The sequence below is a fragment of the Vicia villosa genome, unplaced genomic scaffold (genome assembly GCF_029867415.1).
Source record: "Vicia villosa cultivar HV-30 ecotype Madison, WI unplaced genomic scaffold, Vvil1.0 ctg.000434F_1_1, whole genome shotgun sequence".
NCBI lineage: Eukaryota > Viridiplantae > Streptophyta > Magnoliopsida > Fabales > Fabaceae > Vicia > Vicia villosa.
In genome coordinates this window covers 517,203-577,500 of record NW_026705206.1, presented here as the reverse complement: position 1 = coordinate 577,500, position 60,298 = coordinate 517,203, and the positions used below count along the sequence as shown (strand labels likewise).

The following is a 60,298-nucleotide window of genomic DNA, read 5'->3' as shown; positions in this document are numbered from 1 at the left end:
GCTTTTAAAAACCGACAACATTTATCTACAATATACAATACACCTGGTCATTTCAAATAACACCTAAACATTTAATTACAATTCACACAGAATATGCATTCACATCGGAAAATACTAAAATACTCATGTATTTCATAAAATGATTCATGTCCCATACCATGATCATATCTCAATAATCATCTCAACAAAATAAACCATAATCAGAATATTTGGCTTAAAAGCCTCTCAACAACAAGTAACCAAATAAACAGGTTCTCGAGTCATAACATAATACATAACCAAATAGAAACATGAGTTCAACACGACTAGTCTACCCAGTGTTACATGACCAGAGCATCGACTCACTACCTAATATCCAACAAACAGGGAAGAATCTCCGGCTAGATTACACACGAGCTACTAAACTCTAGAACCTGCATGTCGCCAAACGAGGGCAACATTAAAACAGAAGGGTGAGAATACAAACCATTATGAAGAAAGTATAATGAGATACAATGGTTAAATCAACAATTATAGGAATGCATTACACTTGCCTAATCATAAAATTAATGCTAATCATAATTCACATATATTAAGCATACACCAAGTATAAGAGTATAATATCTCAATAATATATTCTCAATTATACACATAGCCATAATTATCACATATTCCCGCATTTAACCAATTACGTATTCAAACATCACCCATTCTCAATTATCAACTAATACAAATATCGCTACAGCACCAAGTGTACATAATCAATTACCAAACTCATACACATAGCATTACGACATCAATGCACATAATCAATTGTTCACTCGTACACTTATTACAACAACATAATGCACATAATCAATTATCACAATCATGCACATATCATGACAACATAATGCACATAGTCAACTATCACATAACTCTAATGTGACTCAATGAAACATGTGACACTATGCATGTGGTACCAATGTGAAATTCTAAGTTTCACCGGCCTCCGATTCATATCTCTAGAATCTAAGCCACACTTCCGATCCGTACAAGACCAAAGTCCACCAATTGTAAACATATAGTTTACGGCTTCCGATTCACTCTAGAATCCAAGCCCGCTTGTGTTTCAAAGCAAATCCACCTGTGTTTCAAGGCACACTATGATATGAATGTATGTACAATATCACAAATATATGCAATTAAGATCATCTCTACCATCTTAACTTTCCGCATATCACAATAATTCAACTCTATGAATTATCCACCAATTGTACACAACATTCACAACACACACACACATCATTCACATATGAGAGGCCAATTAATCAATTACGATTCACACAATCCAATTAACACTAGTAACCATACTATCTCATGTTAATTCTCATTTTTGTCAATTATACATGAACACACACTTTCCACATCAAACAATTAATTATTAGAATTAATGATATCCAACTACTCATAGAGAATCAATGTTAGCACAACATCATGGCATATACATATATTTATTCTCAACATAAACATATTCAAGCCAAAACACAATTACGGACAAATTCCCAAAATACCCTAATTTACCGATAACCGAATAATTTATCCAAGTCCAAGTATATTCCAAATAAATAGTCTTATTAAAATTAATTCAACTATTAATTTAATTAATTAATTAATAATCACACTATATTAATTTAATTCACTTCTATTTCTACTCCATTTCCAATTTCTAGCATTCTATTGCTCAAGACCATTTTTATTGAAAAGAATATCGCGCTAGCTTTCTAACGCCTCGAACGGAGACTCGAACAGAGTTACGGTTCAAAAGATATGAATTGTTAAAGTTTCAACGAAAAACAAACACCGACATCATACACTAACAACTCTAAACATGTCAAAATTAAGCAAAACAAATAAAAGTATGACTCTTAATAACTCAAAACAACTCTGACAATTTATTGTCAACTCTAACAACTCTATTGACAACTCTAACAACTCTATTGGCAATTCTATTAAATTGTTATAATTTATTTATAAAGAATATTTAAATAAAACACAATTTCGGTCGATTCGTAAAATATCACAATTTCAACAAATTAACACCACTACGCTAATCTACTAATTAAACTTAGCTATCACGTAAAATTTTATCAAATTTCGAACAACTAATCATCTCCTACTTCTCCCGCATCCACGGCTTTCACATCGATCCTGCGTACGTGGACGCCATGCCCAGGGCCGCCAGATACGCTCTCCAGAGGGGGAACGATGCGGTGGGACCATACCGTTTGTACTTGGACCGCACGATGCACGACGACGTCACCTGGAGGCCGTTCGTCGACTACGCTCAGATTGTCCCCTTTGACGGCATTGCTCTATATTCAGGCTGGTTGGCATGCGGGACCGGTATCATGGTCCGGTATCTCGCTGAGCGGTGCATGCGTCAGTTCGGATTCGTGCAGCGGATACCCAGGTCACCATTTGAGGCAGCTCCCGACACAGTGACCCGAGTGCAGCTCACTGCCATATGGGAGGACTGGCAGCATCATGTGGTACCGCAGGAGTACCGTCTCACTCGGGTCACACAGGACTGGCACAGTGAGGAGGGGTACGTCACATGGTTCTACCGGGTGTCCCATCCTCTACTGAGACCCGACGTTCCCGGCGCTCCTAGGCCAGCACATGAGGAGATCCTGGAGAACCAGCAGGCCGAGGATGACCACGCCATTGATCTCCTGCCGATCTGCCAGCGGATAGAGATGCTTGGGCGGGACGCCTTGGATCGGGGTGTCGTTCTTCAGGGCGGTCCAGATGCAGTCGCCGTGATGGAGGCGATCGCTGTAACACCCGGAAATTCATTTAATTATTTAAATGAATTATTAACAATTTATTTGTCGAAATTTAGTAGAAGTTGGGAATTATTGGATTAATAAGCTGATTTTAATTATTAAGAGGCATTATCGGATTTAACGGTTGGTTATAGTAATATGATATTAAAGAGATTATATTATTATTATGATGAATTATTTTTAGTTGGAGGACTATTGTTAGAAAATAATATTTTGGATGTTAGAATATTATTTACTTTGGTTGGTGTTAGTAGAATAAGGAGGTGTTTTAGTTGGTCCATTTGACTATTGGATTATTTGATTTAATAGTTTAATAGAATAATTGGTTTATTTTATTAATAGAATAATAAGTGAGGTTATATATAAATAGTAGTGGTAGTGGAAAAATTAGGTTAATACGTAGAAGAGAAAAAGTACACCGCCGGAACCAGAGTTAGGAGTTCAACCGGAAACTGTTAGAGACCATAAATTCAGGTAAGGGTGGGGTTCTTGCTCTATAAATAGGGACATGATAAATTGTATGTGGGTTTGAGGAATTTTTATTGTCTCGGTTGCGTCGATTGAAATTTCTAATATATTTACCTGTATGTGTGCCTCGGCGTTGGAATTTGTTGTGAAAGTATACTATCTATGATATTATTTGAATTGTACCTCTGTGATAGTTTGGTTAAATTAAATATGTGATCGATCATGTAGCAGCAAGTGGGGGGCGCCGGCTACATGAGTGAGGGACGGGTGCCACCCTTTTCATTATGTAGAAACATTGTATAGGCTTTTATTATGTATTATGACATCATCGGGGATATTGTTTCCCTTATACAGTAACGTTCCTTTATAATAACAAATTAGACATGATAGATTTTTATTGAATTTAGCAGACAGCAAAAGTGATGCATATAGATAAAATTTAATATATACCTTGATAACATCAATAAATTAATAATTTAGTAATCTATTAACTATGAATCTTAACTTGGAGATATATAGAATTGGATTAATTAGGTTAGTTAAGATTGGTAGGTGAACATGGTTACAGAGTAGTATTTGAAGTCACAGAGTACATATACCGCAGTGTCAATTTTACAGTGTTGATAAAATAGCAAGAATACTAGTAATTGATATATTCATATACACCAGGGATGAATTTTAGTTGCAGAGCCAGAAACAAATAATAGCAGTTCAGATTTTAGTAGCAGTGTAGTATTGATTCAGCAGAGTAATAACTATGTGACAGTAGCAGAGTCAAATTTCAGTGTACTTTTGACCGAGAAAAACAAATTAATTACAGAATCGGAAATTAATTAACCGAGTAGTATAATTTAGGCGAGTCCGTAATTGACTCGGTAACCGTAAAGTGGATATATTTTGGCGATGTTTTTGGCGATGTTTTGACTTGTTGCATATTTTTGAGATATTGTGAATTTTGTGATGTTGCAAGAAATTAAGTTGACGAGTAATTGTCAATATTGATTGATATATTTTAGTGATGTAGGCGAATGCCTTGTGCGACGTTGTTTTGTGATTGATTGTGGTTTGTTGCATGTCATAGTGTCTCATGAATTGCATGTTGTAGCGACGGCCTGGATTGGCAAAACAGCGACGAAGGCTTATGCCTGTTTTTGATGCCTCGATTATCTGGCAATTGGCGATGGGGGCTGAAGCCCTGGGTACCACATGCATGATGCATTAGTCGTGTCTCATTCATTTGCTTCTTGTGACGTTGTGCGTGATTACGTGATTTTGATTTTTGAGTTATTTGTGATTGAAATTGAGACGTGAGATATATATATATATCATGACTTGAACCGTAATATACTTTTTATCATGACTTTATTTATATTGTTTGATATCTCACCCTTTGCTTGTTTTCGACGTTGCCTTTATACTGGTAACGTGCAGGTGATGCTAGTGAGTGAAGGATTAGCTGTCGCGAGTTGAGTCGGTTGTCGCTCTGATACGTAGCACTCGGGGGGATAAAACGATTGTTTTTATTATTGTTTTAATTGCTGAATTTTATTTAGTTTTGATTTAAATATTTATTAAGTTTGATGATTCCGCTGCGAAGTAATTTATTTGATGAGGTGTTTTTGAGGATTAAATTAATGTTATGATTTGTCCGTTTTCGTTTAAGTGCTATGTATCTATGTGGAGGCGTAATTGCCGTAAGTGAATTAAATGACGAATGTGACATCCTATTTCATCGTATGAAAATTTAAAATACTCTGATTTTCTTTATAATTATCGGGTAGATTTGGGGTGTTACATTAGTGGTATCAGAGCAGGTCGGTCCGTCCGGCCAGTTGTCGAGTCGTAGTTAGTTAACAATAGAGTATTGTTAATTACTTTCTCTGACTGTTGTTTATGTTGTAGTGCTTAGTTGAGATGGCTGGTAGAAACGATGCCGCAATTGCTGCTGCTTTGGAGGCTATGGCGCAGGCTTTGGCAAATCAGCCAAATGCTGATGAGAATGCGGGATCTCGTAGTTTAGCAACCTTCCAGAGAGAGAATCCTCCGGTCTTTAAAGGCAAGCATGACCCTGATGGCGCATTGGAGTGGTTGAAGGAGATTGAGAGGATATTCCGTGTGATGGACTGCACTCAGGCGCAGAAGGTTCGGTATGGAACTCATATGCTGGCAGTCGAAGCTGATGACTGGTGGTTAGAGACTCGTCAGAGATTGGAAGTTGCTGGTGAAGAGATCACTTGGATTGTTTTCCGCAGAGAGTTTCTGAGGAAGTATTATCCTGAAGATGTTCGGGGTAAGAAGGAGATTGAGTTTCTTGAGCTGAAACAGGGGAATATGTCAGTGACTGAGTATGCTGCAAAGTTCACTGAGTTGGCTAAGTTCTACCCGTATTATGAGGGAGCAGGTGCTGAGTTTTCGAAGTGCATCAAGTTTGAGAACGGATTGCGCTCTGAGATTAAGAAAGCTGTTGGGTATCAGAAGATTCGTATCTTTCCTAATCTGGTTGATAGCTGCAGGATTTATGAAGAAGATCATAATGCACATTACAAACTTGTCAAGGATAGGAGAGGCAAGCAGAACCGTAGCACACCTTATGATGCTCCAGTTGGGAAGGGAAAAGCAGAAGTGGCTAATGGCAAGAAAACTAGTGGGGGAGGAGCTCCTGCTAACGTGGTTTGTTTCAAATGTGGAGAACCTGGTCACAAGAGTGATGTGTGTACTGCTGGGGAGAAAAGATGTTTCCGTTGTGGTAAGATAGGACACGTAACTACTGATTGTAGGCATAAAGAAGTTATATGTTTCAACTGTGGTGAAGAAGGGCATATTAGTAGCAAGTGTCAGAAACCGAAGAGGGAACCAGGCAGTGGAAAAGTGTTTGCTTTAGCTGGAACTCAGACAACTAATGAGGACAGGAATGTCGGAGGTGCGTATTTCATTAGTAATACTTTTAATTTCTATCGTTGGCTTATCGGTGCTGCTAGTTGTATCATAATTCCTGTTGCGTTGAATGATTAGTATGTTAGATTTAAACCTTGTTGAGTTCGATCGTTTCGAAGGAATAATAGTTAGATTGTTGTCAAACACAACATGGGGATCGGAGAGTTGGAAACTAGAACGAAGTTAAGGATGGTAGTATCGGATGAATTTTCGAGGACGAAAATCTTTTAAGTGGGGGAGAGTTGTAACACCCGGAAATTCATTTAATTATTTAAATGAATTATTAACAATTTATTTGTCGAAATTTAGTAGAAGTTGGGAATTATTGGATTAATAAGCTGATTTTAATTATTAAGAGGCATTATCGGATTTAACGGTTGGTTATAGTAATATGATATTAAAGAGATTATATTATTATTATGATGAATTATTTTTAGTTGGAGGACTATTGTTAGAAAATAATATTTTGGATGTTAGAATATTATTTACTTTGGTTGGTGTTAGTAGAATAAGGAGGTGTTTTAGTTGGTCCATTTGACTATTGGATTATTTGATTTAATAGTTTAATAGAATAATTGGTTTATTTTATTAATAGAATAATAAGTGAGGTTATATATAAATAGTAGTGGTAGTGGAAAAATTAGGTTAATACGTAGAAGAGAAAAAGTACACCGCCGGAACCAGAGTTAGGAGTTCAACCGGAAACTGTTAGAGACCATAAATTCAGGTAAGGGTGGGGTTCTTGCTCTATAAATAGGGACATGATAAATTGTATGTGGGTTTGAGGAATTTTTATTGTCTCGGTTGCGTCGATTGAAATTTCTAATATATTTACCTGTATGTGTGCCTCGGCGTTGGAATTTGTTGTGAAAGTATACTATCTATGATATTATTTGAATTGTACCTCTGTGATAGTTTGGTTAAATTAAATATGTGATCGATCATGTAGCAGCAAGTGGGGGGCGCCGGCTACATGAGTGAGGGACGGGTGCCACCCTTTTCATTATGTAGAAACATTGTATAGGCTTTTATTATGTATTATGACATCATCGGGGATATTGTTTCCCTTATACAGTAACGTTCCTTTATAATAACAAATTAGACATGATAGATTTTTATTGAATTTAGCAGACAGCAAAAGTGATGCATATAGATAAAATTTAATATATACCTTGATAACATCAATAAATTAATAATTTAGTAATCTATTAACTATGAATCTTAACTTGGAGATATATAGAATTGGATTAATTAGGTTAGTTAAGATTGGTAGGTGAACATGGTTACAGAGTAGTATTTGAAGTCACAGAGTACATATACCGCAGTGTCAATTTTACAGTGTTGATAAAATAGCAAGAATACTAGTAATTGATATATTCATATACACCAGGGATGAATTTTAGTTGCAGAGCCAGAAACAAATAATAGCAGTTCAGATTTTAGTAGCAGTGTAGTATTGATTCAGCAGAGTAATAACTATGTGACAGTAGCAGAGTCAAATTTCAGTGTACTTTTGACCGAGAAAAACAAATTAATTACAGAATCGGAAATTAATTAACCGAGTAGTATAATTTAGGCGAGTCCGTAATTGACTCGGTAACCGTAAAGTGGATATATTTTGGCGATGTTTTTGGCGATGTTTTGACTTGTTGCATATTTTTGAGATATTGTGAATTTTGTGATGTTGCAAGAAATTAAGTTGACGAGTAATTGTCAATATTGATTGATATATTTTAGTGATGTAGGCGAATGCCTTGTGCGACGTTGTTTTGTGATTGATTGTGGTTTGTTGCATGTCATAGTGTCTCATGAATTGCATGTTGTAGCGACGGCCTGGATTGGCAAAACAGCGACGAAGGCTTATGCCTGTTTTTGATGCCTCGATTATCTGGCAATTGGCGATGGGGGCTGAAGCCCTGGGTACCACATGCATGATGCATTAGTCGTGTCTCATTCATTTGCTTCTTGTGACGTTGTGCGTGATTACGTGATTTTGATTTTTGAGTTATTTGTGATTGAAATTGAGACGTGAGATATATATATATATCATGACTTGAACCGTAATATACTTTTTATCATGACTTTATTTATATTGTTTGATATCTCACCCTTTGCTTGTTTTCGACGTTGCCTTTATACTGGTAACGTGCAGGTGATGCTAGTGAGTGAAGGATTAGCTGTCGCGAGTTGAGTCGGTTGTCGCTCTGATACGTAGCACTCGGGGGGATAAAACGATTGTTTTTATTATTGTTTTAATTGCTGAATTTTATTTAGTTTTGATTTAAATATTTATTAAGTTTGATGATTCCGCTGCGAAGTAATTTATTTGATGAGGTGTTTTTGAGGATTAAATTAATGTTATGATTTGTCCGTTTTCGTTTAAGTGCTATGTATCTATGTGGAGGCGTAATTGCCGTAAGTGAATTAAATGACGAATGTGACATCCTATTTCATCGTATGAAAATTTAAAATACTCTGATTTTCTTTATAATTATCGGGTAGATTTGGGGTGTTACAATCGCCACTGATGCGGGCCGTGCGGCGGGATACAGGCGGCAGAGGAGGGCTCAGGGTGAGAGGGTTAGGCACACCCAGTAGTGGTCGGGTTTATTTATTTTTTGTTTTCGGATTGTATATTGCGCACACTATTACTATTTGGTCCGGCTTGTATATATTATTTGGATTTTATTTATCGTATTAGTATTTTCTGTTTATCTGTTGCTTATTTTATTTGGCGTTTGCGTTTAATTAAAATGCGAGACTGTTTAAGAAATAACATAAAAAAAAACACAGTTTCTGCATAATTCGGAAATAAACTTCCGAATTCACCCATGAGGTGTTTTCGGAAGTTCATCTCCGAAGACACCCCCCATGAGGTGTTTTCGGAGATGAACTTCCGAATTATGGAAATTTTTTTTAAAAAAAAAGCGCTTCGGAAGTTCATTTCCGAAGCAGGGGTATTTTGGGATTTTCGCTGGGGTGACCCCCATAGGGAGGTGGCTAAAGAAATTTTCTAATTTATTTATAAAGAATATTTAAATAAAACACAAATTCGGTCGATTCGTAAAATATCACAATTTCAACAAATTAACACCACTACGCTAATCTACTAATTAAACTTAGCTATCATGTAAAATTTTATCAAATTTCGAACAACTAATTATACCGTTTAATTCGGCTATTTCGACCAAAACGAGACTGTTTTTAGTGTATTTTGCTCTACTTCTTAATTAGTTTTAATTTCCATTTCTGTAATATATACCATTATATATTTCTTAAGGAACAGTATCAAACATGAAACAATTACCATAACACTAGCATGAAAACAGAGCACATTTATGAACAATAGAGAACAAATAAACAGCACATGATGAAAAAGCTTGAACCCAAAAAAAATAAGTCTTAAGTGGGTGTTCCATTTCTCATATATATCATTATATATATTATGTATATTTTTATTGATTGATATTATGCACACATAGAAAATAGAATGTTAGCACACAATTATGTAACAGCCAAGCCAAGAACAAAGTCACCGCACGCAATGACTAGCCTACGAACGAAACAATGCTATTCGTCAATGCCCAGTTGCCGTCCAGCAGCATCTCATTTCCCTACTTTTCTTCATTTTCCATATTTCCATTCGCACAGCATATCACATTAATTCAAGTTATATTTCTATTTTCTACACAAAAGTCTAATCATGTTAATCTACCATTGATCTAATCATACTAACCCATAATAATAAGGATTCTCCCCCTTACCTCTTCAATGTGCTTCAAACCCTATCTTTTGCCCCTTGTTGTTCTTCCCCTTTCTTCTTCTCTTAGTCTCCTTTCTCCTCTTCTTTTGCAAATGAACAAAGTTATGATACCTCTACTCTTCCAACCCTTACTATATTATTCATATTGGGCTTAACCCATATAATTCCACTTCCTAACTAATTAGGCCCAATTGATAAAATAGAGTAGTCAAATAAATAATTATGCTCCAACAAATAATATTATTACCCTTAATATTATTTTCCGATTAATCCAATTAAATCCAACTTTATCTCAAATAAATAAAATCCAATAATAATATTATTTCTAATATTATTTCTCTACATATTCCACTTTATTAATTCTTCGATTAACCGAATAAATTCCAACTTCACCTAATAATCCGAACACGTTTCTCAATAACACCGATGATCCAATTAATTATCAAACTTCGTCCAAATTAAGTAAATAAATCCTTATTTAATTTAATTAGTCAAATAATAAAATTCGGGCTGTTACAACTCTCCCCAACTTAAAATATTTCCGTCCTCGAAAATTCAGTCGACACAACCATCTCAACACCAAAACCACGTCCACTCTCTCTCTCTCTCTCGATTCATACTGATACAAAACGTTCTACACTTACGACCACACAAAGCTTCAAAAGATGTCATTCCAATATCCGAAGAAAATACCATGCAAACACAGAATCCCTTCGATGTTCAACTTAGCAAGTCTCTTCATCGAATAATCCATCTTCATCTGAATAAAATGAGCACATTTCGTCAACTATCCACACTAACCTAACTCACTTCACAATTACTCGATGCCTCGTCAATCTCGAAACAAAATCCATAGAGATACTATCTCACTTCCACTCGAAAATAGATAACTGTTGCACCAAACGAAACGGTTCCTGACAAATCCAACTCAAATACACAATTCCGGTATATTCCTCTTCATACTTTACCACTACACATTTCCTCAAATCTCGATACATCATTAACACCATGATTAATACTCAAATCATTACGATGTTCCTCACCCAAAATTCTCCTTGTCCGAATTCGAACCATCAGGAATACAAACTTGATCACAACATCTCATGACACCATTCTCGACAATCCAAAAGTTACCACTTTTTCCTTGATTAATCAATATCATCTTATCAACCAATTGCCAAAATCCAATTTCTAACCTTCTCTAATCTTGTCAAAATATCACAAGTAGGCTTCAACATACCAACTTAACACACGAAGACGTCGCTTCACAACCAAACTCAACTCTCTAAATCGTTCCAACGATTTCCAATTCTTGAATTCTCAACATAAATTATAAAATTATTTCCTACTCAATGCATCGGCCACAACCTTCGCTTTTCCAGGGTGGTAATTCAAACCAAAGATTAAAATCCTTCGAAATTCTACTCGTCTTGTTTACCTCATATTCAACTCTTGTGATCACTCAACACATCAAACCTTGATCCAAACAAACAATGCCTCTTACACTCCAAAACAAACACAACGACAAACAACTCCAATACATACATCGAATAATTCCTCTTATGTACTTTAAGTTACCTTGAAGCATAAGCTACCACTTATCGATATCTGCATCAACACACCTCAACTCGAAATCCCATATCCAAGAAAATTCACTTCTTCCAACCAAAACTCATATTCAGAAATCTTTACATGACCTTCTTCTCTTTCAGCACCGATAACACAATCCTTAAATGTTCAACATGATCATCGCCGCTCTTAGAATCAAATATCTTCAAGAAAAATTACCTCATAGAACCTTCTTTCTTCTTACTCGACAAACAGGCGTAACTCTACGACCATACACTCATACAATGAACCTCTTCTCAAACAATTCCTCAAATATACTCTCCAACTTCTCCTTAGTCGCTTTACACGCTACCAAATTAGTAAGACAAGTCTATCTCGTTCAATATGATATCGTCTCCTATCAACAATAGATTAAGGGTGATCAAATCCTCAATTTGTCAATAGACAGTCGACAATCATAATAAAACATAAACCATCGTTACTAAACCATAATAGTGTTCCTTCAGAACTCGCACTCGAAATCACTTAAAACACCAATACCCAACATCTCTCTTAAAATTACAATTACTTGCTTAGACTCCAAACAGTTCATACCAAAATTCTCATCAAATTGGTCTAGCAGAAAACAAACTAAATCAATCCCAAAATCTCTACCAAGATGCTCCACGGATAATTCAGACACGCAAAAGAAGTAGAAACAAAACCACAACAGTTGTATCAATAACCATACTTCTATGCATAACAGATAAAACAAGATCCAATCTCACACCACAATCCAAAGAAACGAAAGAATACGTTGCACCATCATCAATAATAAAATACGTACCTCAGATTAACCTCTATTTAGCAGTGGTCTCAGCACCAGGCAACGCAAATGCTTTTCCTTTCGCTTACTCTTTCTTTGGCTTATCACATTTGGTACTAATGTGACCTCGCTTACCACAATTGTAACAAATGACACTCAAACCAATTCTACACTTGTGTGCTTTATGACCATCACAGGAGTCCTATCACAATTAACGGCACAATGACCTTCAATACAACATCCGAAGCACTTAAGTGGAGTAGAAGTTCCTCCCCCACTTAGCTTCTTTCCAAAATCAGATTGTTCTCTCTTGTCATCATATGGTTTCCTGCTGGATTGTCCTCTTCCTCGCTTCAACTTTAGAAACCTCATTTCTTTCTTTCCACGCACATCTTCTAGAAAATAGTTTTCCAAAAATGCATCACGGAAAAGAGTCCAAGTAACTTCAATACCTTCTCTTTCAAATCTCCGCACAGTATTACTCCACCAATCGTCAGCTCCTTTTGTCAGCATGTGAGTACCAAACCGTACTTTATGTACATCAGTGCAACTCACGACTTGAAGGATCTTCTCAATTTCTCTCATCCATGCTTGTGCTTTGTTCGGTCCATACTCTCCTTCAAAGATCGGTGGATTGCACCTTTAGAAATCTCCAAAAGCACGAAACTCTTCCTTTCCTCCATAACCGACACTCTCTTGTGGCGCTTGTCCAATCGCAACAGTCCACCTCATCACTGCCTCAACATTAATGTTACCATTCGTTCCTGCAGCCATTGTCCTAAGACATCCAACAACCAAACAGACAAAACAGTATCGATTGTGTCAGATACACAAATCAAATACAACAGGATTAGACAACATTAACGACTATTGACCAACTGGTCGACCATGCTCTGATACCACTAATGTAACACCCCTTTTATACCCCAAAATAAATAAGCATATAATCAAAGAATAAGCATGCATATAATTCAAAAGGGCGTCACATCGACGTTTTCAAAAACTAAAAGCTTTTAAAAACCGACAGCATTTATCTACAATACACAATACACCTGGTCATTTCAAATAACACCTATACATTTAATTACAATTCACACAGAATATGCATTCACAGCGGAAAATACTAAAATACTCATGTATTTCATAAAATGATTCATGTCCCATACCATGATCATATCTCAATAATCATCTCAACAAAATAAACCATAATCAGAATATTTGGCTTAAAAGCCTCTCAACAACAAGTAGCCAAATAAACAGGTTCTCGAGTCATAACATAATACATAACCAAATAGAAACATGAGTTCAACACGACTAGTCTACCCAGTGTTACATGACCAGAGCTTCGACTCACTACCTAATATCCAACAAACACGGAAGAATCTCCGGCTAGATTACGCATGAGCTACTAAACTCTAGAACCTGCATGTCACCAAACGAGGGCAACATTAAAACAGAAGGGTGAGAATACAAACCATTATGAAGAAAGTATAATGAGATACAATGGTTAAGTCAACAATTATAGGAATGCATTACACTTGCCTAATCATAAAATTAATGCTAATCATAATTCACATATATTAAGCATACACCAAGTATAAGAGTATAATATCTCAATAATATATTCTCAATTATACACATAGCCATAATTATCACATATTCCCGCATTTAACCAATTACGTATTCAAACATCACCCATTCTCAATTATCAACTAATACAAATATCGCTACAGCACCAAGTGTACATAATCAATTACCAAACTCATACACATAGCATTACGACATCAATGCACATAATCAATTGTTCACTCGTACACTTATTACAACAACATAATGCACATAATCAATTATCACAATCATGCACTAACAACTCTAAACATGTCAAAATTAAGCAAAACAAATAAAAGTATGACTCTTAATAACTCAAAACAACTCTGACAATTTATTGTCAACTCTAACAACTCTATTGACAACTCTAACAACTCTATTGGCAATTCTATTAAATTGTTATAATTTATTTATAAAGAATATTTAAATAAAACACAATTTCGGTCGATTCGTAAAATATCACAATTTCAACAAATTAACACCACTACGCTAATCTACTAATTAAACTTAGCTATCACGTAAAATTTTATCAAATTTCGAACAACTAATTATACCGTTTAATTCGGCTATTTCGACCAAAACGAGACTGTTTTTAGTGTATTTTGTTCTACTTCTTAATTAGTTTTAATTTCCATTTCTGTAATATATACCATTATATATTTCTTAAGGAACAGTATCAAACATGAAACAATTACCATAACACTAACATGAAAACAGAGCACATTTATGAACAATAGAGAACAAATAAACAGCACATGATGAAAAAGCTTGAACCCAAAAAAAATAAGTCTTAAGTGGGTGTTCCATTTCTCATATATATCATTATATATATTATGTATATTTTTATTGATTGATATTATGCACACATAGAAAATAGAATGTTAGCACACAATTATGTAACAGCCAAGCCAAGAACAAAGTCACTGCACGCAATGACTAGCCTACGAACGAAACAATGCTATTCGTCAATGCCCAGTTGCCGTCCAGCAGCATCTCATTTCCCTAGTTTTCTTCATTTTCCATATTTCCATTCGCACAACATATCACATTAATTCAAGTTATATTTCTATTTTCTACACAAAAGTCTAATCATGTTAATATACCATTGATCTAATCATACTAACCCATAATAATAAGGATTCTCCCCCTTACCTCTTCAATGTGCTTCAAACCCTATCTTTTGCCCCTTGTTGTTCTTCCCCTTTCTTCTTCTCTTAGTCTCCTTTCTCCTCTTCTTTTGCAAATGAACAAAGTTATGATACCTCTACTCTTCCAACCCTTACTATATTATTCATATTGGGCTTAACCCATATAATTCCACTTCCTAACTAATTAGGCCCAATTGATAAAATAGAGTAGTCAAATAAATAATTATGCTCCAACAAATAATATTATTACCCTTAATATTATTTTCCGATTAATCCAATTAAATCCAACTTTATCTCAAATAAATAAAATCCAATAATAATATTATTTCTAATATTATTTCTCTACATATTCCACTTTATTAATTCTTCGATTAACCGAATAAATTCCAACTTCACCTAATAATCCGAACACGTTTCTCAATAACACCGACGATCCAATTAATTATCAAACTTCGTCCAAATTAAATAAATAAATCCTTATTTAATTTAATTAGTCAAATAATAAAATTCGGGTTGTTACAGCCAGAGCCTAGCTACAATCCCTACCTTCAGGTTCCATCACTACATGGGACCAACTGAAAAAACTTTATTAGCATGATATTTCCCTCCAAGAAAAACCGGTATGGTAAGAAGCCAGATAAACAGTTGTAGACAGAAATACGGCGAGTCACTTTTTGAGGCTTGGGAGAGATATAAGGACATAATGAGACTCTGTTCACGTCTCGGGTTAGAATAATGGTTGTTTATACCTACCTTTTATAATGGTCTTTTGTATAAAACAAGAATGACCATAGACACTACAACTGGTGGCACATTAATGGACAAACCCTTTCAGGAAGCTTACGAGCTCATAGAAAATATGGCCCAAAACTACTATCAATAGGGAAGCGATCGTACTCCTGTAGAGAAGTCCCAACCTATGGGTGGTATGTACGAATTCAATGGCATATACCACATCAATGCCAAAATGGATGCCCTTACCCAAAAGATAGATAATCTAATCATAACTCTCGTGGCCACCGTAGATGTTGTCACTCCAAAATGTGAAGTCCGGGGTATTCTTGGACACACCATTGTTGAATGTCACCTTCTGATTGGAACTCTCTGTTGCTCTTAATGCACCTAAAAAGTCTAACCTAAAGCTAATGATGCAAAATTTCATTGCATCCCAATCTCAACAAAACAAGGAGTTTTTGAACCAAAATGTCCACACGAGTGAATAGATCAAACAACTTGCAAAGAGAAGGTGACTAAAAATGCTCATGCAAGAGAACCAGAAAATATTGATGGGTAAGCACCCAAAGATAAAAAAGGCAGTTGAGAAAGAAACACCATATATATCTCCACCTCCATATAAGCCACCCATTCCTTACCCTCAAAGGTTAGCCAAATCTAAAACCGATGTCCAATTTAAGAAGTTTGTAGAATATTTAAAGCAACTTCACATTACTATCCCTTTCTCAGAGGTCATCATCCAAATGCCCTCCTATGTTAATTTTCTTAAGGAAATCCTATCTAACAAAAGAAAGCTAGAGGATGATAGCACAGTGGCATTCACCGAAAAATGTAGCGCCATCCTCCCAAACAAAATTCCTCTGAAACTAAAAGACTCAGGGAGTTTCTCCATTCCCTATTTTATCGGCAAGTTTGTGATTGATAAAGCACTATGCGATTTAAAATCTAGTCTTAGATTAATGTCACTCTCCATTAGAGAGAGATTAAACCTAGGTAGCCTAAAACCCACTAGGATGTCCCTATTGTTAACAGATCACTTGGTTAAATATCCAATAGGAATCCTAGAAAACATCCCAGTAAGGATTGGTAAACTATACATCCCTACAGACTTCGTAGTGATGGATATAAAAGAAGACTAAAGTATCCCAATTCTTTTAGGCAGGCCCTTTTTAGCTACAACAGGTGCAATAATCAATGTCAAAGGAGGAAAGCTTACTTTCGAAGTAGGTGAAGAGAAAATTGAATTTATTCTTTCCATGTTTATGAAAGCGCCTGCTATAGATGACACTTGTTGTTTTATAGACATCATTGACGAGTGCGTTAAGGAATTTGAAATGAAAAACCCTCCGGATACAGAGGTTATAAAATTTTTGCACCACCTATACTCATGATTGATGTAGTCAGGAAAGAAGTGCTGAAACTACTTGATGCTGGAATTATCTATCTTATTTCAGATAGCCAATGGGTCAACCTAATACATGTGGTACCTAAGAAAGGAGTTGTAATTGTGGTTAAGAATGAAAAGGGTGAATCCATGGCAAAACGAGTTGAAACTGGTTGACGAATGTGCATTGATTATAGAAAACTAAATAAAGCCAAGTTTTACTTTGAGTTTTATGAAATTTTTGTTCTTAGTTTCAAGCAAAAAAATACTCTTAAAAAGTGGTGATTTCTCACATTAGGGAACTACTACTCCATAGTTCTTAGGAGTTTATATTGTAAGCTTGGATCAGATTAATCGTGCTGCCATTAGAAGCTATTTGAAGTTCCATTCATTTTACCAAAAGTTTTCTTAAGATTTTAATTTCATAGCATTTTTTAAATTCATTTATTTATTGTTTTGAGTTATTTGCATGATATTGTTTCCATTGTGATTGTGATAAGTTTGTATGCTATCTCTTAATTTGTTTACAAAATCCTTCCTATAAACCATTTCAAATTAATTGCCATGTGTCATACCCAAATATTTGACCCCCCTAAGATGTCACATCATATGTCACCTCACATACTCCATCAACTCAAAACAGATACCCAGCGCAGTCACTCGTTTACAAAGTACTCTAATTAGGGTTTCAAACCAGGATTTTTAGGCAAAGGATTAATCAAAGATGGAAATGATCCTCAAAACAATCATAGGGCTCAAGATGCTTCATTCAACTACATATGATCTCCAATCTCAGGGCTTCAAGCCTCAAGTCCCTCAAAGGCACCAGATTAGGGTTTTGAGTTCATCAAGGACTAAAATCAAGGCTTTCACTTGGGAATACCCTTGAAGCTGTAAAACATGATTCAAAGAGCTCAATCATCCTCAAACTATTCCCACATCAATGTCCAAGCCAAGATGTACTTCAATTCAAGTTCAACAACTCCCAATTTCATCTGGTCCACAATTAGGGTTTTTGACCTAATTCACCTAGGAAGTTGACTTTTGATCAAGACATAATCCCATGGGTCAAATCGTGGCTCAACAATCTATAAAAATCCATTATGAGTCACTCATATCACTCATTTGGTTAGGTGAAAATACCTCAGTTGAAATCCAGAAGATTTTAGTTCATCTGGAAAAGCCAACTATTCAAGATCACCTTTGACTTTTAAGAAATTTAGTCAACTATGGACTTATAAGGATCAAATTCACATATGATTATTGAAGCCATTTGATCAAGAGAAATCAAGAAAATTGATCAAGAATCAAAAGTCAACATTTTAGGGTTTGACTTTTTTATGAAGAATTACATATTCTTCATTCAAACTTTGAAAAGTCATAACTTTCTCATCCCTTGACCAATTTTTCTCAACCAAAGCTCATTTTGAAGAGAAAACCAAGATCTACTACTTTGTCACATATAATTGTTTCTCAAAAAGTCAACCATTTGAAAGATATGGATTGGTGAAGTTTTTTCCAACACTTGGAAAAATTTTCTAAGTCCTTTTTATCAACTTTTTCACCAACTTCTAAGTCACTTTTTCACATTGATCCAAGAAGAATTCTTTCAAGCCATTACCAAGAAAGTTGAATTACATCATCTAAGCATTCCAAAAAGTCTTAGAATATGATTGGATCTTACTTGAGCAAGAAGCTGTGATTTTCCAAAGAAGGCACCATAAAACTAGTTTTATGCATAACTAGTTTTGCCCTTAACCAAATTTTCACAAACTCTTCACCAATTATGCACATGTTAATGCATTGTCATCAACCAAGGGCAATTGGTATAGTTTTAGATCATTACAAAAGAATATCAAAGTACCATAATTTTCACTTGCCATGTGAAAAAGTAATGATTACTTTTTTGAAATCATTAGCAAATGATGATTAATCAAGTTAATCACCAAAATACCAATTTAATTACGTCATATAATCTGAATCAAACTCATAGTTAGGGAATTGAGAAGCTAGAAGATTAGAATCAAACCATAGCCAAAAAACTCATCGTTACATGATTGGAATATTCCACCAAGTTGTTCAAACTCAATCTCATTGCTCTCAATGCTATCTCATTTCATTTGCCTATAAATAGAGAGCTCATTCTCATTCAAAATCACACCAAAGAAACTTTAATCCTTGCTTTCTTAATTTCTCCCTAATTTTCTCATTTTTCAAGTTTCTTATGGCATGAAGAAGTGAGTTCTCCAAATCAAAGGAAACCCCTTGAAAGTGAGCATTCCTACACATTATACACATCATGTGGAAGTCATCCAAGCTCGTGTTGGGGTTCTGTAACATCCGAATCAGCATCTCCATTTTCAACTTGAAGCTTATGCATTTAAGGTTGAGCAGAGCTATCTAGGAGGTCTCATCCTAATTGGAGCATCCAAACACCTTCCATGATCATCATAGAAGCTTCCCAGATCAAAATCTTGCAACAAGAACATCCATATCAAGATACCCGATTCTCACTTTAAGGTTATTAGGCTCAACTTCAAACTCTATTATCCATGCATGATAAATGTTAAAACAAGTTCCTATCATGTTTATGCATTTATAAGGATCATTAACCCTCAATTAATTGAACCAAATCATGCATATACACGATTTCATATTGAAATTTTAGAATTAGGGTTCTTCGTGTTCATACAAAAATTCTTAAGCTACACTAAAAATAAATGAATTCTAAGATCACCATCGTATTCCTTGTTAAAAAATGAGCAAAATCCATGTTTAAATCTTTGCGTTTGGTTGAGAATTGAGGGAGTTAGAAATTCAAATTTTTTAGGGAAGCTTGAGGTTGAAGACGACCATGGCGCCTTTTTTTGAATCTATGAAACATTTTAAAATATAATAAAATGAAGTCATGTGTTAAACAGAGTGAGCGCGTGGCTCAGTTGGCTAGGTTTTGTGTTGTGAACCCCAAGGGCGTGGGTTCAAGCCCTTACAAGACCAAACCTAATTTTTACTACTATTTTCTTTCATTTTTTTCACAAACTTCATATAATTATTAACCTATCAAAATTAATTATTTTCAAATAATTTTTCACACACTCTTCATTTATCACATATATATTTTATGATTATGCAAAAAAATCACAAAAATATTATTCATTTGATATATTTTTATTAGGTTTAAAAGTGATACTTTTTTTAGTATTTTTTAATATTTTTAAAATAAGTTTTCCTTTGATTTTTCAAAACCTAATCAATTTCAAATAACCTGGTGAATAAAACCTAATCTCTTTGGTCTTAAATAGGTGTAGATAACATTTCTTACCTTAATTAGTCTGTCTTGGTCATTCAAAATTGTTTTTACAAAAATCTCGATAAACAGCCGCTTAGGGTTTTCAATCAACAAAACCCCCTTAAAAAAAGAAAGAGAAATTTCAAAACACTTCCTTTCATTCAAATAATGAGCCTCTCCATGAGTTGTAAGTTCCAAACCTTTTTTTGTAAATATTTTCATTTGTTTTCAAAACATCTTTTACAAATCTAGTACTAAGAGGAGCATTATTCCCAGTGAAACTACTCTTAGACCATAGGGTGTATCCTTGAGTATAAGTCCCATCCCTTCTTTCTCATCTCAAATTCTTGGGCCTCTATTACAGTATAAGACCCAACACCTTTTTGTTCATACAGTAAATAAATCTTCTGGGCCTCTAATAGAGTGTAAGTCCCATCCCTTTTCATTTCTTTCATTCAACTACTTTCAATTAAAACATTCAACTGTTTTCAAATAAACTCCTCATCTGTTTTTATCCAATTTCAATGGGATTTTATTAAAGTATAAAACCCACATCTTTGACAACTCTGGTACTAAGAGGAGCATTATTTCCGGTGAAACTGCTCTTAGACCATTCGGCCTCTCCTTGAGTTATAAGTTCCAAACCGTTTTCTGTAAATACCTTTCAATGGGCCTCTATTAGAGTGTAAGACTCAACACCTTTCTTTTCTTTTCTAAAACATTTCATAAAACATCTAAAAAACATCAAAAAAAACATTCCTATGCATTCATTCATAATCAAATAACTGTTCATCATTCATTCACTGTATACTTGTTATAACTGTTATATTTCATCATATCTGTTATACTTGTTGTATATTTGTCAAATATAAACTGTGTATATATATATATATATATATATATATATATATATATATATATATATATATATATATATATATATATATTATAGGACTATGACTGGGATTGAGGATTACTTACTGGTGTAGCCTCTCATAATTAGACAACATAGTTTCTTGATAACACGAAAATACACCGTATTATTTGATTTAATTAACATAGATTATGTCCTTATTTTAATTAATTATATTATTTTATTTTAGTATTATGCTGGTATTCTTATCTTATGGTAGGTATTTAATTTATTTCGAGTTCGAGTGAAAAGCATAGCATTTTGCGAGAAATTACCGGAAAGAAGAAGAAAAATATTGAAGAAGAAAAATATAGAAGAAGAGAAATAGAAGAAGAAAGAAAAAAAATAGAAAGTGGTGGGGACACCCGTCCCTCACCAAGGGAACACCCGTCCCACGTGCTACGTAGAAGAGGAAGAAATTGGTGGGGACACCCGTCCCTCGCCAAAGGGACACCCGTCCCACGTGCATGGAAGAGAAAGAAATTGGTGGGGACACCCGTCCCTCACCAAAGGGACACCCGTCCCACTTGCGTTTTCAGTCTTCAGTCCAGAATGTGTCAAACTGCTCCGTTTCTTCAGCAACTCTTCAGCAACTACGCTATTCTTCAGCACCGCGACTCAGCCCACTCTCCCCTAAATTCTCTCTTCAGCAACTGCATCCTACAACTATATAGGGAGAAGAAACCAACTTGATTAGGTTCTCCCGTCGTTTGCCGTTTTTCACCCAGAAATTTGATTTGAGTTCAAGCATTTTATTTTCCAGTTTTCTTTTCAATTTCCATTTCTGTTTCAGCTTTTGATTTCTACACCAGAAATCAAAAGCCCTTAGTTTGTTTTTAAACTTCCAGAATTAGATCTAGGTTTGCTATTCAGTCCATTTATTTCTTCTGCAATTGGTTTGTTTTCCGAGAGATAAAGAAGCAAAAGCCTACCGGTCTGTGGAGGATTTGCGTCTGATACTCAAAGCTTATTTCAACCGTCAATTTAATTTCCAGGTTTTTAAATTTACATGCTTCTGATATTAATTTTTATTTGAGTTATTATGCCTGAGTTTATGCCTGCTTATTATTATTATTATTATTATTATTATTATTATTCTGGAACTGCTATTTATACCATGTCTAGCTAAACATATTAATACCGGTATGTAATCTTAAACGAATGAATTCAGTAACGAATTGGCATAAATATATTTTTACAATCAAATCTGTTTTCTTGTTCGATTCTTAATTTAAATATTATAACTGTTTATTACGAGAGTAAAAGCAATATAGAGGTTAAAATTAATAAGAACGGGAGTTTGCAATTTTAACTAGACAGTGAGAATGAAACGTTAGTTTTGAATACAGCGAGAGAGCTTTAAGATTAACTGGATTTTATTTTTTTTCAAAAAGCATTTTTGAAGTGTTAAGTGATACAGCGAGAGCGCTCATTTAGGTTCAATTCTGTAGTCGGAGTCAATAAACACGAGAGTGTGAGATAAAGATTTTTAAACAAATAAATTTCACTGAAAAAAGATTTGTAACATTAGGAACGAAATGCCAATAAGTTACCGAATACCTGAAGTTTGATAATTACATACCGGTGTTTCCCATTAATGAATTTTAGACTTTATTAAATCACTTCGTTTCCCTTTAGTCGTTAACCAAACATCATTAGCCTTAGATTTACACCGCAACATTAGATAACGGTAGGTTGATTATTAGTCCTTTGGGTTCGATAATCTTTAAAGCTACGCGATATGACTGTGCACTTGTAGTCACGAATCTATAGACACACTAAGTCACGATCAAGTTTTTGGCGCCGTTGCCGGGGACTAATTTAGTCAATATCGTAACTCCGCTGTTGAACCGTATAGACTAAGGCAACACTTTTCCTTTCTTCAAACGATTGTATGCCAAATACTAGTTTACAAGGAGGGGAATTAATACAACGAATCAACGAAATCGAACGTTTTGTTAACATAAGACGTCGACTCCACAAACTTCCTGAGGTAGACCCGATTCCAATTCCCGAAGAGTTGATTCCCATTCCTGAAGAAACAACTCCAAAACTAGACATGGGTGAACTAGTTAACCGACCGCTTAAGGAGTACGCTGCTCATTCTCGAGCTGAACCGCACTCAAGTATTGCTGCTTCTGCCATCGAGGCAAACAAATTCGAGCTTAAACCGTCATTGTTGCAAGCCGTGCAACAAAATCAATTTTCTGGAAGCTCAATTGACGATCCAAATCTCCATTTATCCGTGTTCGTGCAATATGCCGACACAGTGAAAGCCAATGGCATTAGTCCCGAAGCTATTAGATTACGTCTTTTCCCATTCTCTCTGAGAGATAGAGCCAGAGCTTGACTCCAATCCTTACCTTCAAATTCCATAACTACATGGGACGAACTGAAAAAGGTCTTCTTGGTAAGATATTTTCCACCTAGTAAGACCGCGATGCTGAGAGGCCAAATCAACGGATTTACTCAAAAAGACAACGAATCACTTTTTGAAGCTTGGGAGAGATACAAGGATATGCTTAGACTCTGCCCACATCATGGTCAACCACAACCTAACCCGAAAGGTCATGCTAATGCCATTACATTACGAAGTGGAACTGAATATCATGGACCAATAGATCCTAGAATCCAAACTAAACCAATGTCTCAACAAAAGGATAAGGAAACTGATAAGGCACAAAGCAATGATGAAGTAGATAAACCTACTGAGCCAGAAACCGTAGCTAGAGATGAAGCTGAAAAGGCAAAACCATATGTACCTCCATCACCGTATAAGCCACCTATTCCTTTTCCTTAAAGATTAGCTAAATCTAAAACTGAAGGACAATTTAAGAAATTCGTGGAACTTCCGAAGCAATTAAATATAACAATACCCTTTATAGAAGCCATAACACAAATGCCCTCTTATGCCAAATTTCTTAAAGAGATGTTGTCCAACAAGAAGAAACTTGAGGATAATGAGACAGTGATGCTTACTGCGGAATGTAGCGCTATTATCCAAAATAATATGCCACCTAAGTTGAAAGACCCTAGTAGTTTTTCTATACCCTGTGTCATAGGAAAATTTGTCATAGACAAAGCACTCTGCGATTTAGGAGCTAGCGTGAGCTTAATGCCGCTTTCGATTTGTGAAAAGCTTAAATTAGGAGAATCAAGACCAACTAGAATAACCTTGCAATTAGCTGATCGCTCTGTTAAGTATCCTGTAGGTATGCTAGAAAACATTCCCGTTAGGATAGGTCAATTCTATATTCCCACAGATTTCATCATTATGGATATTCAAGAAGACTCAAACATTCCTATCATATTGGGAAGACCTTTCTTAGCCACTGCTGGTGCCATCACCGATGTGAAACGAGGGAAGATTACCGTCGAAGTTGGAGAAGAGAAGATTGAACTCATTTTTTCTCAATTCCTCAAAGCACTTTCTGTAGTTGATACATGCTATTTTGTTGACATCATTGATGAGTGTGTAAAGGAAATAAAGTCCGAACCACCAGAGGAAACCGAAATCCTAAGAATTCCTATACCGCCTATTCTTGAAGACAATAACTGGCATGGGGAATATCAATATAACCACCTAAGTGAATGTCTAGCATTAACTCCTGATCCTATACCTGGACCTAAGAAACCTACTATAGAACTTAAAACATTACCTACTAATCTAAGGTACGAATTCCTGGACGAAGAACTTAAACGACCTGTCATAGTTAATGCCAATTTAGGAAGAACCGAAACCGAAAAGTTACTCACTGTCCTAAGAAGATACCCAACCGTTCTAGGGTATAACATCTCAGATCTGAAAGGAATAAGTCCTTCTCTCTGTATGCACCGCATTATGCTCGAAGAAGATTGTAAAACCTCTAGAGAGCATCAGAGACGAATAAATCCCATCATGAGCGATGTTGTTAAAAAGGAAATTCAAAAACTATTAGAAGCCGGAATCATATATCCTATATCCGATAGTAAATGAGTTAGCCCTGTTCATGTCGTACCTAAGAAATGAGGAGTTACTGTTGTAACCAACGCAAAAGGCGAGTTTGTAGCACAACGCACTCAAATTGGATGGAGAATGTGCATCGATTATAGGAAGTTAAACAAAGCCACTCGCAAAGATCATTTCCCTTTACCGTTCATAGATCAAATGCTTAAGCGCTTGGCCAAACACTCGCATTTCTGTTATCTAGATGGATACTCTGGAATTTTCCAAATTCCTATCCACCCCGATGACCAAGAGAATACCACATTTACATGTCCTTATGGTACGTTCGCTTATAGACGAATGCCCTTTGGACTCTGCAATGCACCCGCAACCTTCCAAAGATGCATGATGGCAATCTTCGCTGATTTCCTTGATGGAATGATGGAAGTATTCATGGATGACTTCTCTGTCTGTGGAGAAAGTTTTGAAGGCTGTTTATAAAATCTTGAATTAGTACTCAAACGATGCGTAAGCGTAAATCTGGTACTCAATTGGGAAAAATGCCACTTCATGGTTCGACAAGGAATCGTACTTGGACACATCGTGTCCGATAGAGGAATCGAAGTGGATAAGGCAAAAATTGAAATTATTGAAAACCTTCAACCTCCCAAAACCGTTAGAGAAATAAGAAGCTTTCTAGGACACGCCGGTTTTTACCGACGTTTTATTAAAGATTTCTCTAAAATAACCAAGCCCTTAACTGAGTTACTGATGAAAGATGATGAATTCATCTTTAACGACAAATGCGCTGAAGCGTTTCAAACACTTAAACAAGCACTAATCTCTGCGCCGATTATGCAACCTCCTGACTGGAGTGAACCCTTCGAAATAATGTGCAACGCAAGCGATTATGTTGTAGGTGCTGTTCTAGGCCAACGAAAAGATAAGAAACTCCATGTCATATACTATGCGAGTAAAACCCTAGATGAAGCCCAAATGAATTACGCCATAACAGAAAAGGAACTATTAGCAGTTGTGTTCGCGTTAGACAAATTCCGCTCCTACCTGGTGGGAGCCAAAATCATCATATACACTGACCATGCCGCTATTAGGTACCTTCTAACTAAGAAAGACGCCAACCCGAGATTATTAAGATGGATCCTTTTATTACAAGAATTCTATTTAGAAATTAAAGACAAAAAGGGAACCGAAAATGTCGTAGCCGATCATCTTTCTCGACTCGAAAATCTGAAACCCGAACAAGTACCAATCAATGATGATTTCCCTTACGAAAGACTCATTGCTCAGTTGGAAGCTAATGAAATAGAACCATACCATCCAACCATTGAGTCCAACAACTTAGTAGAAGTGGCTTTAGCTCACTCTGCTGCACCTTGGTATGCAGATTTCGTAAACTACCTAGCCGCTGGTGTTCTTCCACCTGATCTAACCTATCAACAAAAGAAAAAGTTTTTCCACGACCTTAAGCAATACTACTGGGATGAACCTCTCCTTTTTAAAAGAGGATCTGACGGAATCTTCTGTCGTTGCGTGCCCGAAGAAGAAATCGAAAGCATAATAGATCACTGACATGCCGCACCTTATGGAGGTCACTCAAGCACATCTAAAACATGTGCGAAAATCCTACAATCTGGTTTTTATTGGCCTAATTTATGGAAAGATGTGCACATCATTGTTTTAAACTGTGACCACTGCCAACGCACCGGAAACATTTCCCGACGCGATGAAATGCCTCAAAAAAGCATCCTAGAAGTAGAAGTTTTCGATGTTTGGGGAATCGACTTCATGGGACCCTTTCCATCTTCTTTTGGTAATAAGTACATACTCGTAGCTGTGGATTACATGTCCAAATGGATCGAGGCTATAACCTCTCCAACAAATGACACACGAGTTATGATTAAGCTTTTCAAGAACATAATCTTTCCAAGATTTGGTGTGCCAAGACTCGTCATCAGTGACGGAGGCTCCCACTTCATTTCCAAAATCTTCAAGAAACTCTTAGTAAAATATGGAGTTAAGCACCGTGTAGCAACACCATACCACCCACAAACGAGTGGCCAAGTGGAAGTTTCAAACAGACAAATTAAAGAAATACTCGAGAAAACTGTTGCCACATCTAGGAAAGATTGGTCTTCTAAGTTACATGAAGCGTTGTGGGCATATCGAACTGCTTTTAAAACACCCATAGGAACCACACCCTTCAAATTAGTCTATGGAAAATCATGTCATCTTCCGGTAGAATTAGAGCATAAAGCTTATTGGGCTATTAAGTTCCTAAATTTAAATTACTCTGCTGCTGGAGAAAAGAGAATCCTTGATATAAACGAACTAGAAGACCTTAGATTAGACGCTTACGAGAATGCTAAGATCTACAAAGAAAAAACGAAAAAATGGCATGATAAACGCATTTCTAGGAAAGAATTCAACGAAGGAGACATAGTACTCCTATTTAATTCACGACTTAAACTCTTTCCCGGAAAATTACATTCTAGGTGGTCTGGCCCTTTCGAAGTCACTAAAGTTTTCCCAAGTGGCGCCGTAGAAATTAAAAGTAAGTCTAGTGACCCATTTATCGTAAATGGGCAACGTTTGAAACACTACCACTGCATTGAAAATAAAGATTATTTCGCTAGTCTGAAGCTTTTACACCCACTGGCTGAATCAAACGACTAATTGATTACTAAAATTATGTCGAGCTTGCAACATTAAACAAAGCGCTTCGTGGGAGACAACCCATCATTTTTATGTTTTTCTTTATCTTTAAATTTTTGCGTAATTTTATTATTATTATTTAAAGTATTTATTTCAATTTAATTTTTTTTCTTATTTCTATTTCATTTTGTTTTTCTTATTTTTCCTTTTTTTTTTACTCAAAAAGGCATTTGGCCATTGCTAACTAGTTATTTATATAATTTACTCTAATTTCAGGCTAATTTACATTTTTAGCTAGTGACTGGGTGTAGTAATGGCACGAGTACATTATATGAGTATCACATTCAGGGGACGAGGTCAGAGGAGGAGTTTTGAGGACTTAGTCGATAGAGATATGACACCCACCATTTATGCTAATGACCGTGCTATGAATGCCTTAGGCATTAGAGAGAGTGTGATGTGTTGGTTACACCAGATAGGTTGAGATACTTCCCCCATTAGGAGGAGATTTAGTACCTACCGTAGGATTACCCTTGATTTCCTGAGTTCTTTGAACTACTTGCCTAACCATGGTCTAGGATTTAACCGTGGCTTGATCCGGTTTAGGATGTTTGGTCTTGATTACCGCTTTACCCATAGCGAGTTTGCTAACCTTTTAGGTTTTCCTAGTGGCCCTGATGTATTCACTGTCATCCAAGAGGAGCTTCTCCAGTACCGTGAGCTTGACTATTTCTGGGGTAGTATAACTGGTAACTACAACCCTGAACCTAAAGATATGTACTCTGAGAGCATCCATAACCCTGCTATTAGGTATTTCTATAAGATCCTAGCCCATACCCTATTTGGAAAAGAGCAACACATTTCCTTGGTATCCCGTGATAAGCTTTTCATTATGTTCTGCGCTTCACAAGGTCGTCCTGTAAATGCGGCTACCTTTATGGTAGCCAATTTTACCTGTATCATAGACACTCCTCACACACCTATCCTTATAGGAGGCCTAGTTACCATGATAGCCAATGCCGTAGGTATGCGTCAACCACTTCTAGGATTAAATCCTTATGGCGGTATTCGACCTATGAATATCCGTTTTTTGTTTCAACACTCACCTGATAGGCGACCTTGGACCACTTGAGTTTGAATTGTTCATTAACCATCATAGTGTGTACCAGTTTGTTTTACCTAACCCTATCACGAGTGTCCACGACAGAAACAACTGGCTTTTTGACCTGAATCACCCACCTACACCTCCCTCACCTGAAACACCTCAAATATATGACATCCCAGCTGATTATGATCCCGAGACTCCTCCTCACTATTATAATGAACCTCCCCCTGATCGTTCTATTGTTTCACCTGATGCATCTCCTGTCTCTGCTCACTCTGCTGCTCCAATTAATGTTGGACCCTCGCCTCCGCCTCCTGACTTTACTACCGCTATAGCTAATTTAGAGGCTCAGATTGAAGGCCTACGCGGCGAGTTCGCCACCTTGCGTACGGACTTTCACGGTTTTATGGATATCGTCACGGAGCAGATGGATCACTTGTATCAGCACTTCTTTTCACCGAAAAGTGGCTGAATTGTCCTTTTGAGATTTTTATTTTTTCGGACCCTCGACACTAAAACAGTGTGGACATTGTTTACTCTAAGTGTAGGGGAAAGAAAATTAGATTTTTCCGCTTTTAGTAATTTATTTCTTCAATTTTTAGTATTCTAGGAATTATTATTCTAACTTTCAGTATCAGTAATTTTAATTTTTGGAATTTTAACTTTCAGTATTTTTGTTTCCGTTAAGTAATACAATTCAGCAATTTCGTTTCATTTCATTTTGATTTTTAGCTGAATGGTTTAATATTATCTGTGTTATTGCCGCATTATTTTACCTGTTCAGTTTATTTTGTCCAGTTTGGTTTGATATGTGTTTGATGTACTATTTTGTGTATATTGTCTGCAACATTATTGCCATTCAATATATCTTACACAATCTGGTTTGAATATGGAGAGGCACTGAAATAACACATAGTACAAATATCTGCTACCTATTTTGAATTCTTAGGCTCTCTATGTGCTATTAAAATTGACTGAACTAACTATATTAAATTGGATACACTACTGATATATCACATAACCAGTCAATAGAGTTTATATTTTTATGTTCCAAATTTGCTACTGTGTTAGTCAAAATAGCTATGAATTTTAACTTGTGCATGTGACTCTGTGATCTAATGTTATAACCTGAGAAATATAGTCTGAAAAGTAGAGGAATCTTTATTATGCATAGGACAGTCTGAAACATGTTGACATAGCACTTATAAAACAACATGCACTGCTCAGCATTATATATTTTTGGATAGGGACCCCCGCCCTCACTCAAGGGACCACCGTCCCTTCATCCAACAAGGGGCACCTTTTTTGTTTATTCGTTGCAAGCAAATATATAAATAAAAAATTGGGACACCCGTCCCCCACCCAAGGGACCACCGTCCACTCTTCACACACACCAGGGACACCCGTCCCTCACTCTCTTCTTTTCTTCTCTCCCACGTGACCTTTCTTTTCTCTCTTGTCTTTTCTTCTTTCCTCTTTCCAATTTTCTTGTCTTATGCAACATCTTGCGTGCAATTTAATTGGACCACATTTACTTTTACTTTTTGTCAACAAATAATAACGTCTCACCAACACATAACACATGTATGCACAACACAAATTAATTTCTCTGCATAATATTTACTCCCATTTGATTTTTTCACTCACCTCATTCACTCCCTCTCACACGTTTTCTTCCTCCCTCCACCTATTCCTTTTATTCCACACTTTAATACACCACCCCACTATTTCTCTTCCTATATTTTTCTTCATCTTCCAAAACTCTAAATTTCTCTCAACCTTTCTCTCTTCCCTTTTCCAGTAACAATCACCCTTTCCAACTCCTTCATTGAAAACCCACTCTCTATCCATAAATTTCCTCAATTTCTAAATAACCATATAAAGCCTTAAAAAAATCTCTTCCATTATGAACACTAGAATTAGAAGCCAAAACAAAATTTTTCGACCACCTCCTGATTTATCCCAAATCACTTTTCGACCCAATGGTGGAGGAGATCAACGTGACAAATACATGGAATTCTACCAACGCTCTGTCACTCCGACAAAATACGCATACGTGGATTGTCTAGAAACACCGGGTCTACTCGATAGTGTGCTTTGGATGCTTAACCAAGTTGGTCTCTCCGACCTCTACTCCAGCAAGGACCCAACTTATGAACCGCTCGTGCTTGAATTCTTAAGTTCCTTTATTTATTCAAGCTCATCAGATGATCCTGAAACCTTTGGAATAGCACGGTTCAGAATGTTTAATCGTGAATATTCCGTAGGGCACGACCGCTTGGTCGAATTGTTACAATTCAAAAGAGGGGAAGATGCTCTTTGTGAAATTCGTGCACCTGGAGGACACTGGGAAGCCTTAGGATTTAGCCTCTAGCAAAATCTAACCGGTGAGGCGACCGAAGGATGGAAGGACCTATACGCTACACGCATCCAAAATCCAGCTTTCCGATACTTTAATCGCGTCTTGGCGTACACCATTTTTGGCCGAACAAACAACAACAAAGTAAACCAAACTGAGATGTTCTTTTTGTTTTGCTCGCTCTCCGGAAGAAAAGTCAATGCGGCACCTTTTCTCCTTGACCACATTTTCACATGTATTTACACAAAAGAAACTATCCCTTTTATTTTTGGTGGTCTCATTACTTCGTTAGCAATCGCTTTGGGCTTAAATGATGAGCTAGCGACCATCTCTCATCTTGCCATGCCCGCACAAGCTCTTGATCTAGCCTATTGTAGAGGTTCTCACTTGATTTATCCAAGAGCAGATGGCAGATTCAATTTGGTTGTTAATGGCAGAAAAGTGGAGAGCGTCATTCTTCCTTGTCTTGATCGTATTGACGTTAAACATATGTCAAGATGGCGCTTTACGCTTGATGCACCTGCTCCTGACCAAGAACATGAACAAGTGCCCGAGAACCTTCCACCATTTTATCATCCTCCACAAAGGGTACCTGGAAACGCCCCTCAGAAAATTACTATGAATTCCATCTACGACGCCATTTTGCAACAAAATGCGCTATCAACTCAAAGACACAATGAAATGTTGCAAATGGTACAACAATTTCAAACTCAGCATCACCAAAATTACCAAGAAGTGTCAAACTGGATAACGGGATTGAGCGATGAAATGCATACGTTGTCACTTCGTGTGGACGATGTTCATAACTATTTCCAACAATCCGATGAACCTTCCGACTCTGGTAGGCGTAGAAGGGTTCGCACAAGAGGACGACGAATGACACAAGAACAAAATGAAGAGTAGGAGGTCGTCTTTTTGTATGCCTTGTTGCATTGAGGACAATGCATGTTTTAAGTGTGGGGGAAGGAAATTCTATGTCTCTTTTATTTTCTCTATTGTCGCATTTCCTTTTCAATAAAAAGGTTTATGTTTATTTAATCTTACATATGGAAATTTTCGTGTTTATTTTTAATTCCTCAATTTCTTGAGCCATAACAAATTTTTTTAGCATGATTAGATGCATAGCTCTACACGCCCGAAAGTACGAAGGTTACTCATCTTTAAGATATGTTAGAAACTTGAGTGAAATTGAGACAATATTATTACCGTCTCGACACTCTAAGACCCCCGAGTATACAGGACCGAATTGAGTACCTATTATACCGAACCCTTAAACTTTAGTTTAAAGTAACCTTGAGCAGTCAGCACCGTCTTAAACACAAACTACGTAGAGAATCGATGAATATAAGTGAATGATCCTTATAATTTATGAAAATAATATTCCATGCTCTAGGGAATGTACCAATTAAGTTAGGTGACCCTCACCCAGTCATTTAACCCAACGGCCGCACAACCTTAAAATTCTAATTTAAGAAACTCATTGTTGGTTGGTTCAAATGTTATCTAGTATTGAACTTGGTAGGGCGAACTACGGTTCGATCCCCCATAACCTGCAGTTGAGTAAATAGAAGGAGTAGTCTATGTAACTGTGCTAGAACTCCGTGCTTAAAAGGATCATAGTCACTAACCGGTTACTCTACTATGTGCGTGATAAGATAGTGGGCTTAATGTGGTTGCGCTTGAATGAAAATGGGTGAAACAAGCAGAAAAAAAAGATAAAGGATTAGCTATAATAGCATGATTCAGATTGGTATGCATATGGCGGAGTTGTCTAGTGTCGTTACTGTATTTTTGATGTTGAGATTTATCTCATGATATTCTAACAATAACATTTTGTAATACAACTCGAGGTGTGCCGTGAGCTTGCATTTAATCTGTATTGTCCATCTCTTTTAATGATTATTTGCTTGAGGACAAGCAAATGTTCAAGTATAGGGGAGTTTGATAACACGAAAATACACCGTATTATTTGATTTAATTAACATAGATTATGTCCTTATTTTAATTAATTATATTATTTTATTTTAGTATTATGCTGGTATTTTTATCTTATTGCAGGTATTTAATTTATTTCGAGTTCTAGTGAAACGCATAGCATTTTGCGAGAAATAACCGGAAAGAAGAAGAAAAATATTGAAGAAGAAAAATATAGAAGAAGAGAAATAGAAGAAGAAAGAAAAAAAAATAGAAAGTGGTGGGGACACCCGTCCCTCACCAAGGGAACACCCGTCCCACGTGCTACGTAGAAGAGGAAGAAATTGGTGGGGACACCCGTCCCTCACCAAAGGGACACCCGTCCCACGTGCATGGAAGAGAAAGAAATTGGTGGGGACACCCGTCCCTCACCAAAGGGACACCCGTCCCACTTGCGTTTTCAGTCTTCAGTCCAGAATGTGTCAAACTGCTCCGTTTCTTCAGCAACTCTTCAGCAACTCCGCTATTCTTCAGCACCGCGACTCAGCCCACTCTCCCCTAAATTCTCTCTTCAGCAACTGCATCCTACAACTATATAGGGAGAAGAAACCAACTTGATTAGGTTCTCCTGTCGTTTGCCGTTTTTCACCCAGAAATTTGATTTGAGTTCAAGCATTTTATTTTCCAGTTTTCTTTTCAATTTCCATTCCTGTTTCAGCTTTTGATTTCTACACCGGAAATCAAAAGCCCCTTAGTTTGTTTTTAAACTTCCAGAAATAAGATCTAGGTTTACTATTCAGTCCATTTATTTTTTCTGCAATTGGTTTGTTTTCCGAGAGATAAAGAAGCAAAAGCCTACCGGTCTGTGGAGGATTTGCGTCTGATACTCAAAGCTTATTTCAACCGTCAATTTAATTTCTAGGTTTTTAAATTTACATGCTTCTGATATTAATTTTTATTTCAGTTATTATGCCTGAGTTTATGCCTGCTAATTATTATTATTCTGGAACTTCTATTTATACCATGTCTAGCTAAACATATTAATACCGATATGTAATCTTAAACGAATGAATTCAGTAAGGAATTGGCATAAATATATTTTTACAATCAAATCTGTTTTCTTGTTCGATTCTTAATTTAAATATTATAACTGTTTATTACGAGAGTAAAAGCAACATAGAGGTTAAAATTAATAAGAACGAGAGTCTGCAATTTTAACTAGACAGTGAGAATGAAACGTTAGTTTTGAATACAGCGAGAGCGCTTTAAGATTAACTGAATTTTATTTTTTTTCAAAAAGCATTTTTGAAGTGCTAAGTGATACACCGAGAGCGCTCATTTTGGTTCAATTCTGTAGTCGGAGTCAATAAACACGAGAGTGTGAGATAAAGATTTTTAAACAAATAAATTTCACTGAAAAAAAGATTTGTAACATTAGGAACAAAATGCCAATAAGTTACTGAATACCTGAAGTTAGATAATTACATATCGGTGTTTCCCATTAATTAATTTTAGACTTTATTAAATCACTTCGTTTCCCCTTAGTTGTTAACCAAACATCATTAGCCTTAGATTTACACCGCAACATTAGATAACGGTAGGTTGATTATTAGTCTTTGGGTTCGATAATCTTTAAAGCTACACGATACGACTGTGCACTTGCAGTCACAAATCTATAGACACACTAAGTCGCGATCATTTCTCATCCCACAAGATGAATTATTCCCGATGAAACATCTTGAAACCCTTAGATCAAACAATAGGGCACATCCACCCAAAGAGGATTATTTCCCAATGAAACCTCTTATCTCTTGCTTATAGCCAAATAAGGTCAGACCAACATAGCTTTCTCTTGTGCTACAACAAGGACCCTCGAGAACCCTCGACTAGCCTCCTCTTGGGCTCACAATACAAGGACCCACAGGATTCTTAAAAGCATTTCCCTTAGCTTCCTCTTGAGCTTGTATACAAGGACCCTTCAGGTTTCCTAAATGCGTAGAATTGGACATAGCTCCCTTTAGCCAACACCTGTAAGAACCCAATTCTTAAATCATCCAATCACAATCACTCAAGTGTTCACCCAATCTTTATATTGAGTCTTTCCCCTGCAAAGAAAGAGATATGGAAAGTCTCAACTCTCAGTCATCCCCAGTAAACTCAGCCTCAATCTTGGGCTTTGTACAAAACAGAAAATAGAGTCATTCACGGTCTCTAAAAACTCCAAAAGTTCACCCTTTCAGAACTTTTCTCCTTAGTAAGTCAGCCTCAATCTTGGGCTTTGTACAAGACAGTAAAAAATCCAAATTCAGTAGAGTGTTTCACTCTCAGATTCAGCTTCAGTCTTGGGCTTCATACAAGACAGTAATAACTCATCTTCAAAGTTGTGTCCCAGCTGTGTCAGCCTCAATCTTGGGCTTTGTACAAGATACCAAAACATGATCTTTCAAGTTTCAACTGTCTCAAAGTACAATTTTCAAATTCATTCCTCAGTCAAGTCAGCCTTAAACTTGGGCTTCATACAAGCCAGAAACAGTCTCCACTCAATAGAGTATCCCCTCTGAGTCAACTTCAGTCTTGGGCTTCATACAAGACAGAAATAATTCAAAATTTCAAAGTATATTCCTAAGAGAGTCAGCCTCAATTCTGGGCTTCGTACATAACACATAAAAATCTTCCAGTAAAAATAACCCTCAATGGAGACATCTCCAAATAGAGTCAGTCTCAATACCCTCAATCTTGGGCATTATACAAGACACTCAAAATTCAAATCTTCTCTCCAAATATGAGACATGATTCTTCTCTATGGAAGAGACATTTCTTCTATTACACCACATTCAAAAACACAAACATTATCAAATCATTTTCCCATTTAGGTGATGTAAGAGGCATGCTCTGTTAATTTTTATCTAGGCTGTTGTCCTTCCCTGATGGTTGAAAAACTGTTCTTTCATTCAAGAGATTGTGACTGGTATACTTGCTTTATCCAAGTAAGGTCCATCTCTTATGAAAAGAACCCTTTTCCGTTACGTACAAAAATGTTTGTGGTGGAATAGTAGAGATACCTCTCCGTTAATATGACAACTTGTCTCTTTCTCTAAAACAGAGATCAACTTTAGGCCGGGGCATACACAAAAAAAAAAGCACATTTAAAGCCTAAAAACTGTAAAAAGATTATGTTACTGCTCATTCCATAAAAAAAAGGGCGGGGTAGGGGGAACATGCTAGAGGATGTGAGCCTAAAACCTTGACCCGTTTCGCAAAAAAATTGCGGACAAAATAGAAATGTTTGGTGGACCAAACCCGTTTTATTACCCTCAGTGAAAATTGATGAGGTATCTATTTTTTAACTTAATTTTTTTATTTATAAAGTTTTACAAAAGATTCCGATATGATAATTTTTTATTCAATAAAAGGCTGAATTATCCTGGGTATTCTTGCATTCCAACTCTAAGACAATATAGAGAGTGCTTGAAATACTTATAAGGAAAGTGATTATGTTCACGATTTAGCCTTGAACCATTTGATTGAAATTATTTTTTTAACAATCTTATAAGTATTTGTAAAATAATGGCAACCAAAGCTTTCGTATTAAGAATCAAGAACAAAAATCTTCATCATAAATCTGGTATAATAAATGGATAAACATAAAAACAATTGGTAAGTGTCTTACATATCTTTCTTTATATATATATATATATATATATATATATATATATATATATATATATATATATATATATATCATATAATAAAGTATAAATACTAATGTGATATATGAAATGTTGTACATAATTTAAAATCTTAATACTGAAGATCTTTAAATTTTCATAATATTTTCAAAATTTTGTTATATGTACATCTTGAAAGTTTGAAATTGTAAAATTAACGTTCAAAAAGGAAAATTAAATTAACATACCATTTGTAATTAACTCGTATTTGGTAGTAGCATGATGACATAACAAGTTTCTTTCAAGTTTTATTTTATTTATAATTGTATCTATGTTATGTTACTGTTTCGCTAACACATACACAGAAGCAATATATGTTAGTAAAGCATGAACAATAAAATTTATATGTTGATATTCATGAAGGAGTGAAATACACTTAGAAAGGGGGAAATTGAATAAGGGTTGTTTCTAAAAAAGATAGATAAAAAAATAATCACACGGTTATTTTTATCCTGGTTCGTTGTTAACCAAACTACTCCAGTTCATCCCTGACAGAGTGATTTACCTCAACTGAGGATTTAATCTATTAATCAATCTTGATTACAATTGTTTTCCACTTAGACAACTTCTAAGTCTTCTAGAGTATACAGATCAGAACTTGATCACTCTAGGAATTTTCTTTTACAAAGATGTAAATAAATATTACAAGAGTTTAATCTGCTTCTTAATAAGCTATAATCACCAAGTGATTTTTCTCTCAAGATTAAGTTCTAAACACTCACTAAGATATTACAATTTGTGAGGTTGAAGATGAAGTTCTTTTCTATTTTTGTGTGATAGCGTTTTGGCAGCGTAAGGTTACTTCAAGCAAGAGTTGTTGGCTGCTTCAGCATCAGAACTTCTTTATATAGGCAGTGAGAAATGTGACCGTTGAGTAGCATTTAATGCTTTGCGTGAATAGTACACTGCTGCATAAAAGCATATCAGATGAAAAAGACAATACACAGATATAGCATAAAAGCATATTAATCAGAGTGTGTGAATATGTCTCCCCCTGAGATTAACAATCTCCCCCTGAAATTAATACTAGAAGAATTTATAAATAAAAGACTTCCCTGAGTATTTTCCATTTCAGAAGAGACTTTTACGTTGAACTTTAATCTTCAGATGATTCAGAGCTTTCTTTCAGAGCTTCCATTGGACAGCTTCTAAGCATTGAATCTTTCTTTAAGAGCACTTAGCTTATCAGAGCATCAAGATAGATTTTCCTCTGATCTTGTATCAGAGCTTTAAATTCTTGAATCAGAGCATAGCTTGCTTCAGGTCTTGTAAATTCTTGTATCAGAACATTAAGCTTTGTTTGCTTCAAATCTTTGGAAGATTTTCTTCAGATACGTTTCTCCCCTTTTTGAGCTTGTTCAGATTATCACATTCCTGCAAAAACTATTAGAGAATGAGTTTTTGATTCATGGCAAACATCACAAGCAATCACTCACAAATGAGTTTTTGATTCATGGCAAACATCACAAGCAATCAAATATAAGAGCACAAGTGAATGACTCAAAGAAAATGGAGTTTTGACCAACCTTGCATCTGACAGGTCGACCTAGTTCACAATCAGGTCGACCCAAACTGAAGCAAAATCAGCATACTTCTGTTAGGTCGACCCAGAGCTTCAGCAGGTCGACTCAAAGTGAAGAAAAAACAACATGTCTCTGTTAGGTCGACTCACCCTCCATCCTAGGTCGACCTAAACTGAGAAAAGTATCAAGAATGCAATTTAACTGTCTTTAGGTCGACCTAACCTACCAACAGGTCGACTCAACTGGAAGTAATTGCAACTTTGCCAAATCTAACTCTGTTAGGTCGACCTAACCAACAAAGTAGGTCGACCTATCTGCTCAAAAACTGCCAAATTGAATGTTGGCTCTGCATCAACACACCAGCTCCCATATATATTGTTTGCTGTCAATTATTGAAGTTATTAACACCAACAACTGAAAGATACACAAAGGCTTCTCATCTTCGATCATCGACACAACTCCAACACAACTACACACAATCATTTTTGCGTTGAGGGTTTGCGTTCAAGATCGATAACGTCCATGGAACGGAATTGAAGATTCCTAGTGGGTGAAGATTTGTGGGGTTTTTGGTGAATAAAATCTGCGGATTTTGTCCTCCAAGATTGGTGAATTTTGGGGGTTTTTATCAAGAGGCTTTATCAAAGATTCAGCTGAGTGTGAAGATTGAAGAACAAGGGTTCAAGGAATTCAATACACTGCAGCAAGGAAGTCAAAGTAAAGCTCTTGGAAGACCTTGATCTGGCTCAAGATTAAGGGGGAAGAAGATTCAAAGGATCAACATAATTGGTTTATCATTTATCGCTTTGTTATCTTCTTTGTATAAACTGTTTTCAATAATAATGAAAGACATTCCAATTCCCGTTTGGAATTGGGGGCAGATGTAGTCGTAGTGAGGACGATCGACGAACTGCCTGAACAAATATCATGTTGTTATCGCTTTTGTCTTTTCATTTACGTTCTGTTCGTACTTGGTTATAATTGCAAATTGATCAACGATTCAAGTGTTCAAATTGTCTATTAAGAACCTTCGTAAACATCACAATTCACCACATATTGAATCAAAATCAATTTGGATATTATCACCAAGTGTTTGTGTTTTTGCTTCATCCATTATCAAAGCATTGCAAACAAAGTTTATCAAATCAGAAGTTAATCGTTTTTCATTAGAGCAACCAATTGATTCTATAATCTATCCTTTCATTGTTAATCCCAATTATCTTGTGGTTTTATCACATATACAACCTTTTCAATAGCGGTCCGGAATAGACGCGAGTCGATCCTGAACCGCTTTCGCTTAATTTTGAAATAATTCCGAAAAACTCTGAGTGATCTATTCACCCCCCCTCTAGATCCTTAAGACTAGAGTCTAACAAGTGGCATCAAGAGCTCTGGTTTATTCCGTGCTACGTGAAACACTTATTGGAAAGATGGCTTCCGGACCTAAAGGGGCTCACAATAGAGCTCCAGTTTTCAACGGTGAAAACTATGGCTATTGGAAGGATTGTATGTGTGTTCACATCAATGCCATTGATAGGAACATCTGGACAGCAATTGTCAATGGTCCCTTTCAGATCACCATGACAAATGCAGCTGGTGCCGTTGTTCCAAAACCAGAAAATACTTGGGATGCTGAAGATGAGAAGAGATATGGATACGATTGGAAAGCGAGAAACATTCTAATCTCAGCTCTAGGAGTTGATGAATACTATCGCGTTTCCCATTGTAGATCCGCTAAAGCTATGTGGGACACATTGCAAGTTGCCCATGAGGGAACGGATGATGTCAAACTAGCTAGAATCAATACGTTAACTCAAGAGTTCGAACTCTTTCACATGGAAGATGGTGAATCCATCGAAAACATGCAAAAGAGATTCGTACATTTGAAAAATCGTTTAAATTCTCTTGATATACATGTTTCCAATGGTGTTGCTACTAACAAAATCTTGAGATGTTTGAACAGGGAATGGCAACCCAAGGTTACGGCAATAAAGGAAGCAAATGATCTAAATACCTTAGACATCACCACTCTCTTTGGTAAACTAGAAGAACATGAACAACATCTTAAATTCCTTGACATTCATGAGAAAAGGGCAAAGAAAGATAAGAACATGGAGAAAGAGGTAGAGAAGAAGTCAATAGCTCTAAAAGCTTCAAGCTCCAAGACCTCAGAACAAGAGCTAGAGGATAGTGATACAAGTGATGATGAAGACTCCGATGATGAGGAAATGGGACTGTTTGTGCGAAGATACAACAAATACCTAAAGAAAAATGGAGCAAAACATTCCGACAAAGGCTTGATCAACTATAGAAAGCAATCAAACAAGTTCAAACAAGATAAGAATAACAAAGGAAAAATCAAAGGTCCTTGCTTCAATTGTGGCAAAGTCGGTCACTACAAACCGGATTGTCCATAACTTAAGAAGGAGAAAGAGAAGAACCAAAGCAAAGGTCACAACAAATCTAGATGAGCCTACATAGCATAGGAAAGTGATTCATCTAGTGAAAACTCATCAAGCAATGAAGAAGAATCGGCAAACTTATGTCTTATGGCTCATCAACACAAGAAAAAGAAACGTGTAAGTCATCTTAAACCTGAACTTGTAGATAAAGTATCTCATTCTCAATTAAAACTTGCTTTTGAAGAATTACATAGAGACGCAATTGAAGCTTTCAAACTTTTGGCCTCAAATAAGAAAATCTTTTCATATCTTGAATCAAAAGTTGAGAAAACCGAAAAGGATATGGAAGCTTTAAAACAATCTATGCTAGATATTCAAAAGGATAAAGTTGAGATAGATCCTACATCATGGTTTGGTTGTGAGACATGTCATATTTGGCAAAAAGAAGTAAGAGATCTAAAAGCCAAATTAGATAAGGCTTTACAACCAAAAGTGACTTTTGCGGTTGATCCGAATAAGTTCAAAAGATCGTATACTCCTTTATACAGTAAATACACTTTTGTACCAAAAGTATCAACTAGCAAAACAGCATATTCTCACCATATTACCTGTCACCATTGTTGCAAAAAGGGTCATACCATTGAAAAATGCAAATTTAGGAGGATTTTGGTTCCTAAAGGAGTATTTCAATGGCTGCCCAAGTGCAACAAATTATGTACTCACTACCAAGGACCCAATGAAAATTGGGGACCTCCCTCTCTAAATTAATTTTGCAGGAAAAGTGTCTTCACATTGCCGAAAGGTTGTGGTTCCTTGATAGCGGATGCTCAAGACACATGACGGGAGACATATCACTTTTCGTTGAGTTTCACGCAAAGAAAAAGGGGTATGCCACCTATGGAGACAACAATAGGGGAGCTATACTTGGTAAAGGAAGTGTAGGTAACCCGTCTACCACAACTATAACTGATGTATTGCTAGTAGAAGGTCTTAAACATAACCTCTTAAGTATAAGTCAATTGTGCGACAAAGATTTTAAAGTAACTTTTACAAATTCTGGTTGCACAATAGAACATACTAAGAAAAGAGACATTATGTTTAATGGCTTAAGAGTAAACAACATCTATATGCTAAACTTGGACGAAGTATCTAAGTCAAGTACCAAGTGTCTAATTGCTCTAGGCGAAGACTCATGGCTTTGGCATAGACGCCTAGCTCACATTAATTTTGACTTACTTAATAAGGTTGTCACAAAAGACTTAGTAATCGGCTTACCAAAAATAAAGTTTTCAAAGGATCATCTATGTGATGCTTGTCAAAAGGGAAAGCAAGCTAAAACCTCTTTAAAATCAAAGAACGTGGTTTCAACATCACGCCCTCTTGAACTCCTTCACATGGATCTCTTTGGCCCTTCAAGGACTAAAAGCATAGGTGGAAACAACTATGGTTTTGTCATTGTCGATGATTACTCTAGATTTTGTTGGACAATCTTTCAACCTAGTAAGGATCAAACTTTTCCAGCTTTCACGCAATTTGCAAGATTATGTCAAAATAAAATGAACACCAAAATAGGTGCAATTCGAAGTGATCACGATGGAGAATTTGAAAACTATCTTTTTGAAAAATACTGTGATAAACATGGAATTGAGCATAACTTTTCAGCTCCTAGAACACCACAACAAAACGGAGTGGTTGAACGTAAAAATCGTGTTCTAGAGGAGTTGGCAAGAACAATGCTAAATGAGGGTAGTCTACCTAAGTATTTCTGGGCGGACGCTATTAGCACCGCATGTTATGTTTTGAATAGGATAATAATATGTCCTATACTAAACAAAACGCCATATGAATTATTAAAAGGTAGAAAAACAAATGTGTCACATCTCCACGTATTCGGTTGCAAGTGTTTTGTATTGAACAATGGTAAGGATAATCTTGGGAAATTCGATGCTAAAGATGACGAAGGCATCTTTCTTGGTTACTCACAATCTAGCAAAGCATATAGGTGTGGTTGTCGTTTTTTTTACCTCCCCGTTTCACTTGGGAGGACGGCACGCTAGACCCTTCACGCGAAATTTGGAAGGAGAATGCGCCCGTGGTGGGATGAATTTTGTTTCAGTTCTTCCTACGATATCACACGAACTTTCTTATTGTCCTACAAGTAGGAAAGGGAAAAAAAATCTCAACTAAACCCTAGGAGTTTGCTAAGTGTGGGGATTCACCTAGACTAGAAATTCTGGAGTCCGGGAGGTCGGTTATACATAGGGAAGAGTTTAAGCACCCTACATATCTGTAGTACTCTACAGGAACCTTCTCTGTGTCTAAATGTGTTTGTGCTGCTAATGATTATTGGGAAAGTTTCTCCTTTGTATTAGGAGAAGGAATTGAATTAAATAAAAGAAAGACAGACTGACAGACTGACTATTTTTGGTACTTTATTAGCTCGCTGAGATTCCTTGTGAACCTCATGCCTACATATCCCTAATGGAAGTCAGAGCTTAATGTAGTTCGGGGAACTAATTAATTATTAATTATTTTTGGGTGCCTTGCTTGAAGCTCAAGGTTGAAGCTTGAATTAAATCTCTGTTTACGGTAAAGAGACATGAATTTATCTTTACAGAGAGGTATTTCTACTATTCCACCACAAACATTAAAAGAGTGACAGAATCACTGAATTCATTTCATTCAAGAGGGGGACCTTACTTGTGTATGTGCAAGTATACCAGTCAAATGCCTCTTAAATGAAAGAAAAATGCTCATCCAAATTAGGGAAAGTTACCACATGTCTGGGTTTTACTGCCAGCTCATGCCTTTCAAAATCCTAAATGGGAGACTTGATTAAAATGAAATGTAATGTTTGTTTGTTTGAATGTGGTGAGATAGAGGAAAGATCTCTCTATAGAGATAAGCTATGTCTATCTACTGTATAAAAGATTTGATTTTTTTTAACTGGCTTGTATGAGGCCCAAGCTTGAGGCTTTTTGATTAATGTATTATTTATTGACTCTGGGAGATGACTCCACTGGGGGTTAATTACAAGGAATCTTTGTATTCTGTACAAAGCCCTGAATTGAGGCTGACTCTAGCTAGAAAAAATATTATTTTCTGCCTTGTACAAAGCCCAAGGTTGTGGCTGACTGAGTATGAATGACTCTAATAGGGAAAAGATCCTAGATGTTAGGAATCTTTGACACATGAAGTATGGTCTATCTGCCTTGTACAAAGCCCAAGGTTGTGGCTAACTGAATGATGAAGGACTCACTGGGGAGACTCTATTATCTGCCTTGTACAATGCCCAAGGTTGAGGCTGACTATTAACAGGGGAGTTTTATTGTTTTGGTGCCTTGTATGAAGCCCAAGGTTGAGGCTAACTATTTTTGTTGGATTTTGACTCTACTGAAGGATTTATTTATTAAAAGACTGATTTTTTTTGGAAGCTAACCCTTTCCAGGGATTTTGACTCAGCTGGTGAGTTTATCTTTTTTAAGAATGAGGTTTTTTGGAAGCTAACCCTTTCCAGGGGTTTTGACTGCTGGAGAATTTATCTTTTGAAAAGAATGATTTTTGGAAGCTAACCCTTTTCAGGGATTTTATTCTTTTAAACAGGTTTTTATTAATTGACTTTGGAGGCTAACCCTTTCCAGGGGTTTTTGACTCTTTTGGGGAAATTATCTCCTAAGAGAAATGAATCTTTGGTTTTTGAAGAAGTGATTTTGGAGGCTAACCCTTTCCAGGGGTTTTGTTAAAATGATTGGAAGAAAGATTATCTAGTGGATACTTCTTGTTTAAAGCCCAAGATGAAGGCTGACTCTTGCTGAGGATAAGCAAACATGGATCCTAGACTCTGCTAAGGAAGATTAATGAAGATAAGGGTGACAGAGACTGTCCATGTCTCTCATTCCAAAAGGGTGTACTCAATGTAAAATTGAGACAAACTTAGCTTGTTTAAAGTCTGGCTTAAATTGGAAGAAACTCACCAGGGTATGTTAAAAGGTGACTAAAGACCTGTTCCTATGTTTATAAGAAACCTGATGGGTCCTTGTATACAAGCTCAAGAGGAAGCTGGAAATGCTTTTAAGAAGCCTGTGGGTCCTTGTACAAAGCCCAAAAGGAGGCTAATCGAGGGTCATCGAGGGTCCTTGTTATAGCACAAGAGAAAGCTATGTGGTTTTGAACTTATTTTGGCTTTAAGCAAATGGGTAAGAGGTTTCACCGGGAATAATTCCTCTTTGGGTGGATGTGTCCTATTTTTTTGGATTCTAAGGTTTTTGCCAAGATGTTTCACCGGGAATAATTCATCTTGGGGGTTTTGAACTACAGATCTCTAATTAGGAAAGAGCCTTCACTGGGAAGACATTCTCAATCCTAGGTCATATTCCTATAATATATATAGTTTAACTGTCCTAAGGTTTACACTCAAACGTAGTTCTAAACAAATATATACACAGTTTATATTTGACAGTAATTTAAACAAAGACTGTAAATTGAAAGCTTGTAAAGCCTAACCTGGATGGAGTGGAGGCCTTTGAAGAAGTATGTACAAAGCCTCACCAACAGTTGATGGATAACAGTTGAATATATATGATAAACAGTTAATGGTTTTTTGAAAACAGAAGAAGTGAAGATGGACATAGGTCACATAGGTATCTGAAGAGTTTCACCGGGAATAATGCCCTTCAAATACCAGAAGAATATTTTGAAAACAGAAAGAGGATTTTGTAAATACGGTTTTGAAAATTGACAAAAGTCAGCTTAGTTAAGGTAAAGATAAAATCTATACCTAAATAATTAGGGTTTTATAATAAAATTATTTACAAGATGATTAGATTAAAACAAAATGAAAATATATATATTTAAAGTATTTAAGAAAACACTTAAAACATACTATTTTAAACCTAATTAAAATATATGAAATAAATAATATTTTTTTTGTGATTTTTTGATTATTCATAAAATAGGTATATTAAATAACAAGTGTGTGAAAAATGAAGTGAAAATGATTTAATTTGATAGGTGAATTAATTGTGTGAAGTTGTGAGAAAAAAATGAAGGGAATTAGTGGTAAAAAAATGGTTTTGTCTCCTCCAAGGTTTGAACACACGCCCTCTAGGTCACACACCCAAAACAAACACCACTGAGCCAACGCGCGTGTGGTGATAGTAAGCTGGCTTCAATGCAATTCATATAGTGTTCAAGTGTATAGAAGCAAAAAAGAAAATAAAATCAAAAGGTCTGAGGCGAGGGGGATTCGAACCCCAGACCTTGGGCATGAGGAGACTAAGAGCGCATGTGTGGCCACTGGGGCAAGTTATTCATTCGTTTATGAAACGCATATCATTAAATATAAAATAAACTCTGCCCTGGGATTTGAAATTTGCGCGCCACCACCATTGTCATCTTCTTCCTCAAGCTCTCAAATTTTGAATTTCTGAACTCTCTCAACTCTCAACCATTCGCAAAGATGTAAAGACCAAACTTGCTCTAAATTCACTCACGATTCCAGATATGTAACTAATATGAATTTATATTAACTACGTCTACTGAATTATCTAAAATACGTGAAGAACCCTAAAATTTGAAAATTAAATTAAATGGCTATACTGAAGCATAAATGACTGATGATAGAGGGTTTTTAATCCTCTTATGATGCTGAATAGAATGGTGTTGAGTTTTATCCAAAAAGGTACATGAATTAAAGAGGTGGAGTTGAGAAACTTACCTCTGAAAATGAAGATCGTGAGGATGTTGGAGAGCACCTGGGTTTGTATGAATGATCCTAAAAGCTTCCTTGGGACTCAGTGATGCTAACTGGATGCTTGTTGTGACCTCAAACCTTCTTAATTGCTCTACTCGACTCCTTCGATTTGAGCTTCAAGTGAACATGGAGGATGATGAATCTGCAGTTACAGATGAGCTGCGACCATCTGAATAGCTTCACTATACTCTAAGGAATGTGCCTGGATGCTTAACCTTGCTTGGAACCTCCTGAATTGTTCTGTGGTCCTCCAACTGCAAGTGCTCCAAATGAGAGGTGAAGATGATGATTCTCCACGCCCAGAAGTGTTCCAGAGGTTTGGATCACCTCTAAATGCCTCCCTCAATATGTTTGAATACTTACTTTCAAAGAGAGAGCTTTGGTTTGAAGAATCCGAGTCTTCTTGCCAAAGGACCTTTGAAAAAACTAAGTATGAAGAAAGAAAAGAGAAAGCAAGAATTCTGTTGCTTTGGTGTGTTTTTCTACTGAGGTATGCTCTCCTATTTATAGGCAAATGGTTCAGTATAGTTGCAGAGGAGTGAGCTTGCTTAGTGAGGTTGATTTGGTTTTCTTGGTCATGAAGGAAGTTTGCAAATATCTCTTATGCAATGATGAGAATTTTGATTCCATTTGATCAATCCCCTAGCCCTCGATTTTGCTTGATCTTAGGGGACAAATCTGAGACAGAAATGAGCTCCAATTGGTTGGGAAGAGATTCCTTTGGTGATTCATCAATTTGCCATAAATTCCTAAATGTAATCATTACATAATCACATGCCTTTGTTTTTGGGAATCTTCTCTAATCCTTATGCAATGATGAAATTGGATGTATGGTGTGCTTGAAGATGTATTAGAGGTCGGGTAGCATCATTTAGAGAAGGCATTTGCACAAAATTGCAAAGTTCCAATTTGTACATGACCTATAATTTCACCTTATGAGGCCAACTTTGAACAAGCATAACTCCTAGCTTAAAATGAATTTGGAGAAGTTTGAGCACAATTTGGAAAGCCCTAAACATCTACTTCAAATCATTAGTTTGGGGTTTCTTCAGAATCATTTGGGAAAATTGTGAAAAATGAGCCCAAAGTTGGATGAAAACTAGGTTAAAAATACTTAGAAAAATTTCTAAGTTTTTATAACCTAAAGCTTGAAAATTCCAAATCTCTTAAATGGTTGATCTTTTGAAAAAAGTTCCTATGTAAGATGTTGTTTTATTTTGCAAGATCTACAACTTTCATGTTGGAAGTTTTTTGAGTTGTGTAGGTGAAATTTTGAGTTCCCACAATGCCCTCAAAAACCCTAATTCCCGACTTTTCGCTCCTTGATGATTCTTCTTGAATTTCTTTGGTCAAATGACTTTAATATCCATATATTGATGATATTGATCTTTGAAAGTCATGGTTTGACCAAAAATCTTAAAAGTCAAAGGTGATCCCATACAGTTGACTTTTTCCAGATAAAGTGAGATTTTGGACTTTTGTGTGGAATTAAGATCTTATCCTCAAATGAGTGATGTAAATGGGTTATATTGAGGTAGTAGAGGTTCTTGAATCATGTCTTGAGTTTTGGATCCATGCCCTGATTAAAAGTCAACTATCCAGATGAATTAGGTTAAAAACCCTAATTGTCGACCAGATGAAATTGGTGACTGTGGATCTTGAATTGAGGTGTGATGTCCAGTGGATCTTATTGTATGGATCATTTGAAGATGATTGAAGTCTTTAATAGATGTCCTGGAGCTTTTTAGGGTTTCCCAAAGGTGATCCCTGATTTCAGTCCTTGATAGGCTCAAAAACCCTAGTCTGGTGACTTGAGTAAACCTGTACTCAGATGACTGAGTGTCTAATCAATCATAGGTGAATATAAAAGTGAAGCTTTTGAGTCCTATGATTGTGTTAGAGACCAATCCTTCTATTGATTGATCCTTTGCCTGAGTTTTCTTGTCTTTGAACATCCTTGATTAAATGCCAAATGAAGAAGTGACTGCTCTGGGTACTTGCTTTGCCCTGATGAAAATCCTGAAGATATGTCATCTCAGGGGGGTCAAAAATTAGGGTATGACAATAGGATATACAACAAAAGGTTACTTATAGTAGAAGAGTCAGTACATGTGTCATTTGATGAATCTTATACAAAATATGTCGAGAAAGGTCTATCTTTTGATAGTGCAGGTCCATCTACTGAAGACATTGTCAAAGATAAGGAAGACGAGAGTGAAATTATTGTGAAGAAAGATGTTGAGAAAGAGAAAGATGAGTCTCATGATGATGATGAAAAAGAAAGCATCTCAAACAATGAAGAACTTCCTAAGGCCTGGACCAATGTAAAAGATCATCCAATTGACAACATAATAGGGGACATCTCAAAGGGCGTTACAACACGCTCCAAGATAAGTAACTTTTGTCATCATTTTGCTTTCGTTTCACAAGTTGAGCCGAAAAACGCTAAGGACGCATTACTTGATGAGCATTGGCTAATGGCCATGCAAGAAGAATTAAACCAATTTAAACGGAATGATGTTTGGGACCTAGTCCCTCATCCGGGAGATCATCAAGTAATCGGCACTAGCTGGGTTTTTCGTAACAAACTTGATGAAAACGGAGTTATTACTAGAAACAAAGCTAGATTAGTTGCCCAAGGTTACAATCAAGAGGAAGGTATTGATTATGAAGAGACATACGCTCCCGTAGCACGTCTCGAAGCTATTCGTCTCTTACTTGCATATGCTTGTTCAAAAGACTTTAAACTATTTCAAATGGATGTTAAAAGTGCCTTTCTAAATGGCTATATAAATGAAGAGGTCTATGTCGCTAAGCCACCCGGCTTTGAGAATTACATGTATCCGACTCATGTTTATAAGTTGAAACGTGCTTTATACGGTCTCAAACAAGCCCCTAGGGCTTGGTACGAACGTTTGAGCAAATTTCTACTTAGTCAAGGATACTTTAGGGGTAAAGTTGACACTACTCTCTTCATTAAAAGAAAAGATAAAGATATACTCTTGGTTCAAGTTTATGTAGATGATATTATATTTGGATCGACTAATGCAAAACTTGTCAAAGAATTTTCTAAGCTTATGCAGAGTGAATTTGAGATGAGTCTCATGGGAGAGCTGAATTTCTTCCTTTGTCTACAAATCAAGCAACTTAGTCATGGAACGTTCGTAAGTCAAACCAAGTATTGTACAGAGTTGCTTAAAAGATTTGGAATGAGTGAGGCAAAGGAGATTGACACACCTATGGCAACAAATAGTAACCTAGACAAAGATGAGAAAGGTAAAGAGGTTGATGTGAAATTGTACCGAGGTATGATAGGTTCACTATTGTATCTCACAACTTCAAGACTGGACATCATGTTTAGTGTATGTATGTGTGCAAGATACCAAACTTGTCCAAAGGAATCACACTTAAAAGCTGTAAAAAGAATTCTACGATATCTACGTGGAACTACTACATATGGCCTATGGTATCCTAAAGGCAATGAATGTTATTTGGTGGGATTCTCCGACTCAAACTTTGCTGGATGCAAATCCGACAGAAAGAGTACCAGTGGGACATGTCATATATTCTCAAATTCATTGATAAGCTGGCATAGTAAGAAACAAGTATCAGTTGCATTATCTACCGCTGAGGCAGAATACGTAGCTGCCAGAAGCTGCTGTGCTCAGATATTATAGCTCAAGCAACAACTCATTGACTTTGGTATTAAGCTTGATCGTATACCTATCATGTGCGACAACACAAGTGCCATAAACTTGAGCAAGAATCCTGTTTTACACTCACGAACCAAGCATATTGAAATAAGGCATCACTTCCTAAGAGATCATGTAGAGAAAGGAGAAGTTATATTTGAACATGTAGAGAGCAAGAAGCAACTAGCTGACATCTTCACCAAACCTCTAGCAACGGAGCAGTTCTTCAACATTCGTAGGGAATTAGGGATATTAGATATCTCTAATTTGAGCTAAAATGCGTTTGTTTTCTTAATTTTATTCCTTTACTTTATATATATATTGATTATGCTCAAGCTAACATCTCTTTTAGTATGAAGGTAGTTCATCATCAAATCAAGCATCATTCCACATTGACTAGAGGGTTATACTTCATCCTACGAAATGATGACAAGATACCTACAATGGAGAAAGTGGTAACATGTTTGTTGTTCACTTCCAAAAAATTTATTGATACTATAATATGTTATCAATTAATATGCTTATAGTGACATTATACATGCTTTTCCATATCTCATTTACACACATATGTTGATCATCATTCTACATAACATATCACGCTTTGGACATACAAGCATGTAGCATAAGCACATCAACAACATTCATAATCATATCACTGCATTTCTAGCATTTAAGGCAATTTAGGTCGACCTAAATTGTCCCTGCGTCGACCTACAGAAGTTTCTTCTCAATTAAACAAAACAATGCTCAGTTACGTCGACCTACCCCTCCTTTAGGTCGACCTAATCTGAAATTTTTTTAAAGCTTCTTATGTTGGGTCGACCCAGCCTCCTTTTAGGTCAACCTACTGATACAAAATTTCCATAATTGGGCCTGTTGGTCGACCCAGCCCATCTCCCTTCATCTTTATACATATCATTTTCATTCCTCCTCATTCCCAAACACTTGTGTACGGCCAACCCTAATTCCCCTACAGCAAAACCTCTCAACTCATCCTCTTTCTCACACAAATTTCCTTCAACCATAGCACCAAAATCAAGAAAGGGAAAGGAAATTGCATCTGGTTCATCTTCTCAACCGGTAAGTGCTATAGCTCTTGTTCATCCTGATTGTAGGGAAAATTTTGAGAAGTGGAAAATGAAAAGGAAAATTGTTAGGCAATATATCTATAACTCAAATGTTGTCAAACGTATGCATATTCCCGATGTTGCAAATCTGATTGAGCACCAAAATATTCATCCATTGGTGCAATGTGACACGCCGTACTGCGAAAATACCGTTAGGGCTTTCTATGCAGGGTTCCAAAAAGGGGACGGTTGTAATTTCCGATTTAAGATGGGATCCAGGTCGCGTGTTGTTGACAAACGGGCTTGGATAAGCATTTTGGGTCTCACACTTGTAGGAGATGAATTCTGTATGGAAGACGGTGAAATATCGGGCAACTATGATCATGTGGCCTACATGAGATCCATTCTCAAAGACCCTTCCGTCTTTGACAAGCCAAATGGAACAATCGCAGCTGGTCACTTAAATAGAGATCCTAGGCTCCTAAATTGGATAATATCAAGAGTCATTCGACCAAGAGCAGGAGGATTCTCAATAATTGAACGCAATGAAGTTATGTTAATGTATCTGCTGCAAAACAGAACGCGTGTACACTGGCCACACTTTCTAATTGCAAAGTTCCATGAAGTACAGCAAAAAACTACTGCTCTATGTTATGGTTCAATCATTCAAACAATCGTGAACCATTTCGGCATGAGGCTTGATAATTTGCCCTACATCCACATGCAACGGTCTCAAGACTTCTCCCAAACGACCCTAACCCTCATGGGATACCACCGGGATCCGAATAGGAAAACCTACTATCTCATTCAAAAGGGAACCAGAAAGATCATATACAACTATGACGATCCTACGGAATTTGGCCACCTTGCAGGTAATGAAGAAGAAGGCAATGATCAAGACATAGCAAATGATGATGATCACACTATGGAAGATGTTTCACATGATACGGATGCAAATTGGCAATATGTTCCTCCTCAAGGAGAGGAAATTCCTTGGGGATACACAGCCCCGCCTCAGCCGGATCAAACCAACATCATTTCCATGTTAGAAAACATGCAGCTTCGCCAATAAGAAAACTTTGAAGCACAACAGCTTAAATTTCAGAATATGCAACAGCTTCAACACGATCGTTACAATGCTCAACAACTCCAATATGAAAATCTTCATCGCTTAGCTCAAGAACACAAAAATGATTTTGAAACCTTTGCTTCAAATATGATTGCAAGACAAAATCAGTTTGAAGAAACAGCAAACACTCGGCACGCCGGTTTGAGCCAACGATTCAACATTCTTAATACATCCGTCTATGAGTTGCTGGAACAAGTTGAAGAGGATCGTCCTCAAGGGTTCCAAAGAGGAAGAGGAAGACGAGGCAGGCGTTAGCAACCTTTGCATCCATCCATTTCATATCATTAGCTATCACATCACATTGCATCTCATTTCATATCCCTTATGTTTTTTTTCCCTTGATTGTCTACCTTAAGTACTTGACATTAAGCTTTGTTTTGTAATCTTAATTATGCCTGGATATTATATTGTGCCGTTCTATATTATATTTGATCTGCACTATTATGATATTGTCTCTCTATATTATATTTGCCGTCTGCTTTCTCTCTTTCTGTTTTCTGTCTTTTTGATGTTGTCAAAGGGGGAGATAAAATGAGAGTACGGGGAAGCTTAGTACGGGGGAGCTAACACACACAAGAAATGAGCTGTGAATACGGGGGAGCGTTCGTCATTCAAGCAAATGTTTGCCATCATCAAAAAGGGGGAGTTTGTAAGAACAAGCATACACTCACAAATGAGTTTTTGATTCATGGCAAACATCACAAGCAATCAAATACAAGAGCACAAGTGAATGACTCAAAGAAAATGGAGTTTTGACCAACCTTGCATCTGACAGGTCGACCTAGTTCACAATCAGGTCGACCCAAACTGAAGCAAAATCAGCATACTTCTGTTAGGTCGACCCAGAGCTTCAGCAGGTCGACTCAAAGTGAAGAAAAAACAACATGTCTCTGTTAGGTCGACTCACCCTCCATCCTAGGTCGACCTAAACTGAGAAAAGTCTCAAGAATGCAATTTAACTGTCTTTAGGTCGACCTAACCTACCAACAGGTCGACTCAACTGGAAGTAATTGCAACTTTGCCAAATCTAACTCTGTTAGGTCGACCTAACCAACAAAGTAGGTCGACCTATCTGCTCAAAAACTGCCAAATTGAATGTTGGCTCTGCATCAACACACCAGCTCCCATATATATTGTTTGCTGTCAATTATTGAAGTTATTAACACCAACAACTAAAAGATACACAAAGGCTTCTCATCTTCGATCATCGACACAACTCCAACACAACTACACACAATCATTTTTGCGTTGAGGGTTTGCGTTCAAGATCGATAACGTCCATGGAACGGAATTGAAGATTCCTAGTGGGTGAAGATTTGTGGGGTTTTTGGTGAATAAAATCTGCGGATTTTGTCCTCCAAGATTGGTGAATTTTGGGGGTTTTTATCAAGAGGCTTTATCAAAGATTCAGCTGAGTGTGAAGATTGAAGAACAAGGGTTCAAGGAATTCAATACACTGCAGCAAGGAAGTCAAAGTAAAGCTCTTGGAAGACCTTGATCTGGCTCAAGATTAAGGGGGAAGAAGATTCAAAGGATCAACATAATTGGTTTATCGTTTATCGCTTTGTTATCTTCTTTGTATAAACTGTTTTCAATAATAATGAAAGACATCCCAATTCCCGTTTGGAATTGGGGGCAGATGTAGTCGTAGCGAGGACGATCGACGAACTGCCTGAACAAATATCATGTTGTTATCGCTTTTGTATTTTCATTTACGTTCTGTTCGTACTTGGTTATAATTGCAAATTGATCAAAGATTCAAGTGTTAAAATTGTGTATTAAGAACCTTCGTAAACATCACAATTCACCACATATTGAATCACAATCAATTTGGATATTATCACCAAGTGTTTGTGTTTTTGCTTCATCCATTATCAAAGCATTGCAAACAAAGTTTATCAAATCAGAAGTTAATCATTTTTCATTAGAGCAACCAATTGATTCTATAATCTATCCTTTCATTGTTAATCCCAATTATCTTGTGGTTTTATCACATATACAACCTTTTCAATAGCGGTCCGGAATAGACGCGAGTCGATCCTGAACCGCTTTCGCTTAAGTTTGAAATAATTCCGAAAAACTCTGTGAGATCTATTCACCCCCCCTCTAGATCCTTAAGACTAGCGTCTAACAATAACTAGAGGGAAGAGTATAATGAGATGCAAAAACAAAACAGATGCAAGAAACAAAGAAAACTACTAAGACACAAGACTCAGACTAAGACTAGTTAAGCTTAGAGGCTAAGGCTGCCAGAAGATTCTTGATCTCAGCGGTGTCTTCTGCTTGCTTCCTTGAAGATTCTTTAGATCTTTGCATCCAAGTTCTGAATTCAGCATTGGTGTCATCTTGCTTGTCCAGACGACTAAATACAGAAGCTTGATTCTGCTGAAGTTCCTTCAGAGTTTCCAAAACTGTAGAGGTTAAAGGAACAGCAGTGAGAACAGCAGGATTTTCTTCAACAGCAGTAGGAACAGAAGATGCTAGAACCATTTGTCCATCAGCAACAAGGTTCTCTACAGCAGGATTCTCCTCAAGAGGATTCTCCTTGAACCATTCAAACAACGTTTGAAAGTCTCCAGTCAGAACTGAATAAGGATAAGGAACCAGAGGCTTATCAGTCCAGACAACCAGAGGCAGAGGATTTTCAACTTCCATATTATCATATTCCAATTCCATTTCATCAACAAACGACGCTTTTTCTAGGTGAAGATTCTGCTTCGTTGTCAGAGTCTAGGACTACAACAACTGGGTCAGATAAAGGTTTTTGAGGGGAAGGTGCAGAGGGGCGAGGTTTGCAAAAGAATGAATCAGATGATAATGATGATGGGGATGAAGAGAGATTGAAGTTACAAAACACAGGAGTGTCAACTTCTGGGTGGTGGTCAGATAATGGAGAGGTGGGTTGAGGTTGAGTTTCAGAAGGTGGATGTTGAGCAGATGAGAAAATGTTTTCATTTGGGAAGATGGTGTTTAGAGGTTTTGGATTGTGAATGGGTTCAGAGGTAGAGATTGGTTGTTTGCCTTTGGATTTAGAAGAAGCAGAAGGTGGAGATTTAGAGTTTTGTTTGGTGGTTTGAGGATGATTTTCTGGTGATTTTTCTGGTTGAGGTTCTGTTGATATATGTTCAAAATTTAAAACAGGAATAGGAACAGACTCAGTTATAGAAATACCTGAAGATTTTTTCTTCTTCTGAGGATTTAAAGGTCCATCTCCAACAGACTTTCTCTTCTTCTCCTTCTTTTCTTCCTTTTCCTTCCTTTCTTTTTCTTCTTCCTTTTCCTTCTTTTCATTCTTCTCTTTCTTTTCTTTCTTTTCTTTTTTCTTTTCCTTCTTGTCTTTCTTCTCTTTCTTCTTCTCCTTTTTCTTCTTCTCTTTCTCTTCCTTCTTCTTTGAAGGACCTTGATCAGCTAAAGTGGGAAGCACTCTGTTGCTTACCCATACTAGATCAAACTCAGAGCATTCCTTTAGACACTTTTCCAGATAAAAGAGGACTGTGTTGGGATGCTCATTCTTGAAGAAGCGCTCAAAATCAGCTAGAGCAAGAATCCTTCTGGTCAAGATCTCATTTACCACTTTGGGAGGAGCGGCAATGTTCTCAATCAACTTCATTTTCTTCAGAGTGTGAGCATTCATAGTGCTCCCACACGTTGCATACAGATCTTTAACAATTCCCGCATTCACTAGATCATCAACCAAGCCAGTCTCGATCAGAATGTCAAAAATCAATCTTCCAAAAGGAATGATGTTCCTTCTGATCTTTGGAGTCTTCAATCTAGCTTGCTCTCTAGAGTCCCTCACATGATTCCACATGTGGATAAACAGAATATAAGGGAGATCCACCTTCTCGCCTTGACCAATACAATACATAATGTATTGTTGATCCTGGTTGATGTAGTTTGGAGAAACAGTTGCCTTTCTGTGATAGATGCAACCCAGAAGGATCTTGGCCCATATTCTGTAGGGATCCTTCAAGTACTTGATACATGTAGAACTTTCTCCAGATTTGAAGATTTCAGCATAGAAAACGTCCTAGTCTGTTATGCCTATAATGGCTCCAGCAGCACCAAAGCAATTTTCCAAACCTAGCAATCTTCTGATCAGATTTTCTGTGATTGATATTTCTTAACCACAGACGAAAGAAAGAATTGCCTTTGGCATAATTTTTGCATGAACCCAAAACTCTTTAACCAATTCTGGGTAAACTGGTCCAATCAGACGGTTGAAAAACGGTTCCCAGCCTTGAACAATCATGTTGTTCTTCAAGTTAAACCCATGTTCTTAAAGATTTTCAAAATCAACCATTGTTTCACAGATAACTTCTAATTCATCCATCAGAATCAGATAAGTTTTCAATGGAGAAAGAACAGCTTGTTGTTGCTGTTGTTGCTGTTGTTCTTGTTGTTGGGAAGATGAAGCATTTTGTTAAGAAGACGAAGAAGCCATTGAAGAACACTTGAGATTTCTGGGTTTCTTTCTTTTAGGGTTTTGATGAAGGCAAAAGAGGAGACAGAAATGCATAAACTATGAAGATGATGAAGGAGTAAAAAGAGAGAAAATGAATATGTAATGAGTTTATATAGACACGGATTTGAAAAAGAAATGCAATGAGATTCTAAATGCAACAATTACAGAATATGAATCAATCATATTTAATGTTGAGAGACGTTAGTGGAGATAGCGTGAGATTTGAAAAGATTTGCACAGTTACCCAGGGCGGTGTCTCATCAACTGCACGCATGCTTGTCCATTCAAAATGAACACGTGGTCATCATCTGGAACAGCTGGTGACAGCTGTTTTGCTTTAACAGAAGTTCTGTATCATACTTAGACACATGAAACGTCAGTGATAACAGATTCAGAGTATCTATATGAGCATACATAATTAGAACATATGATAGATAAAATAGATAAATCATAAAGCATATTCTTCAAACTAATCCACATATCAGATCATCTCAACAACTTCATTTTGGGCATAAATCTATACTGATGTTTTTCAGAATGAACTTAAACCTATCTTCAGCAAGGGGTTTTATAAAGATATCAGCCCATTGATGGTCTGTATCTATAAATTTTAAAGAAATAACACCCTTTTGAACATAGTCCCTAATAAAGTGATGTTTAATCTCTATATATTTAGCTTTTGAATGTAAAATAGGATTCTTAGATAAACAAATAACAGAAGTATTATCATAGAATATAGGAATGTTACTCTCAAATATCTGATAGTCTTCTAGCTGACTTTTCATCCAGAGCATCTGTGTACTACATCCAGTAGAAGCTACATATTCTGCTTCTGTTGTAGAGAGTGCAATTGTTGTTTGCTTCTTGCTGTACCAGGAGATCAGGTTACTTCCCAGAAACTAACAGCTTCCAGAAGTACTTTTTCTTTCTACTCTATCTCCAGCGTAATCAGCATCACAATATCCTACTAAGTTGTATTCTTCAGATATTCTGTAGACTAAACCAACATTAGTAGTACCTTTCAGATACCTAAGAATTCTCTTAACAGCAGTTAAGTGATATTCTCTAGGATCTGATTGAAATCTAGCACACAACTATACACTGAATAAAATATCAGGTCTAGAAGCAGTCAGATAGAGAAGAGATCCTATCATACCTCTGTAGATCTTCTGATCAACCTTATTGCTTACCTCATCCTTACCTAAAACGCAAGTTGGATGCATTGGAGTTTTTGCTTCTTTGCTTTCAGATAGATTGAACTTCTTCAGCAGTTCTTTGACATACTTAGTCTGATGAACATAGGTTCCTTCAGAAGTTTGATTGATCTGAATGCCTAGGAAATATTTGAGTTCTCCCATCATGCTCATCTCAAATTCTGCCTGCATAGACTTAGCAAACTCCTTTACAAGTGTAGCATTAGATGTTCCAAAAATAATATCATCTACATAAATTTGTATTAATATAACCTTTTTATAGGTTTTACAAAAGAGAGTTGTGTCTACTTTTCCTCTTGTGAAACCATTATCCAGAAGGAAAGAACTTAATCTTTCATACCAAGCTCTGGGAGCTTGCTTCAAACCGTATAATGATTTCTTTAGTTTAAAAACATGTTATGGAGACTTAGAGTCTTCAAAACCAGGAGGTTGGTGAACATAAACTTCTTCATCTATATAACCATTTAAAAAGGCACTCTTAACATCCTCTGATACAGAGTGATGTTATTCAGAGTGGCAAAAGAAATTAATAATCTAATAGATTCTAACCTAGCCACTGGTGCAAAGGTTTCACTATAGTCAATACCTTCTTGCTGACTATAGCCCTGAGCAACTAGTCTGGCTTTGTTTCTGATAACTTCACCTTTCTCACTCAGCTTGTTTCTAAAGACCCATTTTGTTCCAATGATATTGAAACCTTTAGGTCTTAGAACCAGATCCAAAACATCATTTCTTGTAAACTGATTTAACTCTTATTGCATAGCAATTATCCAATCAGCATCTTCCAGAGCTTGATCAACAGAAGTTGGCTCAATCAAAGACACTAAACCAAATTGACATTCTGCATTGTTCTTTAGGAATGCTCTTGTTCTGATGGGATCATCTTTCTTTCCAATTATAACATCTTCTGGATGGGCAGAGTTGATTCTAGAAGATCTTCTGAGTGTTGGCTCTTCAGATATTCTGAGATTCTCTAAAGACGCTGCAACTTGATCTTCTGATACATCCTTTCCCTTGGGTTCTTCATGATCTGAGTTAGAGATGTCTATATCTGCAAAATTCTCAAACTGCTTTGGCTTTTCAATGCCAAACTTATCATCAAATCTCATATTGATTGATTCTGCAACTATCAGAGTTTCAGTATTGTATACTCTGTAGCCCTTAGAGCGTTCAGAATATCCAAGAAGGAAACACTTCTGAGCTTTGGAATCAAACTTGTTCAGATGATATTTAGTATTCAGAATATAACAAACACATCCAAATGAATGAAAATATGAAATATTGGGCTTTCTGTTCTTCCACAATTCATAAGGAGTCTTATTTAGAATAGGCCTAATGGAGATTCTATTCTGAATATAACAAGCTGTGTTAATTGCTTCTGCCCAGAAATGCTTAGCCATATTAGTCTCATTGATCATGGTTGTGGCCATTTCTTGGAGAGTCCTATTCTTTCGTTCTACAACTCCATTTTGTTGTGGAGTTCTAGGACAAGAGAAATCATGGGCAATACCATTTTCTTTGAAATAAATTTCAAAGAATTTGTTCTCAAATTCACCACCATGATCACTTCTGACTTTTATGATTTTACATTCCTTTTCAGATTGAATCTAATTATAGAAGTCAAAGAACACAGAATGTGACTCATCCTTGTGTTTTAAAAACTTTACCCAATTCCATCTGCTCTAGTCATCTACAATGACCAATTCATATTTCTTGCCTCTGATTGATGCTGTTTTGACTGGGCCAAAAAGATCAATGTGAAGAAGTTCTAAAGGCCTAGAGGAAGAGACAAAACTTTTAGATTTAAACGCAGGTGTCATACCCCAAAATTTTCCCATACTATTTCTCTTGTTCAAATTCAAATCAAGTTACAATGTTCAAAAACACCCTCTCCTAAACAAGGCTCAAAGATTTAGGATTTTGTTGC

At 36.5% G+C, this 60,298-nt stretch overlaps 1 non-coding gene across 1 annotated transcript; it reads right to left on the bottom strand.

The window, feature by feature from the left end:
- Positions 1 to 23,863: 23,863 nt before the first annotated feature.
- LOC131628234 (small nucleolar RNA R71) lies at positions 23,864 to 23,970 on the bottom strand. The gene has a single exon (XR_009291700.1). It is a non-coding gene; the product is annotated as a small nucleolar RNA R71 (small nucleolar RNA).
- Positions 23,971 to 60,298: the final 36,328 nt, after the last annotated feature.